The sequence below is a fragment of the Mugil cephalus genome, chromosome 11, assembly GCF_022458985.1.
Source record: "Mugil cephalus isolate CIBA_MC_2020 chromosome 11, CIBA_Mcephalus_1.1, whole genome shotgun sequence".
NCBI lineage: Eukaryota > Metazoa > Chordata > Actinopteri > Mugiliformes > Mugilidae > Mugil > Mugil cephalus.
This window is the reverse complement of record NC_061780.1, coordinates 26,046,677-26,118,256: the sequence shown is the minus strand read 5'-3', so window position 1 is coordinate 26,118,256 and position 71,580 is coordinate 26,046,677. Positions and strand designations below refer to the sequence as shown.

Genomic DNA, 71,580 nt, shown 5'->3' with positions numbered 1-71,580 from the left:
CAGCGACTAATCAGAGGCTCATATGAGGTTTTCAGAGTTGCGTCTGATTGGATCAGCGTTAATCCTCCTGTATGACGTCCCTGTGAAGGAATTTTCACCGGCCAGCCACCCGACGGTAATTACATGACCCAAGAGATCTTCCATGCCCTAAATAAGCGATGCATGTGACGTGGGGGATATCTTCTGTGCCTGATACTGAACTTTGGTGTCTGGTTGCGGGCGCAGGATAACATCCCTGAAATCAGATTTTGAAATGACTGCACGGTCCCCGTGTGCCCACGGGCGTCACTTCCCTTCACTTCTCTGTGCTTAAGCGTTCAGCCGCTAGCACGCAGGTCTACTCACAGCCCGTCCTCCGACTGCTAAACGTGTGTAGGGGTGGAAAAAGGCCAAATTCCCCTCCCTGCAGTTAAAATCTCAGACGGTGGTCTTTAACGCATTCTCCCACTCCGGCTCCCCTCCCTCCCGCACTCCCAATAAAAACCTCTGACCAACAGTTGACCTTTTGCACGGCCCCTTCTCGGCGCTCCCCGTCCTCCTGCCTCCTGTCCGTTTCTTCTTCCCCTCTGCTACGGCGGCCGGCGCCGCGGGCCAATGAGAACCAGCAGCTGCGAGGAGAGAGGGCGGAGCTTGGCGTCGGGTTAGGGGAGGGGGGGGGGGGTCAGGGTCAAGGGGGGTCACAGTACTGGTAAAGTCATCGCAGGGCCTCCGATGCAGGGGCATTCGCTTCCCCCTTCAAAGGCTACGCGGTGACGTCCATACACCCTTTGCACCCCTTCTCCTCCCCCCTCCTCCCCCTCCTCCTCCTCCCCCCCCATTACCTCTCTTTCCCTTGCGGCCCCCTTTGGCCCTGCTGTTCCTTGGCTCTCAGGGGTCAAGACAGCCGAGGGTTAATAAAGTGATACCAGGTGTTGGCCAGAGAGAAGCGTTTTTTTCCCCCCCCGTTATTTTCTCTTAACTCCCACCAGCAGCAAACTGTTGGGCCCCCCCATTTCACACCGCTGAATCCTGCTGGGACATGGAGCCTGGGAGCGGGTCCCGTGAGGAAGGGGTGGCCGTGCATGTCAGAGTAAAAACAAGCCTCAGGTAGCGCACAGGACCGGCGGCGCCCCTCCGTGTTTGTGTGCATGTGTGTCACCTATTTCCTGAATGAGTGTGTACGTATTTATACGCACAAAGCTGCCGCCACAAGCAGAGGTGGGTGGGGGGTGGGGGGGCTACGAGGCAGCTGAATGGCATCACAGCTCCGAGGGGCCCCGGGGACAATGCAGGGTTAACTGACCCAACAAAGTGGCCGATTATGTCTCAGTGGAAGAACCTCGGGAGCAAAAAAAAAAAAAAAGATCCCAAACCCGACCACTGTCTTCTTTCCGTAGGATCAGGAGGAGGAGGGGAGGAGGGGAGGGGGCGTTCGGCTTTTAAGCAGTGGAGTGGAGGTGGGATGATGGTTTCTTCTCTTGGCCCACTAGAAAAGAGGAGGCTGAATAGCTGTGAAGATCAAACCCAGTGAAAAGGAGTCATTGTTGCGAGAGCAAATGGCTCCTGACAACGAGCAAAGAACAAACAGGAGAGAGCTGTCAGCGTGGACGAGCGCTGCCGCTGCTCAGATGCTGAAATTAACGACAAAGTGCTTCGGCTTGTGTGTGCGTGTGTGCGCAAGTAGAAAAAAAAAAAAGAAAAAAGGTGTGCATGATAATTTGTGTGAGCAATCATGTGCCAGGACATTTGAGAGAAGCTTGCCCTCGCCTTTCAGTACCAACCTGCTAAATGAATCGGGTCCTAATTAACGCTAATTAACATCAACGACAAGTTGGGGCCATTAGTCCGGCTAATCCCCCGTTTACATTTTCCCCTCTCGCTGGAACCCTGCTGGCCAATTCTTACTCGGCCACAGAAAGGGCGCATTGTTAACCGGCTCGGCATCAAAGATACAAACCCCCTTGAAATGAATTTCCTCCTCCATTAGGGCCTGAGAGCCGGTCCTGATCCGAACGCTCTCCTCAAACAGCCTGCGGAGTGGAAAAAGGGAGGGGCGGGGAGGTCAAGCCCAACGTTTAGTCCGCTCCAACCGATCCATCAATGACTCGTTTGCGCTCTTTCATGATCCCTGGTTATGACGAAAAAAGAGGAAAAGGCAGAAAAAGAGGAGTTAAGGACCTGAAACTGTAAAAACATGTAAGTGCAATGAGTTTTCCATGAAGAAGAAGAAGAAGTGTGAGCAGGTGCAAACGTGCAACAATGCAGCAGCAACTATTTGTTTCCTCTCATTTGAGTCCACATAAATAGAACTAAGTCTCAACATTTTGGTCCAGTCAGCTCAGCATAAAATCTGGAAACAGGGAGAAACAGTTACCAAGAACCTGCCCGTCAGCGACCAAGGAAAATATCATAAAAATATATATATATTAACTTACATATTGTGGGGAAATCATACACTACTTTTGCTAAAGAGGCATTAGTGATTTCCCCTTTGGCATTTCCTTAAGCAGCTTTAAGTCTGTGAAGTCTTATCTCCTTTCTGATGGTATCATATTCTACATCACTTTTAACCTCCTCCAACTGAGCGAAGGAAAACAGCTTTACTTTCCAAAGTGAAGGCTCGAGGTAATAAAACACAAGGGAGCAGGTAGAGGCAGAATCCAGAGCACAAAAAAACAGAAACTAAGAGATACTAATCAGAAAGCTGCAGAGCAGCAACAACGCTGGACGTTGAGACAGTCTGGGGAAGGTGGAGAAGTGCGCTGAGGGAAATTCTGTTTAGTGGAACTGGAACTGAAACGCCAAGTACAGACAAACTCCCCAGGTGACAGAGCTAACTGGACGACAGGGCAGGTGGGACGAGCTGCTCTAAAGGAACAGACAAACCAAACTGAAGTCAAAGAACTTCAGACAACAAGGGCGGGACATGATGTTGGTTCACAGCGTCTGTTTCGGAGCCAAAAATCTGCATTTGAACACACCACGGCCCTGCAGTGAAATAACTACTATTAGCTGGGAGGCTAGCAGGCTAGGAAGACTTACCGTTAGCTTTTAAGATTGGAAGTTAGGAAAAGCTGCTATTAGCTAGGAGGGTAGGAAGAGCTACCATTAGCTTGAAGGCTAGCAAGAGCTGCTATTAGCTGTGAGGATAGAAAGAGCTACTATTAGCTGGGAGGCTAAGAATCTATGAAGATTTATTGTTAGCTTGGAGGATAGCAAAGTTAGGAAGGGCTACTATTAGCTAGAAAGGTAGGAAGAGATACTATTAGCTTCGAAGCTAGAAAGGGCTGATATTAGCTGTGAGGCTAGTGAGGTAGCAAGAACTACTATTAGCTGTGAGGATAGAAAGAGCTACTATTAGCTGGGAGGCTAAGAATCTAGGAAGATTTATTGTTAGCTTGGAGGATAGCAAAGTTAGGAAGGGCTATTATTAGCTAGGAGGGTAGGAAGAGCTACCGTTAGCTAAGAGGCTAGAAAGGGCTGATATTAGCCATGAGGCTAAAAAATTAGGAGAAGCTACTATTAGCTACGTGGATAGGAAAAGCTATGATTAGCTGGGAGGCTAAGAATCTAGGAAGATTTATTGTTAGCTTGGAGGATAGCAAAGTTAGGAAGGGCTATTATTACCTAGGAGGGTAGGAAGAGCTACCGTTAGCTAAGAGGCTAGGAGGGGGCTGATATTAGCTATGAGGCTACAAAATTAGGAGAAGCTACTATTAGCTACGAGGATAGGAAGAACTATGATTAGCTGGGAGGCTACGAATCTAGGAAGATTTATTGTTAGCTTGGAGGATAGCAAAGTTAGGAAGAGCTGTTATTAGCTAGAAAGGTAGAAAGAGCTACTATTAGCTTCGAAGCTAGGAAGGGCTGATATTAGCCACGAGGCTAGTGAGGTAGCAAGAACTACTATTGGCTGTGAGGAAAGAAAGTTAAGAAGAGCTTCTATTACCTGCGAGGCTGGAAGGTTAGGGGGGAGCTACTATTAGCTGTGAGGGTAGATTTGTAGGAAGGGCTACTATTAGCTGTGAGGGTAGATTTGTAGGAAGGGCTACTATTAGCTGTAAGGCCAGGAAGTTTGGGAGAGCTACATTTAGCTGTGAGGCTAGGAAGATAGGAGAGCTACTATTTGCTGGAAGGCTAGAAACCTAAGAAGAGCTACTATTAGCTGTGAGGCTAGATTAGGCGGAAGAGTTAATATTAGCCGGGAGGTTAGGAAGGGCTACTATTAGCTGGGGGGGCTAGGAGATGCTACTATTAGCTGGGGAGCTAGAAAGTTAGGAAAATTTACTATTGGCTAGGAGGATAGGAAGCTATGAAATGCTACCTTTAGCTGAGAGGCTAAAAAGAGGCTAAGAGATTGTTTTAGCTGGAAGGCTAGGAAGATAGAAAGAGCTACAATACAGAGCTGGTCTCTCTGGTCTCTTTATTCATGCTACGTGATCGTGCTTTTGTATAAATAATTAAATAAGATGAGCCGTCTGTGTGTCCTCTGAATATGCGAAGTTGGGGATTTAATATAAAGCTTAAAAAAATACTGCTACAACACAGTTTGTAATGGTGAGCGTCCACCAGTGGGATAACTAAAGGGTTAATTTTCATACAGTATTCATAAGGTCTTGTAAATGATCTGAGTCTTTGACCCCGGATTCTTCCCTGGAAACCGTGAACAGAGAGAAAGAGACGAGTGCTTGTTGTAGACGCTGCTGTGGTTTCAACACTTCCTCTTCCCACCACTTTAAACCACCAACAAACATCTATAATTTAAATGGAGCAGAACACAGTAGAAGAGATTTGGTTTGTCTTTTCCAACTTAATCCGCTGCAAACGTGAATCTGTGTAGTCAGTCCAAAAATGACACTCCCTCTTATTTTTTCCATTTATGTGGCTTTTTGAAGGCTTTGTTATCTAATAAATCCACAGAAAATGTCCCGACAACAAAGCTGTCATTAAAAACCTCAGCAGTAAAACACTTTCACAGCTCCCCGCTGAGCTGACACCCGACTTCCCTTCACACCATCTTTCACTTATTTCATGTAAGATAATCATTCCCAAAGAAACATTTGCATCACGCCAACATAAATCACTCCGTGTTTTCGGTTTCATAAAAGCGCTCTCATTATCCTCCTAATGTTTCCTACGTGCGGGGCCACTGCTGCCTCACTCTTTTTTTTTTTTTTTTTTTTTTCCTCCAACCTTTGCTTCTTTACGCCTTGGAAAGTAAATACAATAAATTCCAGCACATAGCCAGAGCCGGGGTGTTGTGTTATTTTTTTTCGGCACCGTGGGTAAGCACAATAGAAACACAGCTGTGGCGATCAGTCCGGGCTCCCCGGGAGCCACCGGAGGCCCCGGAGCACATGTTCGTTAATGATCGGTTACAAAAGCCTCAATGGGAGCCGCTGGTCGCTGAGCTCTGTACTTCTTTGCATATCAAACCATTTGAATGACTTCACCTTCTGCTAAATGTTTAAACCCAAGATGTGTCCGTGGGGATTGATTGCGGTCGAGTCGACAGTTTAAACTCTTACTGAGTGACTGTTTGAAACGTTTCTGTTAGTTATAAAGAGGCTCGAGACTTTTTTTTTTTTTTTTGAGTCATTGATCTCTGCAAAGTTTCTTTGTTGTTGGCAACAAACGCTCAGCTTTCTTATTTTTTAATACCCAAAATGGTTTTATATCAATATTTAAAGCAATGTTCAAGCATGTTACGTCTTGATCCCATAATAAAGAGATTTAAACTACATATTTTGAGCAAACAAACTACTTTACACAACAAGAATTATACATTATATAAAATCAAAACTGCAATAAAGGTTTCTGTTAAACTTTGGGACCTGTATGTCAACTTTAATATCAGTGTTTAATACATTCCATGCGTGTCTTCAACCATAAGCTGCAACTACCATCTTAAGAAATTAAAACTTAAGCCACAAAACTGTATTTTTTTGTGCAACCAGGTTTCTTTATGCTACAAGAATGACCAATTATTTAAAATCACGTCACAAAGAAGGTTTCTGCAGTTATATTAAAAAGAGCCTTGACATTCTGTATTTTAATCAGTGAACATTGGTTAAATGCTCAGCTTTGGGATCTTTACGTCAACTTTAACATCCAAAATGTTTTCTGACCAGTGTTTAATACATTCCATGCGTGTTTTCAACCATCAGCTGCAACTACGATCTTAAGAAATTCAAATTTGAGCCACAAAACTGTATTTTTTTGTGCAACCAAAGTACTTTATTCTTCACGAATTATCAATTATTTAAAATCAAAAATGTAAAATAAGATGACTTTTGGTCATAAAGAGGCTTGAGCCTCCTTTTCAATCAGTAATTTCTCTAAACAAGATGGGTTAAATGCTCAGCTTTGGCATATTCAGATGTACTTTAATATCCAAAATGTTCTTTAACCAATGTTTAATACACGTCCAACCATGTTACATCCAGTCTACAAGAGATTTAAACTTAGGTCTTTAGCCACGAAAGTAACTGAGATACATTATGCAAACAAGAATTATTTAAAATCAAAGCTTTGGGATCCTTACATCCTTACTTTAATATCCAAAACGGTTTTTAACCAGTGTTAAACACATTCTGTGCAAGTCTTCAACCATAATCTACAACTGCAATCTTAAGAAATTGTAGTTCAAACTTAAGCCACAAAACTGTAAAGATCAATTACTTAAAACCAAATTTGAAAGAAATAAAGACTTTTGGTCATAAAGAGGCTTAAAACTCCTTTTCAATCAGTAATTTCTCTAAACAAGACAACATTGGTTAAGTGCTCAGCTTTGGGATCTTTTTTTTTTCTACTTTAAAATCCAAAATGGTTTTTAGCCAAAATTTAAGACCATAACATAATCTAATCTAATCATCTAAAGAGATTCAAATCTGTCTTTTGTGACCAAAGCAACAAAGATACTTTATGCAAACAAGAACTATTTAAAATCAACATTTCAAAACAGCTTTGGCATCTTATGTCAACTTTCATATACACACTGCATCCATGTCACAACTAATCTACAGCTACAAATCTAAAGAGATTCAAACCACGTCTTCAGCAACAAAAGGCACAAAGATTTATTTTTGTACTTTATGCAAACTGCAAAATAAGATAAAAACATTTCTGTTGGTTAGAAAGAGGCTCAGTAATATCTCAAAACAAGATTTGTTAAATGCTCAGCTTGGGATCCTTCATCCTATCATCTTTATGATGTTTAATCCCCAAAATGTTTGTAACCAGTGCTTAATACTCTCTACGTCTTCAACCAGAATCTACAACTATGAATCTAAAGAGATTAAAACCACGTCTTTAGTCACAAAAACATCCAGGACTATTTATGCAAACAAGATTTTCTCCATTATTCAAAAATCTAAATAAGATGATTCGTTGGAAAGTTTCTTTTTAATCAGTGTTTAATACACATCCTATCCATGTCTTCAACTGTGATCTAAAGAGAAGCAGCCAAGGTACTTTATAAACTTTAAAACTGAAACTAAACAAGATTTGTTAAACGGTCGCTTTGGGATCTTAAGACACTAAAATCTAACCAGGTTTCATCTTTTAAGACGGCGAAACTGTAGTTGTTTATGCTCCGTTATTTAAAATCTAAGTTGTAAAATAAACACGACTGACAGCCTAAAAGTAGAATCTCTGCTGTTTTCACCCATCGCGACAGGTTTCCCAGCTCCTGACTGACAAATCACCCAAAATGGATCCAAGGCATTTTTGGAATAGATGTCTTAAAACTGCAAACAATGTGACACGGGAGGTCAGGGAGTTTAGGTGTTGCCGTATGATGGGTGAGTCTCCTCCAAATGACTCCCACTGAGCAGTAAACATCAAGAGAAAGTCCCAAATGTTCTGAGCACTAAAGCCGTGAAGAAGCATTTAAAAAAAAAAAAAAAAAAGGAGGCTGCCCGAACAAGCTCGCACATAAACACGCAGCCGCACACGCTCACGGCAGCAACGTCCGCGCACACATATACGGATATATACACACACACACGCACACGGACGCACACTAGCACCTATCCCTCCAGGGCGATCCACCATCCTCCCCCACCCTTGAAACCCGATCTGTCGGCATGCAGCGCGGAATTCTCCAATCGCCCTGACTTTTGACCTCTGCCCTTTTTGGCAGTGCACAGAAGAGAAGATGAAGTGCCCAAGCCTCTCTCTTCCCCAGCACAAAAAATCCCCTGTTCTAGCAGCCCTCCCACACATGAACGGGCACGCACACACACACACACACACACAGATATACAACACACACACAAACACACACACTGATTCCCATTTGGGACGCCTTGAGGCCAGAGACTCTCTCTGGTTCCCGTGAGGCACATGATCAGAATGATTCCTCGCATGTAGGTAGCAGGACACATGTGCTAACGTGTGGGCCGCACATGGACGCGAAGGTTTGGAAACGCTACGATGCATCACTCACTGCTAAAGCTACAGTATCATCATCATCTTCAGTCGTCTGCACCGTGTTCTGCATCTCTGTGAATAACTTGTAGTCGTTCTGATCACAGTTTAAAACTTACAGGGACGCTAAACAGGAACGTCTGGAGGTATAACAGAGGAAGAAGTTGTCTGAGAAGGTTTCTCAATCATCCAGGTTAAGTTATATATCCAAATATATCCAAAAAAAACAAGCAGGACTTTTCACTGCTCAACCAAGTAGCTTCTTCAGTCAGAAAACTTCTAAAACTTAAGAAGTTGGGAAGCAACTTGGACGAAACGTCTTCACGAAACCCAACGAGTCAACAAGTTTCCAAGATGGTTGTTCTTCTTCCTCCATGTTTCCGTTTTGTTCTGGACCTTTAAATGAAAAGGTTTAAATCACAGTGTCGTCTCGGCCTTGACTCTTTGCTCAGAGGGACTTTTTCCTTGCTGCTCTGGAGGCTGCAGGCCGGTTTGTGTAAAGCGTCTTGAGACAGTTTGTATTGTTATTGGCGCTGTACAAATAAAACTGAATTGAAATTGAATTGAATACGTATCAGACATATAACAGATGAGTGGTTAAAATACTTCATGTCACTCGTGGACTTGTGGAATTAGTCAAACTCGGACCTTACAATGTTGTTTATGTGCCTCTTTGTGATGCACTGTACGCGGGGTGTGAGAGAGTTTCCCATACGCCTGACCCCTTGTATCCCAAAATGCGTCTTTAAATTCCCCGGAGCACCACCTCTCTCCTCCACCATCTGACCGCTGCCATTTGTGCATTGTGTGTGTCCGGCATGACTGCTCTCGTCATTTTCCCCTTTGATTGGCCTTCACACAATGTAATCAGTGTTGCAGCTGTCTGAAAAGGCCTCTTGTGCAGTATCTGAGCAATGCCGATCACCCCGATGCGTCCACAACTTTGCTTTTAGTTCCATTCAGGCGCTGTGACAAACGGCAAACTGTCTGGTGAGCATGTGTCAAGCCACTTGATTTACTGCTTTGTTTGACTGCACTGGCCCTTTTCTGAATGTCGCCTCCGTCGTGTATGGCCTTACTGTATTGGTAAGAATTGCCATGGACGTAAGCTTGAAATTCTAATGTACAGACAGACAGAAAGAATTGACCCAGTGTATGCACGAGACACTTCATGTACATCCGAGACACAAAAGCGGACTTATTCTTTCATTTTCTGTTTTTTGAACACTGATAAAAATGATTGACTGAACGATCGATCCAAATCATCTTTGGATTTAGCTGCATGAAAAAAAAAAGAAAGAAAGAAATATAACTTTATAATCTTTCTATATCCAAATGTGGGAGAGGGCGAGGAAGCGCCATGTGGTTTGAATTATATTGTTAAGGAGCGATGTGCTTAGGTATAACTCGCTGTGCTGGACCCCTAAACTGTAGCCAATCCATTAAGACAAAGCCCTCTTGATCCCTTTCTTTAAATTCTCCACCATGGCTGATTAAATGTAGCTGATTTTCACGCCTGTGCTTTGGAGGCCGTAACGTCTGAATGGCTCCTCACAGAGCAGCACAGTGTGCCGTCACTCCGCCACTTCAGGGAGGAAAGAGCTGATAAGCAGCGCGCCGCCGAACACCAGGCAGCTAAGAGTCCTAAAATACTAGTTAGACCTGTGACTCCTGGGACGACACCCTCGTCTCCATGGGAGAAAAATAAAAAAATGGCTTTGGAAATTTATTCTTCTCATTAAAGTAGTGTAGCCGGACGTTCCCTCTCCCCACAAACGTAACCAGACACAACCTCATCCATATCTCAGCGGCCACATGAGCACAGAAAACTCTACTCAAACATCTCTTTTCTGTTGTTCAACGTTCATGGAGGCAAGAGGCTGCAGAGCATAAAGAGCAGGACGACCAGACTGAGGAACAGCTCCATCCCTAAAACTGGAAGACTGGAAAACTCTGGTGGAGCTGTGTGAATGGACGACCTGCGCTGCTTTGCTGCCATTTTTATTTATATTCCCACTTTGTCTTTATTCTTAGTTTTACAGTTTATTTCCATCTATACTGGAAATATTATAGTATTATTATAGTTACTATGGGTAATAATCAGGAACCTGAGTGAATAATTTCGTTCCATCTCATGTTTCTGTATAATTGCAAATGACAAATAGAAATCACTGAATCCTTGAATTATCTGTCATTGTCTGAAGTAGACAGACTTATCTCTATGTAGCTGTTCAGTGTAGATCTGTTTAAAGCTGGAAAGCTTCTTTAGCCATGCTACAGGATGGAGGCCTGGACATTTTATGCAACACTATCATTAAGTTATACGTCATGATCATCGCTGCTTTCAGCATGAGCTGGTTGTTACGACGTCAAAACACAAAATGCAATTGCAAAAATCAAGAATCCACGACCAAGATTAGCAAACTCTACGCAGGAAATGTAAAAAACCCTAAGAAAGCATGAACATTACCAACATGTTTCATCAGAACACGTTTTACGACCAAACATTTTGGAAACCGTCTGCACACACGTCACGACTCTAAACTCTGAGTTCACATAAAGTTTCAATTAACAAGGTTTTAATGGTGAATTAAACAAGAAGGTGCTGGTGTTACTGTCACTGAAAGCACCGTCCACACATGCCACAGAATTTAACTGCATTTCTCCACTGGAGCACACAGTGATCCATGTTTTAAGGACAAACAGCTGGATTCAGTGATCAGAGTCTCTTCGCTGTTTTTTTAAAAGAAAAAGTCTGCAGACGGGAACTAGAGAAAATAAAAAAACAAACGACGAATCAAAATGCTGCATCTTTTATAATGAACTACGCTCTGAGTCCAGAATAAGGTTGTTTCCATGGATACGTTTAACTCCTGACCGACGCTTCACGTGCAGTTTTCACGTTTTCTCCAGTTTTTCACACTTCTCCAAATTAAAAACCATTGCATTATTTTACACTACTGCACGGATCAAGGCTTCATTATAAAGTGTGATATCTTTGTGACATCACTCTGCCTCCGTTCTTCATTTTTCCCATGAAGCGGTGACATTTTTCACCTCCTCAGTCGTTGCTTCATAAAACATTTCAAAGGAAAATAACCCAATTACAGACAAGCGAAGTAAATTCCTTCCCCCAGATCCGTCCAAACAAAGCATTACTTATGCATCACTTCACTCCCAATACATGACCCTTTGGACAACAAACTGGCCTCTCCCCCTCCCTCTTCCCTCCCCCCTCCCTCCCTCCCTCCGTCCGTCCGTCCTCCAAGAGGGTGTTAAGACCTGTCCCTACTGTCCCCAGGGAATGATGGGAAAGGAAGGCCTGCACATCTGTCTCAAGCTCCGGGCAGAAGGAGAGAGGGAACGAGACGGACAGGAGAACATTCCTTCATTCACGGGAAAGAAAGAAAGAAAGAAAGAAAGAAAGAAAGAAAGAAAGAAAGAAAGAAAGACGAGAGTCAGAGAGAAAGGAAGGGAAAGAGATGGACTGGAAGTGAAAGAGTCTTTCTCAGACGGAGGAGACTTTGTGAATGAGAGATGGATGTTGTCTCCTTATGAAGCCATCCATCACTAACCTCTATGGCTCAGTGGGCAGAGGGGAGAGAAGCAGGCACCCCGGGTCCTCCTTCAAAAGACCCAGGAGGAGAGGAGGGGGGAGAGGAGGGGGGAGAGGAGGGAGGAGAGGAGGGAGGAGAGGAGGACGGCTGCAATGTGCTGGTGGAGCTGTGATCTTTACCTCCCTCCCTCCTGTGAAGTCAGCAGGGAAAGTGATTAGACCTGCCTCCTCCTCCTCCTCCTCCTCCTCCTCCTCTAAAGCAGGTTGTTCTGAGTTGCTAATCTTGAATGAAAACTCTGTTATTCAGGTAATGACGTAAAAAGATCATTTTCTGCGCTGAAACTTCTCACTAAAATCAATAAACACGTTTCTTTCCCTGAACCCTCACATGCAACAATAATACAGGATGTGCAATAACAGACTTGTAGCTACATTGATGCTTGTGCAGAACGTGTTTACACTTTTACCACCGCTGCTTTAAAAAAACAATTATTATTTTATCATTTTTGTATATATTCAATGTCTTTTAGTATTAGTATTTAACTTTAGCTTGTAAATCTTTGCAAATAATTTTCTTTCTTTGTACTATTTTGTACATACTTGTGTTTTTTGCTCTGAAAAGAAGAAGACTTTTCTATTCTATTCTATTCTATTCTATTCTATTCTATTCTATTCTATTCTATTCTAAATAAGGTCAAAAAAGTCCTAAATCTCGCACAATCTTCTCAAATATTAGAACAATTAACAACTATATTATGTATATTATGTACCTAAACCCGTCCCTAAAAGCTTGAGAATAAATAATATTCATCTAATATCTGTTTTTAAAGGAGAAATGAGATGTAAACACACTTTCAGGGTCGGGCGTGACAAGTGTGAGATGCGGTTGACCCCCGTCTGTCCCCTCTCGTTCTGCTCAGGGTCCCCTTAACGTTAAGGTCACAACCTAGCAGTTTTATTGGGCCTCTAAAGTCATCAGCGCTTTGGGATTGGATGAAAGGCCTCTAATGAAGTCAGTAATTGGTCCAGTTTATCAGTTTATTAGCTGCTCTGGCTGTGGGAACAGCTTTGACGTATGAACGGGAGCGTACGTCATTAGCAAAAGAAACAATATTTTCAAATTTAAAATTCTCCGTCGCTGGTTTATTTCTGATTTTCCTAAACCTTAACCCTTCCAACAGAAGCTGTCATCTCGATCCACTGAGGCCTGTTTGTTGTGCAGAGGGGTGACAGGGTTGCTCCAGTAAAAGAGGAAAGCTTTGGTCTCTTTTTTTTTTAATCGGGTTGCCCATTATCTGCGTGACCCGTCCCCCTTTTAAAACGCTTTGAAAGGTCCTGACTCGACGGCTCCGAGCTCTAGCATAGATGTCAACCTGCCCAGTGATGCTCCCCCGCTGCAGGGTGACGATGCATGCACGCACATGTACGCAGATACATAAATAAATAAAGAGACAGAAGTGCACGTGATATCTGAAGCGTGCACGTAATATCTGAAGCGTGCACGTGATATCTGAAGCGTGCACGTCGTGGTTCGACTCTGACACACACACTTGATGAATCCATTGCAGAGGAACCACAGGAACCTGGTTCTGGATGAGCTGTCGACAAAGAAGAGGAAAACAACTGTATAAAAGCCTCCCGCCCCCCACTCGCTCGCCATGCCCCCCCCCCCCCCCCCCCCCCCCCCACCCACGCAGCCTTTTCTCCCACTGACCAATGTTCAGAATTGCCCCCTCACCCCTGTGACCCCCTCCCCTTCCTCATTCGGGCCCTTTCACTCCGCGACAATGGCTGCCAGGGGCCGTGTTATTTGAGGCACTAAAGAGCCGTCCCACCCGCCCGCCCCCAGGACAATGCCCCCCCCCCCACTGAGGGCTTTCTTCCCCTCACCTCCCTAATGACAGGTTTCATCCTCTTTGCCCTGACCCCCAGGAGGGGCTGCGGCTCCCGGCTCGGCCCACCGCCTTTCTGCCCGCTGACCTGCCCCGCCAGCAGCCCCGCCTCCCACTCACTAATACACATACACACACTTTCACTCTCCCGCATCCAAGAAACTTTTTCTTCCGCGCTCGACTGATTAGAAATTTCTCAATTCGATGACGACAGCCAGTCGGGAATCATATCGAGGCTTTGAGCTGTGTGCACGTTAAGTCGGTTTGAGTGACAGGTGGGTGACATCGCAGGTTGCTAGCTGTCTGAGGAGCAAAGGTTGACATCTATGCTAGAGCAGCGAGCGAAGAGTCGGGACCTTTCCCTCATTCAGAGTGTTTTAAAAGGGGGACGGGTCACGCAGATAATGGGCAGCCTGATAGAAAGAGACCAAAGAGGGAAAAACTTTCCTCTTCACTGGAGGTCGGTCCTGTCACTCCACCGAACAGACCTCAACGAAGCCGGATGACAGCCCACGGCCTAGAGAAGGCTTCTGTCTGAGTAAACTCTGCTCACGTCTTCTTTTTTTTAATTTGCTGGGAGTTAGTGAGATTCATCTCGATGTTTCAGTCTGTTGGAATGAAGCTGCAGCTTTTAGCTTCTCATTCCCTTCACTACAAAGACAACTTCTAACACAACGAGGGGAAACATCTGCCCCCGTCCACACCTCACATTAACATCCGTCCTGAGCTTTCTGATCCCAAGTCACCAGCTCTGTGTTCACACCTGCATCTCCTCAAAGCTCCTCAGATCTGACCTCAGTTTCTCTGTGTGGAAATAAACTCACAGGGTTCCTACACAAGCATGGAGTTTGATTTTATACATTTCCAGGTCTGGGAAAAGAATGGAAAATGAAAACTAGTGCATGGAAAAATATTCATGTTTCCAAGACTGTTAAAACTGTTCAGTTTTCTAAAACATAAAATTAGACTTTAATGATCCACAAGGGAAATATTTCATCATAGCAGCTTAACTGTTATCAGAAAGATGAGCTGTTATACAGCTCTGACCCTCTAGTGTTCAGTGTAGTGGATGGGACAGACTCCCTACTGATCCCACGTCCAAAAGATTAATTCCATCTATTATTTACATGATACACAACTATTTACTCAAATGCCATAAATTAGATTTTCTTTCACAGAGAAGTCTGGAAGTTAGGGTCTAAAAAAAGTTTGGAATTTTGAAATTTCAAATGTGTAGGAACTCAGACACCAGTAAAATAAAAGAGTGCAGTAGAATAAATTAACAGTCTTTGTCTCTGTTTTCCAAACTGTGATGTGCAATAATTATTTATTAACCTCCACCCTGACATTATTTTAGAGACTTGCACAAAACTCAGATTATAACTCAAACTCTGCAGCTTCAGCTAAATCTCTGGTAACAAAGAGTAAACAGGAAACATAACCACACACTGCTCCCTGTGCACCAACATGTTTGCATCCATCATTAAATACTTTCATTTGCTAATTCATGTTTAGCTGCTACAAGGACAGAGAATATTTGATCATCACTAATGAACAGACATCTCTTACGCTGCGTCTTTCTTTGCAGGCGATCACTTATAAAAGAGGCTGCACTCAGGATGCACCGTGCGTTTAGACGACCACCACAGGAATGTGCACAAATCTGGTCTGAGACTGGATTTCTCAAATGCATCCTGAGTGTGTTCAGATTCCTACAGGACAGAAGAACATGTGAAGTCTGAAATCAGTCTCCATCATATAGGTGTAAGTAACCACGGCAACATAGAACATCTTGATGAAGCTCCACAGATCACAGGTGGATGTGATAACGATGAACTAGTTGCAGCTTCTCCAGCGACAGGTGTAATTTTTATGTCATTCTGCAGCGTCACCTCGTACACACACACACACACACACACACACACACACACACACACACACACACACACACACACACACACACACACACACACACACCTGTATCTACTCTAGAAGCGTTTTGGTGCCTTTCAGACGCTCTGATGCGATGTCACTGCGACACCCAAACTCCAGCTGGACGTTCTCGTGGACGGCTGCATTAAAGGAAACCTTTCAGTCATTACTTACAGGCCGTCACTCTCAGGCTCAGAGAGGTTACCGGCCGTTCATTATCTGAGCAACACCTTTCCTCACAGGGGAAATCAGTCCCTCCGTTAACGCCCGTCTGTGTGTGGATGATGAATCACTGTCAGAGAAGCCAGTAAATATTGGCTTGTTTAGCAATTAAGGCCCTGAAAGCTCCATTAACTGTGAGTCACTGAAGACGACTTTCTTTGAGTTAATTAATGGCAGCGAGAGTTGCAACTGAAACTTCCTCCTTTTTCCTTCCCGGTCTCAACAGATTCTTCCTAATTCATGATCCTACTTTAATTCTGAGTAATTATTTCCTCGGTTGAGTATTACAGAGATCCACTCCAGAGAGTCTCAGTAGGTCTGAATGTAGAGACGTTAAAGTTTAGGGCTGAATTCATAAGACGGGGCTGCTGTTAATATAATAATAGTCAAATGATGATGTTTGCAATGACAGATTTTGTTAAATTTGTTAATTTATCAACACATAGAGAACAGGTCTGTAAAGGCTAAAGACAACATTGTTTTGTCCTTATCAATTAAAAAATAAGAAAGACTTTGCAGAATGATTAATTATTGGCCAACAAATCAAAGAAACCTTGACAATAACCATCAACACTGAGGGAAACTCAGACAGACGTTAATGTTAATGTTAATGTGTCTCCATTAGCTCATATGTATAAGTGCATGTACATCGGTGCATAAAAATATTTGCAGCCTTCAAAACTTTCTACATTTCTGCATAAAAATGACTGAAAACTTCCTCAAATGTCCTGACGGTGGTTAAAGAGAACAGAAATATTAGGTTTGTTTTACTCAAGAAAATAGCTTCACAGATTAGACTGAAACAAACCAGTGATGTTTTTAAAGCAGAACGAGGAACTGAACTACATCACACTGATGGAAACGGATCATTTATGAACAGATCATTTAACTGATATGTAATATTGGCTAATTTTCCTAAATAAAGACGATATTTAAGTCTAATATTTCTGTTTCATGTGCTTGATCAGGTGCTGCTTCTTTCAGGACTTTTGAGGAAAAGTTTTGAGTCGTTTCTGTCATGAGTTTTTTTAGATGTGGACACAAAAAGAGAAGGGTTCAAACAAAAAAGGGATGTAATAAACACTAAAAACTTCACCAAAGGCGAACAGGAATCATGAACACGTCAAGGAGACCAAAGCATGCAGACTACAACGTAGCGTGGAGACGTGGGGACAAAAAAGGGAAAAGCACAAATCAGGGCGATAACATGAGGAGAAACTAATGAGCCATCAGGGAGGGGGGGCACAGGAAACCAGGGAACTTAACAAAGTAAAACAGGAAACTCAAAACATGATGAAGAAAAACCAGAATGTGACAGTTTTTATGCAGAAATGTAGAAAAGAAATTTAAGAGTTTAAATGAAAGAAGTCAATGTAACAAATGCGTCCAACCACAGAGAAACAACATCACATACTTTGCATTAGTGTGCATTTTCTGTTTGCAGTTCAATACTTGTTGTATATATTCCAATGGTTGTGTATTGTTTAATCTGTTTTTTTCTTATTATTTATCTTTTGCACAGTTCACTCTTTATGCTTTTTATTTTTATAAGTCTAATTCTAATTCTAATTCTAATTCTAATTCTGAGCTCAGTGTCTGATCAGTCCATTAAAAACGCACCAAGGAGTAAATTAGCTCAACAGTTTGTGTCTTTTAGGAACTTTGAACAAATACTTGTTACCGTTTAACAGGAGCACTGGGTGGGTTTTGGGTGGGGGCGGTGATGGTGGTGATGGTGGTGGTGGGTCGGGGGTGTTGGAGGGTTTTCACTGCTGCCACTGTCGGGCGCTGAGGTGGAGAGAGGGCGAGAAAAAGCCGCCACTGTGCAGCGGTGACGTGGAGGCGACAGGGTGTGACAGGATCAGCCTTCAGTCTGCAGGGCACATGGTGAGGAGGGGGGGGTTAACCATCTAAACCTTAAACCTAAACACAGTAAACAAAGATCAGTTATCAATGAGGTTATGCAACAAAACGGTTGATTTATGTTCCTTATGTAAAACATTCCATTAATAAATTCTTAAATGCTGTAAATGTCTTCTGATTGTCTCTATTCAAGAAATAACTGATCATTAAGGTTAAGTTTCATTAAACAGATTTATTTTGCACCTTTTTTAAAAAATATATTTTGTTCTTTTTAGGTTTTCTATTTCTTGTTTTCATTCATTTTCTTGTCAAAGGTTACATTTTTCTCTGTTTTAACATGTGAACACACTCATCACATTCTGTCTTTCTAAAATGGAAATCAAATATTTTTCAGAGAGTTCTTGTAGGGAGCTTTGCTTTCACTCTTCTCTTCCACAGGGTTAAAGTCTAGAGACTGGGTCATGGTTCACTCCGTGTTTTCAAGCTTTCCATCTAGTTTTTATCCTGAGGTGGTTCTGGTAGAGTTTGGACTAAAGTTTCATTATCTTGCTGTAGGATGAAGCTCTGACCAACTACACCAGAGGAAACTGATGCTGGTCTAAAACTACTGACTGGTCGTGTACATACATTCATGTTTTATTCTGTAGAAAAAGTAAGATGCTAATAAGCAGAAACAGTTTCTGTCGTGCATTTCTGAATTTGTGCCGTTGCATGTAGCGGCCTCACACGTTATCACCACTCACCCTTTGATACGGTGCAGATTCACTCCTTCAGTCCCTGAACCACAGCACGTCTCCTCCTTAAAAGATGTCTTTACTTCTGCACCAAACATGTTCACTCTGGAGGAAAAAGAAAGGACGGACAGAGAGAGTCTGCAGGGAGCTCCACAGCTGCTCCTGAGTCTATAATCAAAAATAAGTCCAGACTACGTTCTCTCTGAAAACCCTAGAGTTCTGTTTAGATGTGGACATTACGACAAAAACCACTTTAGCATCAAAGAGAACAGCAGAGCATCATGAAGTTATTTCATTTAAATTTATTATAAAGGCAGTTTTACTGGAGACTCTTCTGCTGCTTCACATGAGCAGCTTGAATCAGACACCATTTATTTAACCAAATAAATTAATAAATAAATCAAGTAAAAAAAAAAAAAGAGGGAAGGATTGGACAAGAAATTAAAAGTAAACTTGTTTATTTGTCAGGTCTCTAATTATCCCACTGATACTTAGTAAAGAATAAACATGGGGCAAAAATTCTTGCAAAACAAAAACTGAATTTTGCTCCTGCATGTTTATTATTAAGCCTTAATTCTTTTGTGTGTGTGTATTTTCTTGTTTAATCCTCATTATTCCATCTGTTTCTGCCTCACCATGCAAAGATTATAATGCTAGATTAACTTCAGCCAGATTAAAAGTCACCATCTGCTGAGCGGACTTTCCTCCCGTCTCCTTATATTTGTTTTCTCAGAATAAATGGAGATCACCTCCGAGGACACGCGGAGCATCACGGCATCTTTCACCAGCACGATGCAGAATTACACAAACTTCCTTTTCACTGTGGAAGGGCCAACACACACCTGTAGTAGAAATGAATTCATTTAGGACGCGTCTACATGAATCTCAGCTCAAAATGAAACCACGCGACACGAATGTGATTAGTCTCTTAATGCATTTAGAAGAGAAGATGAACCTTTTAGAGAAACTCAAGTAGACACAGGTTTTTGTAGATGATGAAGAAGTTGTTTCAGTCATGTCAAATCTTTTTCTGTTGGTCTAAACGAACATGACTCTGGAACAATACTGAGATGTAATTTTAGACTTTCTAAAGCACAAAGTATCAGGTCGTCTGGATTCAGCTCTGAGCGTTTATTTAGACCTGGACCAGAGAGACCTGGATCAGCGGTCACCATGGAGACTACTTCCTGGATCAGCGGTCACCATGAAGACTACTTCCTGGATCAGCGGTCACCATGGAGACAACCTGGATCAGCGGTCACCATGGAGACTACTTCCTGGATCAGCGGTCACCATGAAGACTACTTCCTGGATCAGCGGTCACCATGGAGACAACCTGGATCAGCGGTCACCATGGAGACTACTTCCTGGATCAGCGGTCACCATGGAGACTACTTCCTGGATCAGCGGTCACCATGAAGACTACTTCCTGGATCAGCGGTCACCATGGAGACAACCTGGATCAACGGTCACCATGGAGACTACTTCCTGGATCAGCGGTCACCATGGAGACTACTTCCTGGATCAGCGGTCACCATGGAGACTACTTCCTGGATCAGCGGTCACCATGGAGACTACTTTTTGGACCAGTGATCACCATGGAAACTACTTCCTGGATCAGCGGTCACCATGGAGATGACTTCCTGGACCAGGGGTTGCCATGGAGACGACTTCCTGGACCAATGGTTGCCATGGAGACTACTTCCTGGAGCAGCGGTCGCCATGGAGACTACTTCCTGGATCAGTGATCACCATGGAAACTACTTCCTGGATCAGCGGTCACCATGGAGATGACTTCCTGGACCAGGGGTTGCCATGGAGACGACTTCCTGGACCAATGGTTGCCATGGAGACTACTTCCTGGAGCAGCGGTCGCCATGGAGACTACTTCCTGGATCAGTGATCACCATGGAAACTACTTCCTGGATCAGCGGTCACCATGGAGATGACTTCCTGGACCAGGGGTTGCCATGGAGACGACTTCCTGGACCAATGGTTGCCATGGAGACTACTTCCTGGAGCAGCGGTCGCCATGGAGACTACTTCCTGGATCAGCAGTCACCATGGAGACTACTTCCTCGATCAGCGGTCGCCATGGAGACGACTTCCTGGACCAGCGGTCACCATGGAGACTACTTCCTGGATCAGCGGTCACCATGGAGACTTCTATCTGGGCCAGCAGTCACCACGGAGACTACTTCCTGGATCAGCGGTCACCATGGAGACTACTTCCTGGATCAGCGGTCACCATGGAGACTACTTCTTGGATCCGCGGTTGCCATGGAGACTACTTCCTGGATCAGCGGTCACCATGGAGACTATGTCCTGGATCAGTGGTCACCATGGAGACTACTTCCTGGATCATTGGTCACCATGGAGACTACTTCCTGGATCATTGGTCACCATGGAGAGTACTTCCTGGATCAGCGGTTGCCATGGAGACTACTTCCTGGACCAGCGGTCGCCATGGAGACTACTTCCTGGATCAGCGGTCACCATAGAGACTACTTCTTGGACCAGCGGTTACCATGGAGACTACTTCCTGGACCAGCGGTCGCCATGGAGACTACTTCCTGGACCAGCGGTCACCAAGAAATTACATCAGGACAAAGAACATTAAGACTGAGTTTTTTTTTTGCTTCTAGATTTAAAAATAGTAAATGAGGCCACTACCTCAATATTCTTCAGAGTTTAAAATAAGTAAATAAATAACTCTGATGTATTTTTTATGAAGCCGTGATTTGATTCTTTCTATGTTCACCAGACACATCAGGGCGTATTTACACAAGGTATCAGATCTGTATCGTCGATACCAGTGTGAATTTTTCTCAGATCTCAGATTCTCTCAGATCTCAGATTCTCGGATCAGAAAGGAACTCGCGGTATCGAACATCACTAGTATTTACTCCTCTCCTGTGCAGCTACACATACGTACGCCTCGCTGCTTGTCCAGATTTCCTCCCTGGGGGGGTCACAGGGAGCAGGGGGGAGGAATTTCACGCTTGACCTGCCCCTCACAGCTTTGTGAGCCCCCTTCACTCCCGCCTTGATACTCCTGACCTACTTGGTCATCGTGCAGCAAGCCACTTACAATACCTCCATCCCAGCCAGCAGCTCCCTGTGTTTGTACGAGCACATCTGTGTCACACATCTGTCTGGACCAGCATCAGCATCAGCATCATCATCATCATCATCTCAGCCATCAACAGTGGGATCATAGTGTCACACGCCAGCAGACGGCTAACGACGTACAGTCGGTAGTTTGGGGATGAAGATTTAATCCTTAATTCTGACAAATAATGTCTGTGGCTGGATTCTGGGAAACGCATCAACCCCGGCTCTGAAATCCTCTGGTCTGTTTTTGTTTTTTAATCCAAATCTCTTAGACACTGTCATCTGAGGAAAGCGGCTTCAAAACAACATCACACGTCGCCCCTGCAGAAAAGAGCATGAAACTGAGAGACACACACCGACCAGCCACAACATTATGACCACTGACAGGAGAAGTAAAAAAAAATCCAGTAAAGTGAAAGTTCTGCTGGGAAACTTTTGGACCTGGTCTTCATTCAAGTTACTTAGACATGTAGCACCTAGACCAGACTAGACTATGCCCCCCCACCCCCCAAAGGCCCCTCCCCTCAAAGACCCCCCACTAACATCATTCAACACCCTCAGGTGGTCATAATGTTATGCCTTATAACCCCTGGTCCACTGACTCTCTTTGTGTTGAGCTTTTGGGATTCCCCTCCTCTTCCTCATCTTTTATCACCCCCCCCCCCTCTTGGAGCATGCATAGACCCCCCCACCCACCCACCATCCCCAACTACAGAGAGCACCACTTAAGGCCTCCTGTCTCACACTGCAGCCCCGCCGGTAGTTGGAAACCATTTTCTACTCAGATGAGCGCAAACAAAGAGATGCATGTGCAGGAGCGAGGGAACGGGGAGGGACGAGGGAGGAGGAAGTGGCTGTTGGTGTGTGTTTGGTAAACAGCGAGAGAGCCGGGAGGGGGGGGGGGATCAGGAGGAGAGGGGGGGTCGCGAGGAGAGGGGACAGAAGGGAGTCGGAACTGCAGCGGGTTTCCATGTGACAAATCACAGAGGAAAGAGACGGAGTCTACAAGAGGTCAGACATGACACAAACAACATGGACGCCTCCTAGAAGACAGGTGAGGAGTCCGGTGGGTCGTGACATCACTCCTGAAATAAAATAAAAGTCCTACTGCAACGCATCTGAATCTGAAGACATGTGCTAACACTGACAGAGGAATGGTTGAAACCCTCTGGACATGAGTCAGGAACAACTTCACCAAACGTCCGGTGGCACCAGAGAGAAGGAGGCAGCTCATCATCTGCTACATGAAGTTATTAAACCTTCAGCTTCAGAGACAAACACAGCTTCACTGTCCCAGCTCACGACATCTGAGTCGCAGCCTGTTTTTATATCTGGAACTCACAGTATGTAGAAGATGAGCTGCACACAGAATTAAATTCAAACTGTTCAAATACAATTTGCGTTATTTTCTAAATAACACAAATAATCTGTGCAAAACACTTTTACAGCTGCTCCTCTTTTAATACTTTGTTTTGTATAGTTTCAGTATTTTAAGTTTCTTGTAAATAGTATAGTTTGCACTATTTTGTATAAACTTTATCTGCACTGAAGAAGCTTCACTCTACAATGACAATAAAGGGAATTCTATTCTATTCTATTCTATTTATGAATTGAAATGAAAAAAATCTAGTACTAGTATCAGTAGTAGTAGTAGTTTCATTAATACTAGTATCAGTATCAGTAGTAGTTGTAGTAATATACTGTGTTTTTATTTGTGATGTCATCAGAGACTCATCAGTGACTTTATAGAATCTGAATCTGAATCGTGAAACTGTTTACACTGACACTCACCTGGACCTGGACCTGGACCTGGACCTGGATCTGGATCTGGACCCTCTCCTCTCCGTGGAGCCACAGCTTCTCCCCCCACTCCAGGGAACGTGCCCCTGATCTGATCCAGTCTGTGGACGATGAGGGTCAAACCCGGAGATGAAGGCGTCCTCAAATCAAAGCCCCCCACACTCCCAGTTGACCCAGCGCGTCCCCCTGACCCCGTTGTTTTATTTGAACCCTAATAACTCTCCTAATTAAAGCTCCTTCCTATTATTTTTTCAATCCACTCCCCTGTAAAAGGCCCGGGTTTCAAAGTGCTAATAAAATAAACCATCGAGAGGACGAGGAGGAGGAGGAGGAGGAGGAGGGGGGACGTTTCTTTATTTGTATGAAGAGTGTGTGGGAATAGAGGGGAGGGGGAGGGGGGGGTGGCTGGAAGGACAGAGGTTTTAGGTTCAGATGGGAAGAAGGAAGGAGGGGGGGGGGTAAAAGAAACAGAGGTCAGTGGAGACAAAGAAGTGCGAGACCCTGAGGTCAAGCCGCCTGGTGTCCACAGTCACTGCACCGGCCTCGTCGGAGAGCGAATGGCCCCCACTCGTATAATCGCCGGGGTACGTTTTGTCCACGAGGGTAGGACAGAATATATCACGGCGCCGCTGACAGACCAACAATAGATCACGTTTTGTGGAAGTGGGAGAGCAGCGTTCGCCGGCCCTTTGAGGAGGCGAGTGCATCTGGAAGAGCCCAGATTAACCCGGAGTTTACTGGCCTCACGTAGACCTGACCCCTTTTGACCCGGACCGCCGCCTTAACAATATCGCTTATGGGTTAATATAGGACTCAAAGATGGGGGGGGGGCATGGCTGGATCTTCCTCTCAGGACACAATCGATACAAACGTGTTGCGTGTTGTCAGGATGTGACGTGGCTCCGTGTCCTCCTCCACAGACGTCACCATTCTGCACATGTCCGACTACAACAAACCAAGATTCACTTCACTTTGTAGGTTTTTCAAAGGTTTTTAGTGGCTGCACAACTATTTCTGGCGCTTTTTACGTCCAACACGATAAACTCCGCTTCTGCCTGAAGACACGTCCCTGAATTAATCCAGGAGCAGCTGCAGAAAACAAAAAGAACAGCTTTAAAGCTCCATTTGGGAATTTAGAAACACTTCTTTACTCAGGCTGCGAAATCGGCTCCAGATGACGTCACGTCGTCATTAAAGATGGTGACTAGTGTTTTATCACTGGCTGGACGACAGGAAGAAACAGAAGCAGGAGAAGTTAGTGTTTTTTTTTGTTTTGTCCTTTTATTCTCTGGATAAATTGATAAAAACTGTATTATTACTTAATCTTTTTAAGGATAAAACTTTGAATTCTGAGTTGTAAGTTCTTCTCTGTAAGTCATTGTATTTTTTTTTTTGGCTTTTAAATTAAAAATTAAAACTTATTAAAACTTATTTATTAAAAATAAAAAACTTCATGGAGCTATCACTTCAAAACATATCGAACTACGAGCCGTTGTCATGTTTGTCTGTACTTTTAATATGTTGAATCAGATTTGCTGGTGTCATTGAACCTGTATCTATAAAAACCAGCTTTGATGTTACATCTAGTGTAACAACAGCAAATAATCTAATTTCATTCTCCAGGTGGATGAACAACACCTTGTATAACTAGTCCTGAATAATGCTGCACATTAAAAACACAATTTTCTAGTGACCTGAGGCTGAAGCGAATGCAACGATTTAGTGATAAACCAAAAAACTACAAATGTTAACCTCATACAGAAACTGGATGCAACAAAAATGATGTTGCATCTGTTTTAACCCTTTTAACTTTTTGGTCCAAACCGGTGCCAAATTATCCTGCACGTTTAAACAGGCTTAATGGAAAGTCAATACATTTGCAGGGATTTAGTGAAATTAATTATGGGAACATTTCACTCAAAACTACAAATGTTAACCTAAACCTAAATGATGCACGATGATTATGGTAAGTAAACAGTCAGGAACTCCCTCAGTCAACTAGCGCTAAATGCTTGAACACTTATAGGTTTATTAAAAAAGGATTAGAATTCATTCTGACAGAAATCTGACTGGTCGTGGAGACATTTCACCTAAAACTACAAATTTTAACCTCAAAAACGAAGCAAAGCTACACCCACTTTAACCACGACAGATAAATAAATACATTCATCCCCCGAATGGTTGGACAACTCATTAGGCAACAAATTATTGGACTATTTGCTAATTGAGGCTAAAGTGAATGTAAATAAATTTGCAGGGATTTAGTGACATAAATGTTAACCAACTACTCATGATGCTAATTCTGTACATATTTATATTAAACAGTTTTCTATCTTATTTTACTAGATAATACTTTATTATTTTATCTTTTTCTTTTTACTTGTGGTGTTTAAGAGTGTTTCTTTTCTAAGCTACCGTGACCAAGTAATTTCCCCGGTGGATCATTAAAGTCTAAGTCTAAACTGACGCACGACCAGAGCTGCACATTGAGTTTAACCGCGGTAAATAAACTAACTTCATTCCCCACGTGACTGGACAACACGTCGGTCAACCAGCGTCTAATTATCCTGCACATTTGGACACAATTAGCGAATTAGCCGAGGCCGAAAGTCAATACATTTGCAGGAATTTGGTAATAAAGTGAAAATATGACCTGATGCTTCAAGAGAAGTTACAGATAGTGGAGATGTTTCATTTAAAACTGCACCATCCAACCAAGAGGCAGGAGCTACACATGCTAGCGACGATGCTAACTCACACTAATGTTTTTTTGCAGGTCGTGTAGATGTGGAGCCCCCCACCGCTCCGGAAAACCCGATCCTCATCAGTTCTTCTCTGTGATATTTGAAGCTTCTGCCATAAATGTGATCAATCTCTGTTAACGCTCACTCTGGGTTTTTATGACGATAAAGATATTGGAGTGGAGCTTTATGAGTCTTTCTGCAGCGAGCTGTAAAAAAAAAAAATAAAAGAAAGAAATAAAAAGAGAAGCCGCCCTGTGAGTATTATGTTCTTTGGAGGCGAGCTGCATGTTCCTACTCCCCGGCTGTCACTCAGAAAGTATTTTAAAAACCCCGATGTTTGAACAACTTACAACCTCTCGACTGAAACATCAGTGCTGAGTAATACCCCCCGGGGGGGGTGATATGGTGAGAGCTCCGAGCTGTGCATGAGATATAAACATGATCATATAGGGTGGCGAGTACTCCAGGGGGGTTAAGTGAATGTAATCCTTGTTGAGAGACTAAAGAATGAGGGGAAAAGGGGGGAGGGAGAAAATCATGTGTCAGGGTTCAGACGTGAGTGAGAGACGCACAGAGCGGATCCTAAAAAAGGTGAACGAAAGTTGATGACGAGAGGTGAAAGCAAAGCGGCAAAGTGTAAGAGTATGAACGAGTTGACTGACGGCGAATGAGAAAGGAAAGGGAAGAGGAGGGGGGAGGATGAGGGGGGGTGAAATAGGAATGAGGTGCAGGTTTGAAGCTGGAGTGGGAAGATCACAGAGGTTGAGGGAGAGTTGAGAGAGGGTAATGAGGGAGCCTAGAAACGAAGGCCTTGAAAGAGTCTTATCTGTGACCCATCTGTCCTGACATGCACACTCCTCTGGTTAGTGCCCTAGAGGGGAGGAGAGGGGGGAGGAGAGGGGGGGAGGAGAGGGGGAGGAGAGGGGAGGAGGGGGAGCTGCATGCGTGTCAGTAACTGAGTGTGCAGGGCTTAGGGCGAAGGCCTTGGCCTGTGCACTCTGGCCCGAAAACCAGCCTAACCAGCCCCATGCCTTTAACACACACCCCCCCTCAGGATAACACTCCCATGACTTAGTGCCTGGGATCATGTGATTGACTGATCAGCACAGAGAGAGGAAAAAAAAAGAGCCTGTCACACATCAGCGCAGATACAGATGTTACCTTCTCTGACAATTTAACTTTCTGCATTTTTTTTCAGCCGTCAGCTGACTCGTCACAAACGCGGCGTCTCGTCTCGTTTCCGTCCGGTCGGTCGGTCGGTCGGTCGGGGACGACGGAGGCATCAGCAGACCTGCAGGAGGGAAGCGTCTGATGACCACGCGTCGTCTGTCCAGGGCCCAAAAAAAAACAAAAAGCCCTGTGTTCTGCATGTCGTTAGTTAACAGTCACGGACTTTAAGAGACTGACACATTTCAGTCACAAATCAACAACATCCACCTTTTTATTTTTAAAAAACTTTTCTTCTTCTTCACTTTATATCAACCTTTAGATTTAATCAGGACGTGTGCAGATTATTAACCTTCACTGTGCGTTTAAAGGCTGTTTTTCTGCACTTGTCGCCCTCAGATAAAGACGTGGAGCCGCTTGTTGTGCCTCCGCTCTCATGTACACACCTGGGAGATTTGCCTTAATGAATACCTGATGTGGCGAAGCAGTTAATTCCGCCTATAAAATAACTCCCTTCCTCCTTCCTGTGGGCCCCGGCTGTTGTTTATCAAACGAGGTAACGTCCTGTCATGTGACCCCCCTCCCTCCCAGCAAACCCACCTGTGTGGACTTTTCTCTTAATCCCCCCCCCCCACCACCTCCTCTAAAATCTGAGCTTTGAATACTTAGACTACCGAGTGTAACTAATTCTCCCACACAAGGATATTGTCTTCTCCGTATCTCCGCCTTTGTCCGTCCCTTTTAAGACGTCTATTCAGTGGTTTCATTAGTCAGCAGTGTGTGGGGAGAGAGGGAGTCAGAGAGGAGGAGGAGGAGGAGGGGGGAGCTTTCCAATTAAAAAGCCTTAATAGCCTATTACCATCACCTTAATTTCAACATTTTTTTTTTTTTTTAACAGTGTGAAACAGATTAATAGTGAGGACGGAGCTTTAAATGAGGTCCGATGATTCTGAGCGTCGTCACTGGGGCTAAAGCGTCTCCACTACAACAACAACAACAACAACAACAACATGAGCTTCGGCCGTAAAGACAATAAATGTAATGGTTGTTGTTCTTGCCGAGGTTTAAATGAAATGTGTTTAACAGGCGTCTCTGTGCGCACACATGCTGCACAGATCCTGCAGCTGCCCAGAGGAGGAGGGAGGGAAGGAGGGGGGAGAAGACGACGCCAGTTCCCTAAGGGACGACCGACCGAACCACCCATTTGTCGTACCCCACCGTCCACTTCCCCCCCTCCTCCTTCCTCCCTTCCTACCGACGGATGACCCTGCAGCCAGCAGGGGTCAGCTGCAGAGGGAGCCCCCAGCTCTCCGGGCCCTCGGTCCGGAGCCGCGGCGTAAATCAGCGGCTGCTCCATCGCGGGAACGCAGCCTCGCCCGGGGTCCCAGCCCCAGCCTGGCACCATCTGTCCCCGGGGCTCTGACGCAGGAGCGGCGCTGCCCAAGGTGGGTTCCCACTGACCTGCTGCAACCCTCTCCGGGCCATATGGGGGCCCGACCTGGGGGGGCCGGAGACAGATCCATCACTGCTGGAGTCTGGACACGGACGGACGGAGGAGGAGGACTGGGGTACAGTGGTGCAGCTCTTTATGAGAACGAGCTGGAACACGTGGGCAGATTTAATTAAACGTCCTTATAATAAAAATGAAACACAAGATCAGAACAGAATATAAATTAATATCAATTTAACTGAGCAAATTCCATTTTTCTGCAAGTAAATTATTGACTAATGTTTATTGGCATCTATATGTCCACTAACTTTTCATATAAAGGATTTAATTCAGTAATTGCAAACATGCACAGCTCCTCTTAGCAAAAACAGACTCAAACTGAAGTTTTCTCACTTTATCTGCAGCAGGAGAAGGTGAACAGGGTTTGTCCTGCTCAGGTATTTCAAAAACATCCCCTGACATTAAGTTAAAGTTGGAGATAACTTGTATAAAAGCAGATTAACTGGAACTTTTGACTGTAGAAGAGTCTGCGCTTTATTAATCAACTGTCTCCCAGAGTGTGTTTAGGAGAAAAAATAAACTACTGATCCTCAAAAATACTCCAAAGAAAAAATAGTTGAGATCTCTTGTGTTTCCACCTCCGGCCAAAACAAGTGTCCGTCCGGGGCCCGGCCCTGTCATTTAGCCGTATAACTGCCAGGGCTAAAAGAGGTGATGTACTACTCACACATGTAAAACAGCCCAGGCTTTTAAGTGCAAGACAAGTCGCTGCACCTCATCCACCTCATCGTGCCTGATGACTTTTCCCTCTCCATCATAACAGCACCTGGAGCTGAGACGCGTAAATCTCATTGGCAGAGACAGTCTGCAGGTCCCGCGGCTTATTGCTTTCACCCGCAGCCCTCGCGTCTCAGCTCCTCGTCCCCCCCACGCCCCCCCCTCGGGCCGGGCGTCTCTAATGGACGAGCAGGGGTCAATAAAGCGGTTGTGTTACTGTTTTTCCTTTTTCCCAAACCAGCGACACCAGTTGTTCACCCTCCTCACCGGAGCCTTTTGTGAGGCCTGACAGGCTGTCAATTCCAGGGCGAGGGAGGATGATTGCAGAAGACGACACGCATTACCTTGAGGTGACACCACATTCCACCTAAGTCCTGCCTTTATGGCCCAACAACAGCAACTCTGAATAGCTTTGCAGCAAAGCATTAAAAAAAGTTTGGGGTTTAGGCGCCGTTACATGTTTTGTGTCCCATCAAATCAGGACTGAACCCTTCAGAAACATCTCCAGCAAAATGAATAATTACTGCGTGTTTTTGGTTTTTGTTCCAGACTCCCGCCGGTCATTTTTTTTACTGGCGTTATCGCCCTCGCGGGCCCTGAGGAGTGATTGTTGGCCGTCATCGGGGTCGAGGGTAGGACGAGGAGACCTTCACGGTGACACATACGAGGCCTTTTTAAAAATAGACGCTCACTAGCCCACCCACACCCACTCACTGAAGAGTGTGTCACGCTGAAAACACACCACAGAACAGTTTGTACTTTTGCGTAACGGTGCGTTGAGACAGTTACTGTGAAACTGTGAAAATTAGTCCCGTCTTTGTGTTTAAGCGTTTCTTATTGGATTTATTACAAGTGTCGACTATATATTGATACATATGAAGCACTGGCTGATTAAATATGACACAATGATACTGTGAGAAGCTTTTTACATTAAAGTAAATTAAAACTGCCTGGGTGACTTCTATTTGACTTTAAGGGAAATAATGATGACATCTCCTCATCGACTAGAATCCAGTTTGTCTTGATCACATACTGCCCTCATGTGTTCATCCAGCGGTACTGACGTTAACTCCCCAGCACGGACACATCTCTTACGTCAGTTTCTTTCATTTCATTCATTTCCTGTAACTGCTTGATGTATGAAGTGCTGTGGGGGTCTCGTCTTGTTCTTAAAGGTCATTAACCACTGAAATGATTAGTTACAAGAGAAATGTCTTCCTCCAGAAACATGGAGGTAGAAAAACAAGAAGAAATGTTATATGAAACACGAACCCATGTGGACAGCGACGGTGGAGACGTAGGAGACGTCTTGGTTCATCTTCTTCTACTGTAACGATTCAGTGTTGTCAATAAAGTTGGAGGAAACAATAGTTTTTCTGTAACATTTCAATGTAAAACCACCACGAAATACATGCCAGATCCTTTTATCTCTATCGTACAGATATTATTAATGTGCTTGTGCTGCACATCCTGTATGTTAGGATTTATTGTCTCTGCTCAGGTTTCCTGGTTTCATTTCAATATCATTTATATTCAATGTCTTACATTAAGTTAACTGTGTCTTCCAGCTCATCTGTTCTCTGCTGCTTCCAGTCTGTGCAAAGCATGAATAAACAAATTCTGCTCTAACGATAATGACGTGAGGTCACTTCTTGGTTCTACAGGAGAATGTCAGAGACAATAATTGGACACCTGAGTTAGAGGCTGCAGGAAGTATCATGATCTTCCTATTAAGTTTTGCTTTGAGCTAAACATGAAAAATAAATATCTGTAGAAAACAATTTAATTGATCCAATCCCGGTAAAGAAAACCAAAGTGAAAACAAGAATTAACCCCCGTCATTCACAAATTCACAGTGTAAGTGCTTTATTTTAACAGTTCTACTTGGTCAAATAAAAATACTTAAACTTTCAATCTTCTTCTTGTCGCCCACAGAGAAGCAGTTTTAATGTGTGACCCACTGTAAGAGCTGATGTTCACTTTGAGAGCTTATGTGACCGGGAGCTATGAGTAGAATAAGTCTTAATAATTCTATTGTGTCGTCTCGGTCACATTTGTTCAGCTACAACTTATGTAGTAGTGGATTTCTTCTTTGTATTGATTCATATAATCTAAACTAAATGACCTGCAAACGTCCTGCTGAGCGTTAACAAAGAGGAAACACTCTTCCCCTAAAAGTATTCACCTGCACTCTTCACATTTCAGCCTCACTCTCGTCCGGCCTTCAGTTTCTCCTCCACAGTGTGATCTCCTCTCGAGCCGCCCATGCAGGGTGGACTCTTAGCCAGCGCAGGGTTACTGCCCCACTGCTCGGGAGTCTTTGCCTGGATGGCCAGCGCATGAACACAGCCGCTCAGCTCCTCCTTCAGGGCCTCATTGACCAGGCGGTGGCGCTGAATCAGGGGCAGACCCTCGAACCGGGAGCTGACCACCAGGACGCGGAAGTGGGACTCGGAGCCGGGAGGCACGGCGTGCATGTGGCTTTCGTTGTGGACCTCCAAGTGGTCCGGCGTCAGCGCGCCGGTTAGCTTGGTTCTGATCGTCCTCTCGACGGGCCGGCTGGGGTCCGGGTCCATGTGGGGTCTGAAGTGGGCCAGAGGCCGGGTTAAGGCACGAGGGGTGGAGACGGGTCGAGCACAGCGGAGGACGCTGGGAAGCATCGGAGTTTGTGGCAGGAGACCACAGACTGGAACCAGAGGGGTAAAAACATGGGTGACAAGTTATTTAATGAGATATTTAATTGGAAAAGGAGATGATTACAGCTGCTTGTGCTTCAGTTCTATCAGATGAGATGAGAGATGAAATATTATGTGTCTGTTTGGACAACAAAACATTAGTTCATGTCTTTTCCTGCCATGGACTTTAAATTCAAGACCAAAATCCTGCTTCTAACATCAGACTTTAGATACCAAATAAATACAACTCACTGACAGGAACCACGATAACCACATACACAGCGGTATTTACCTACATACACAACGTTATTTACCTTTAAGAAAAGAGAGATGGACGTTAAATAAATAAAAACACAGCAGTTATTAATCACTATCACTCCCTCATTCTACTCGGGTCCATCTCCGGTGAAACGTAAATATTAGTGAACGTGTAAAACGTGGAATTTCAGGCAACTGAAACTCAATTAACTGCGACCGTGGGTCAATTTAACGTGTCAGTGAGAAAATATATCCAAAGAATTAATTCAAACCAACAACAGAACCTTCCAGACTCGGGTAAACAAGCTAACCTTGAATACTGGCATTAATATTCAGGCTAAGCTAACTCAGCTAGCTCTCAACTATATGAAATATAAAAGCGCATGTGTTTAACAGTCCAATTAAATCATTTTAGATTAAATAAACGGGCGGGTTAAATGTGAAATGTGTTTACTCACCTTGCAAATGAACAAGTCTTCCTCTTACTCTTCTTCTTCTCGTGTTTTTAATTCTTCTTCTTCTCTTTTTTGGCGGTAGGAATCTATCTTAAAGGTACATTACCGCCACCAACCGGACTAAACTAAGAAGTCAGAGATTAAACTGGAAAATAACGTAAAACGCACTAGATAATAATAATAATAATAATAATCGTCTTAAATGTGTATTATTTCTGTTATCTTCAAGAGGCCAGATAAGAAACGAAAAATAGCAAAGCTTCTTCCACTTCCGCCTCTTCTTCTTCTCGAGGTTAATTGTGAATTGCAAACATGGTGCATTACCGCCACCTACTGGTACTTTATAATAACAACAACATCCAAAAGTAAGTTCTTAAGTTCTTATTTTCTAAATCAACATTTAATATAAATTTATTGATATTTTAAAATTATTAAATCAAACCTACTTCAGGTAAAAGTGTATTTTTAATCTTAAGTGGTTTTTATGGTGTGGCTGAATCCAAACTCCATAAAGTCATCCTACTTTCCTGTGTCCCCCATAAAAAATGTCCATAACACAGCGTTGAGTCGAGTGTCTAACTACATCTGAGCTCCTGAAAACAAGAGACTGTGTGAAGAAATGGTTTAAACTCCAACATTTCAGGTTTCTTCCAAGAAGCTTCTTCATGTGTAGTTATTTCTTTGTAATTGTTTTTGTAAAAGTGTAGTTAAACTCTAAATATTTTGGACTAAGTAAATGAATTACAGACAAATTAAAATAAATCAAATCTTAAACACGGAAGAACGTGCAAAACCAAACATCAGGATTTAAAGCGTGATTTAAATGGTGAGTTCAGAAGTTTGAATTTAATTCCAGTGCCACTGCTCTTTCTTTCTGCCGCTGCACTTAAAATGTAAATGTAAAATGTTATAAAATAATGAGCTGAACTGATTCACTGTGTGTAGCTGCAGATTGTAAAGTCCTATATAAGCTTGTGGTTTTGTGCTGTATCACTAAAATTTTACCAGTTCACTGCAAACCAGCGAATACGATGAAAGCATCTCCCCCAGTTAAAATGAAAACGCAGAAACGACACGGACCGCCCTCTCGTCATTATTTTTTTTTCCACTTGTTTATTCGTCATGGTTCGTTTGTCGTCCGCTGGGATCCCAAAGGGACGTCGCAGCAAAGTGCAAGCCCAATCACAAATCAACAATGAGAAAATATAAGAAAAAAAAAACCTCACACACCTTTAAACAGAACTCATGTTGCCACATTTAGTCTAAACTATGATTCATACCCGGTATTTGACATTGATGTATTTACTTCATTCTCATTTACAAAATACACAAAATCAAAGACAACACACAGCATTGTTCATTTACACGTCTTTTTTTTATAACTTTTTTTTATATATATACTGTATATATATATTTATATATATATTTATGATTCCACAGTTTCTATACTTACAAACAATCAACTACAGTTTCTACAGCACAATACAGTGACAAAGGTGATAGATTCTTTGTTACATTTAATTAATGGCGAATGCAATTTTTTATCGACAAAAAGCCTCAAGACCTTGGGTTGTTTTTTTTTAGAGAGTACACACGAATGTTTAGCTGTGGCGTCCGGTGCCGTTATTAAGCCGACACTCTGCATGTTTGTTAATGTTCTCCAACAGCGTCAAAGGAGAGACCGAGGGACAAAATACCCAGAAACACTTATTGCTTCGTTAACTTTTTGCGCTTACAATTGACTGTCGCCCAGGCGACAGGTTAATTATACAAAAGAACCCTGTGACATAAGCTCAGATATGTTTCTACGAGAGACAGTCCTGACTCGGACGTGAGCCTGAACTAGATTTTAAATCCGAACGTGTCGCGCTCACGTTCATGGATGACACAGGAGGATAAACAGAGAACAGGACGGTTAACGCTTAGCTTTTATATTCACTAATGTGCATTTATTTACTCTAAATGTGCTTTTAAAGAGGGGTAAATTTTTACTTTCCAATTATAACTTGCTGGCCTGTTTTTTAGCTTCTTATTCGTCAGAAACAAGCGCACCTGAAAGACTCGGAGAGAGAACAGAAAGTTTCCAGTACAACACGCAGAAACGAGTCCAGGTGTTCTTGTTTCTCCCACGGCAAAGAAAAGATCCAGGGCTCTGAAAAGCTTTTCTTATTAGTTACATAGGAGTTCATTTTATTTACATATTTTCATATGTATAACAGAGAACTGATGGTTTTAATGTGTAAACTCAGGCCATAGAAAATATTTGGCAGGTGGTTGTCATGGCACGCTCTTAGTAAATGGGTCAGGTGTCAGATTTGGAGACAACGTGGGAGGGAGACGATGTATAAGCAGGGGGCGGGGGGGGGGGGGGGGGGGGGGGGCAGACGCGCGGCGTCGATCTCTGAGCACCTATGTTCACAATTGCACTCGTGTTCACAAAATTGTCTTTTTTTTTTTCTTTTCTCTTTTTTGGTAGATTCTGGTTGTTGTGCTCTTGCTAAACACTCCCCTCGTCCCCCGTCTCTTTTTCTAGCAAGGCTGCGTCAGGATGCGTCTTGAAGAACTCAAGGCCTTCACAATTGTGCATGTACGACAGAGTACACTTAGTGCAATGGTTTGTCAAACTGTCTTGAGTCTACCTATGGCTGCTATCCTACAAAATGGCAGTTTGGACAAGAAACGATGATTGTTTTTGCTACTTTCAACATGCAATTGTGAACATACGAGTGTTCGTTCGTCGCCTCGATCGTTACCAAGCAGCCATAATCTCCGCTCTGTGCTGTGACCTGTGAGGAATACATGAATATATCAGCCCTTGGCAGTGAGTCCTCCGTGGTGAATTTTTTGTAATGCTACGTTATGTTGGTGTCCCCCCGGGTTCACGCCCAAAAAATCTACACACAGACCTCAGGTTTACCGATGCTGAGCTCTAATCTGTCACATGTTCTCGTCTACATCTATTTAAGACGCCTAAAAATGCTCAAACAAAGACGGAGAAATCAGAGATCGGAATATTGCACTAAGAAGAAGCACACTCATCTTACTATAAACATTCAGCTCACAAAGTTAATTTGTCTTCGTTGTTAGCCGCGTCTGCACTGAAACCATCTGATCACGTCCTCGTGAAGGTGAAGTCAGGAACCAATTATCGAATAAGTGTTTTTAAATCTGAGAGACGTGTGCTCAGATCGAAAGGTTCGTGTGCTGCTTTTGTGGGAGGAAAATGTCCAAAATGCCATTTACATGTTGCACTCTTCAGTTTCCATGGTTACATAGATCTCGGTGACATGCACAAGACTCTCCACAAACATACTGTGGTTTGTTGGGAGGAGGAAGGAGGAAAGATGCTTTTACAGCGTGAGACAAATGACTTGAGTGTGAGATTCTGGACATTTTCATCGAGTCAAGAGGAAAATGTTTGGGGACACACACACACCGGACGGCTGGTTGTGCTTTATGTGTTAACAAATAGCTTCACATTTGTGGCAAAATGAAAAACAAAAAGAAATCTGACCAGCACACACGTCCGTTTTCTGATCTGAATGATCTCAGAGGTGAACGGAGACGATGTCGTAAAGGGACAGAGGGACTCGGATGATCCCCTCATCGCAAAAAACGACAGCAACAACCACAACAACAACAAAAAAACAAAGAAGGAATGAAAGAAAACCTGGAATGTTCTATAATCTATAAAAATGGCAGTAGGTCTACACTGACACGAGACCTCAGGAGAGAGAGAATGAGGACAGGTCTTTGTTGAAGAGAAAGCCAAGAGAGGAGAGTCTTGGTTTTTACCCCAAAGCCAAAGTCAAAAATGCTCCAGATCGAGGATGAAAAGGTCGCATTTTTGTGTCAATGTCCGACAATGGCAAAGTATTCGAGACTTGAGCGGGCGGAGTTTTTTGTATTTTCAGGAGAATGGAAGGAACAGGGAACTCTGCAACGATGGCTAGTGGTCATTATTTACGTGAGTCTGTTTTTCGTGGCTCGTCATCAGGAGCCCTGAGCCCTGAACCTCCGACCCCTCATATTTACATCAGGACGAGGGGTCAGGATCCAATCACGTGAATCAGATTTGCATTTTTTTTTTTTTTTTTTTCCTCACGCCCCACATGGTGATAATAATAATAATAATAATAATAATTTCTTATTCTGGCGTCACGATGGTTTTCCAAAGCCGGCGAGGCTTAAAATAATCACTGATGATAATATGTACAGCTGTCCAATCGTTGTGGAGGACGGGTTGAGGACGGAGTCGGGGGAAGATGGTCGGCGCCGCACTACTGCAGCACCTGACCCCGCGTCTCCGGTAGCTTGAGAGCCAGGAAGCTGCCGGCGGCCAGCGCGCCCGAGGCGAACAGGATGGGGACGGCCTTGGTTATGCCCACGAACGAGGTGAAGATGCTTATGCCTAACACGGCCGCGAGTTTACAGAGTGCGTTCAGGAAGCCGAACGCTGTGGTTCTGAGAAAAAGAGACAAGGAACAGGTGAAACGTTTAAGGAAGGAAACAGGTGAAGGGTTTTCTCCACAATGAACACTCGTAATTACACCTCAAGGTTCAACACTCACCTTTTTCACTACTTACTCATTATCCATGTAATTCAATACTTTTTGTTGCAATTCAACACTTTTGTATATACGCCAATACTTGTATATTGTTTATTTGGTTCTTTTTCTTTTTTATCTAATAATTTATCTTCATTCTTGTTCCCGAGCTGTGGGACAAATAAAGGTTTTCTGTTCTTTTTATTCTACTCTGTTCTTGCATGATTTAAATACAGTGTCAGGACTCTGTTTAGCCACAAGGTGGAGCTACAGCTCCTATATTCGATAGTGAACAATGTCCACCAGCCTCCGTCTCTGTCTCTGATGTCATTTGTCCCTCAGGACATACGTCTCTGCAATGTCTCCCTGTTCCTCCACTACCACTTCATATTTTTTATGCTGTATAAAATATATTTGATTACTTTATATTCTTAAATATCTCAGATTTTTACACCTGTGACGTTTTATACCTTATGTCTGTCTAGGGGCAACAAAAGGACACATTTTCCATCTTTGAAAAGTTTCTATTAAAAGCATCAAAAGTGCTTCACAACAAGGATGCAACATCCCCACACTCATCCATCTCTTTAAGGCGTATAATTACGCTTATGACGTCATTTTACGCGTCACTCATCGGTGAAATCAGCGTCACGTCGAGGAGATTTCTACGTACCTCTTGTCGGACGGGTAGAGCTCGACGGTCAGCACATCCAGGGCGTTCCAGGAGGCGATGCTGATCCCCCCGAACAGGCAGAGCAGCGCGATCATGGCCGACTCGCTGTTGCCGAAGGACAGGAAGAAACAGCTGATGCAAGAGATGACGCTGGAGCCCGCTGTGGACAGACAGAGAGACAGAGAGAGACGGGCTGGAAATCAGGCAAACTGTAAAAATAAACACGGTCATGTATCACAATATATATTTTTAAAAAAGTGCAGGATAGGCAGTGGAAAAACAGCAGATTATTGCATAATATAAAGGAATTCTGTAAAAAGAACAGAACAGGTCTCAGAGACAAGTCTCAGGTGTGAGTCATTGTTAACTCTAACTAATAAAGAACCTGCAGTAGCGTATATAACATTATTACAGAATTAAGATAAGTGTGAATACCAACTTTATGACGGGTTGATGAATAAAAGAATGACGTTGAAGGCATTAATGTATTAACTAAAATTCCTTAAGGGATTGTGTAATAACTGTGGAATGTAGGTGTCTGTGTTTGTCTGTCACATGTTTCCATTTTATATTTTAATACCTTTAACTTGAATGGACTTCACTTAATTCCACTGTACATGTTACAATGACAATAAAGATGAACTATTGTATTCCTACTCTATGTCCTACTGGCTACAAAAAATAAATGGACGGTTTATGCATAATATTTCTTTTTGACTGAGTTCTTTTTGTAAGTTTTGAGTGAGTTTTATGTAGAAATCTAGAGGCTTCAAAGGGGTGAAAATACATTTAAGCAGCTCTGTAGATCCTTGACATAATTGTTATGTCCTGTTTTCTAGGTCGTAGCAAAATCTTTGGTTGATTAGACATTTTCCCTCCAAAAATTAAATTTCTTTAAATGCACTTGGGTTTCTCATGCTAATTCTGGGAGTTACAGACATGATATGAAATAGTGCAGAACATATTTAGCCCGTTTGTCTGTTGTTTTTATTTAGAAATGAAATGGGCAAAAGTAGCTCGATCCCACACACAGCTCTGAGTGACTCTTCCTACCGAGCATCCTCAGCCGTCCGATCTTGTCCATGAGCAGCGCGGACACGATGTTGCCTGGCAACACGGCCAAGGTGCCCAGGAAGCTGACGAAGTAGACCATGTAGGCATTGTTGTCGTCGCTGACGTCGCTGAGCAGACAGCCTTCTTTGTTGTGCAGGAAAGTGCTGTTGACGAGCTTGCAGTTAACCAGGCGGTACTTGAAAAGGTCTGCGTGAGAGAAAAAAGAGGAGATATTGATCGTAAGCTGCAACATGACATCTGTAAATCATTCAATCACTCTTTAATGGCACATAAACACTAAATATACGGAATAAGAAGTGAACTACAGTGTTTATTAGTTTATTATTTGTTTTATTTGTTTTATTACATTTTAATAACACAGAGAAAAACAACCATTAACACTCACACTCACACCTAGAGTTAATTTAGAATCACTAATTAACCTAACATGTCTTTGGAAGTGGGAGGGAACGAATGGCAGTTACATTATAAGGAAGAAAAAAAAGAGAAGGTTTCACACAAAATACTAATGAGAAAGAAAAGAAAGATTAATGGCGATACGATTTCTGCTGTGAATTCCACGGCAACACCACAATACTCAGCTACAAATCCAAGGACCCACATAAGTATAGTAAAAGCATTTTCAAGGACTTGGTCACATGTTGAACGTGTCATTCTCAGTGTCACATCCAGGATCCCAGGTTTGCTGTGTCTTCCAGCTTCACAGTCTCCTGGGTCTGGACTGTGTTCAGGTGTGTCACTGAGTAAAGATGCTGTAAGTTTTCCGCTGGATTTACTTGGATGATCAACCTCCAGACCTGATTGGAGATGTTGTACGTTTACATCACCATTCTGAAAGCACAAGTCTGCTGAAGGATGACGAAGGATCCAAGAGATGCTGTGGCTCGTATCCTCGGAGTCCACTGGGTCTTGGTGTAGATCGTCTCCAAGTAAAGCATTGAGTATAGATTTTGTATGTTTTCCACTGCATGAACTGGGACGATCAGGTCTGTCATGGGACACAGATTCTGCAGGGTTTGCACCAGATGAACTGGGACAATCAAACGTCAGATATGATTCAATAAGGAGCTTCTGTTTTACTTGACAGTGGGTTCCACCACTCGTATCTGGGATCCTCGGTTTACTGTAGCCTGTGACGCTGTTTGGTTTTTCATGCACCACAGGTACGGCAGAGTCGGTCAAGACTGGCAGATTGTCTCCAAGTAAATCATCTCCAGTTGTGAAAATCTCATCCTCACTTTCAGCTGCTCCATTTGCTCCAATTTGTGGTGATTTACGTGCTATCCATCTTTGGATTGTGCAAAAAGCATCTGCCCACCACAGGAAGATCCGACGGGAAACTATAACCCTGGAGATACGAACTGCTCCACAGCACACGGACAGAACTGATGCTTTGGCCATGGAACACATTGCTGAAAGTTTTCTGATTATGGATAACAGTGTGCTATATGGTAGCCTAGCAGGATTGCTTGGGTCGGCTTCAGAATTTTCCAAACACCTCACATTTAAGGGGTGTTGATCAACGATGGCCACAGAAAGGTAGACAGCGAGACGAGGAAGTTTAGAATGGTCACTGCTGCCATCTTGCTCTTGTTCATCTTGCAGAGTTGCAGTACTCAGACAGTCCAAGCCTGTAGAATCAGTGTCAGCATCCTGACCAAGATTTCCACGTTCACTGAGGCTTGGGACCTTAGAGTCCACCACCAGGGCTGTTGGTGATATTGCAGGCGTTTCAACTGGATGATCTGATGCAACATCTGATCTGCTGTCCTGCTCTTGTTCATTCTGCGTTTCAGTACCCAGACAGGAAGAGCCTGTGGAACCGATGGATGCATTATGATGGAACTCCCTCCTGTAGGCTGGAGCCATGAAGTCTCGTGGCAGATTTGGTAGAGGTATTTCAGGGACCACTAGTTCTTCATCTAGCTCTACGCTGGATGAACTGATGCGGTTGGAACCAGAATGGATGAGGTTGCCAGCAGCTTTTGCAACCAATGGAACAACAGCTTTACCCAAAAGTAAGACGGGCAAATCGATGGACAGATATGTCAACATTTTTGTTGTTCTGTGAAGTGCTTTCGTCTGAGAAATGGTCTTGTTTATGAAACGCTCTTGGTTTGTGAAGGTTCTCTTGTTGAGAATGAAATTAATTCTTTCGATGTACTTGCAGTAAACTAACTGGAAGTCTGAAGCGAAATGATGTAATGGTTACTAGAACTGCTTGTATTTAAAGGTAAATATAAGGGCCTTTGATGTCACACTCTGTTCTGAAGTCATGTGATCCTGAAATCCTGGTCACATGATGCATGTTTGTGTGTGTAAAGGTTTAAAAAACAAACAGCAAGAAGTGTTGCTAGGCTACGGTAGCTACAATATTCACAGAGACCACGTGATGTCACTGTGACGGCCACAGTGACATCGCAGTGTGAACAGAATAGCAGCAATACAAGTTTTTTGTATTTATCTTCTGTATTAATCTCATGTTGAGGTTCTGCTGCAGAGACAGGATAGTCTGCGTTTAGTCATAGCCATTGAAAGAAACTCTCACTTTGTTTTCATAAGACAAGGCGACGTAATGGTCGACATGTCCTGAACCCTGCAATAAAAACTGCACTGTGCAGCTCAGTCGCGTACGTCATAAGCTGCACTATGTCAACTATCACTCGATTATGAACAGGGAACAGGGAGACGCTGCACCTTACCAAGCAAACAAACAATAATTCCTATTGTATTGAGGGAACTTGCTAGCACTGATAGCAGCTGTGAGGAGCTGACGGACTTATGTAAAGGCTGCAAACAAATAAAAAGCAAGAGCAATGGTTGATAGGTTTGATAGGTGAACACTGCTGCAGACCTTTTCCTGAAATGTGCATCCGGGTGTCTAGGAGAGTATGCACATATTGTAACTTCAAGTCAGAACAACAGCCAACAGCACAAACATTCCTTTAGGTAGCAGTAATCTGCATTTGCCAGATAAAAAGGGAAACTGGACACGCTGCATTAGCTACTGGAGGCCAGGAAGCTGGTGAACAAGACTTTCATGGTCTGTTATGTTGACGTAATTATGTCACTGGCATCCTAAAACCAACATCTAAAAGCCTTTAGTCATTGAAAGACATAGTTTCCCGACCGGTGAGTGCGTGTATGCACCTACCTGTGTTGTAGAAGAGGGTGGCGATGAAGGTGCAGTTCTTGAAGAAGGTGTTGCTGCTGGTGATGTCTTCAAAGTAACACTCCTCAAACAGCGAATCCTCGAACACCATCGACTTCATTTTCAGGTTCATAAACCTGCAAGCAGTTAGACACGGAGACGGAGTTAAGGAACGCACACAATGAACAGATGCAACACAAGGGAAAGAGACTGAGAAACAAGTCTTTTATCTCAAGGCATGGAACTAATTAGATTGTGGGAGATTATTTTACCACATTTTACCATATGACCATAAGGCAACAACAAAAAGACTGTAAATTGAAGAGTACTTTATTTGTAAATGTTACTTCTATCTCATTCTTATTTTATTCTTACATCTATGCTTTGTTTGTATTTGTTTTTATCTTGTGACTCAATGACAAAATTAATTAATCCCAATTAATTAATTAATTGGGATTAATCAAGTGATCTTGAATCTTGAACCATGAAAAGAAACATCAGAGACTCGTTACAACGATTCATTCAATCCAAGCAATGTTCAGAATTAAACAGACCAGATTTGAAACTTCATTATTTCGTCTGCACATTTGATCTTTTTTCATCCACCAAGAAAGTATTTACAATTTCTGAATAAATCCAGACATAAAATACGTAAAATACACAAGGCAGGAGAGTGATTATTATTATTTTTTTTAGTTTAGTCAGAAGTTGAGATGGAAGTCATTTTGGACACAGTGTTCATATCTTGCGGCCACATTTTTGGAGCCATGCGTCGCCATGTCTTTAGTGGGTGGAGCCTATACTGCACTGTTGCTAGGCAACTACTTCAAAGGCAAATATGCGGCATCATCACCATCTTTCATCATGTTCACCTAAGAGTCTAGAATACTAGTCTGGAACTCTGAACTACTACTATACACATTTTGTTGCAGAGAAAATGAGCAAACCTAACTACGACCACATCAACAGCGCGGAGGACCTGAAGAATGAATTCTTCACCCTCCAACAGTACAACGAGTTCCTCTGCCGATGGACCCACTCCCTCCAAGAGAAAAATTCATTCCTCGATTCGGAAAACAAAGCCCTCAAGGATGAAACTGAGAACTTGTCTGACTTGCAAAGAAAGTTGAAAGGTGAAAACAAGGCCCTGAAGAATGCAATCAAGAGCCTCCAGGAAGAAAACACGTCTTTGTCACAACGAAAGGTGCAAGTGGAGAATAATTCTGACAAGACTCTGCAGCTGATGGATGAGGTTCAGAAGCTGAAGGAGCGGCTGAAACACGAAAGAGCTGTTTATTTGGCTCAGAAGAAGAGAGACTTAGACTTTCAAATGGAGCTGAAAAACTATGTGATAAAGATCAACACGGAGTTGATCAAGATGAGGGAGGAGGTGGAAAACCTGCAGGACAAGCTCTACACTGCAGCTACCGAAAACCGCCACAACTTGGCCACGATGATCAAGACCATGGGAGACATTACCAACACGGAAAAAGAGGAGGAGCATTACAAGAGAACCCACTGGTTCTTCAGCTGGTTCGGGTGAGAAGAACTCAAGAAATAAGATAAATGCAATATATGTTAATGATGTAAGTAAGTGAGTTTTATTTCATTTGTCTGTCGATTGTTTTTAAAACCCCAAATATGTCCCAGGTCCCACAAGTCTACTCTGACTTGTGTTAAATTATTAATATGTTTCAAAATATTCAAATAAAAATTTTAAAATAAACCGAAATTTTAAATGTGTCACATATTTCAGTGAGTGAGCAAAAGAAACTCACTTGTCGTTAAAATACTCTCCCTGACGATGGACCTGGTTCTCCAGGGTGAAGTTAAAGGTCACGTGTTCTACTTTCTCCTTGACGAAGACCTTGGTGCGTGAGGAGTATTCCTGCTTCTGCAGGTACTTGATCATGTCGGGGAACCACACAGTCAAACCGTAGTAGCTGGAAGAGATCAACACAGACGTATATATACGGGTAAATGTAAATGACGTTTAGCAAAACCATTAGTCAGGTTTAAGTTGTTCCACCTGACGTTACCTGAAAGACATGGAGAACCACACGGCCATCATCATGTAGGTGGTGCGTCGGTACTCGGGGGAGAACACGGCCTGGAAGTTACTCCACACCTGAAGGAAAAGAAAACACAGTCACATAGAAAGCAAATAAACTGAAGTCCTCCATGAAAACAAACAAAACACTTCTCCAGCAACTGCACGGAATAAACAACGAGTCCCAGAATCCCAGTAGAAGACTGAGCAGCACACAAACACAGCAAATACGCTGCAGCCAAGACAACGAGGAGGCTTCTTTACTCACCCTCTGGTAGCAAAGAAATTATTAATCATTTTAGGGAGTATGCGTATTCCCGTATGTGCAGAAAGAACTGCTGCCTTTAAATGGAACATGTGAATGAAATGCTTGATGGTCTTCATGTAGGAATTACAAATGAGGCGGTTGGTTGTCTTTTCCTGTTACTAGCTTGTGAACCGTCCATATGGAGTTTATTTCAGCATAAAGACTGACAGAAGAGTTCAAAAACATAACATAACCCAGTATCTTCTTCACTCAACTGATTGTTGTGTGTTATTATTGTGTTGTTCCATTCAAAAAGCATCTAAACAAACACTATTAATCATTAAAACCATGGACGTTTTGCTTTGTTTTTAAACAAAGATCATTCAGAAATAAGTTTCGTCACCTGATGAAAAAGCATTGAGAGCTTCATCCTCCATTTCTCATGCCAGGCGGTGCTGTCGCCCATGTCCACCAGCTCATCCATCTGCTTCACTGTTTTAATGGTGGTCACCTGGGAGGAACAGCACAACCACAGAGATCTCACTGCTTTTATCGAGAGGAACTGCTACAATAAATAATATAAATGTTCATGTCAAACCCCTTGTTTTGTTATGTGATAAGGAAAGGGAAGCAAGCGCAGGGAGAATAAGATTAGTCCCAGAATAGAATCACGAGGGACTCCACAAGGCAGAATACAAGAAGCAACAAGCTTATTTTTCTGCAAAATGATGCAGCATGGAGCTTATTTTCTGCATATACACAACAGCAGGTAAAAGGCCAAACATTTTTGTGTGTAACTCACAGAGAAGACCCGCTCTGGGTAACCCTTGGCTCTCATGTTGGTGTCGTGGACCTGCTTCAGAATCATCCACGCCTCGTCGTGTTTCCCGTTCTGGAACAAATTTACAGGGAAAACTTACACTTCAGAAGACGAGAGGTTTGTCGTGAACTGAGTGTTTTTATTCCATCATTAATCAGAACTTCCTCAAATGTTACAGCAAGTTAGGAATAATGTGAGCTCCAGTCTAAGGGTTAAAAAATAAACGACTAAATTCAAAGCATAAACCATTTAAATTTCCGTCAGTCTAGCAGATTTTTTTTTTTTTTGATGTCTCTTTCCACTGATTCCTCTCTATCTCTACGACCAGCTGCAGGTTTGTTTACTTAAATGGATCAGAGCTGCCTTCAGATTCGTGCGTGGGCGAGTGTGAACGCTGGGGTCTTCAAACATCAAAGTTAAAGCAAATTTGTGCAGGAGCGAGTGGGTAAATGGCTTCTACGTGGCATTACAAAAGCTAAACACGGTAGCACAAAAACAAAGCTACAGTAACATCGGGAAGGTAATTACTGTACTTGGACCACGGAAATCACCACAAGTTTGCTGTGAATTATAAGTTTATCATCTTGAAAATGTGTTTTAATCTCTTCACTTTCTTATTGTGTCCAAACATATTGCACAGGCATTAAAACCATCAGCTTTATGTGCATCAGCACGTTGATTTTCAGTCTGCCTCAGGATGTATACAGTGCTGCTACATTTCTGCACAGAAATGAGCCGCTATTACATATCTGTGCAACAGCAGCTACACTTCTAGCATGAAGTCCATGTCCAGTTAAAATTACAGCCAAATCTGTTCAGAAGCGGTTTAAATGTTTGGAGATGAACCAACGCTGCATTCCAGCATCAGAACCTCATCCCTCCATGAAACATGGGGGCGCTAATGTCCTGGTTTGGGCCTGTTCTGCTGCATCTGAAACATCATTGATGGACCAAATGAACTGTGAATTCTACCAGTGAACTCTGAAAGAAAATGTCAGGTTAAAATGCCTCAGTGTCGTGTGTCCATGTGTCCACGACACTGAGACACTTTCAAATGTCTGTATATCTCATGTCTGCAAATAAATGCTTGTATATCCCACGTAAATTGGACTCTGAATTAGTTTCTGCAATTCTTACTACCTCATTCTTATTCTTAGGGAAGAAAGGAAGGAAGGAAGGAAGGAAGGAAGGAAGGAAGGAAACTGGGTCATGCATCAAGTGGTTCTCCAGAAGAACGGCTAAAGAAGAACAAGACGAATGTTTAGGAACGAGTCCTGAACTTAATGTTGTAGAAACGCTGTAGCATCAGTTGATGAGAGGAAAAACCACCAACATCTCAGAACTGAAGTGGTTCTGTTCTGAGGAACAGGATCAAATTCCTCCAACAAAGTACAATATTTCTTCTTGTGTGAAAATCCGCTGATGTTTTCATAAAGTTTTACGGAGGAATCTAGAAAATTCTGAAGGATGCAAAAAAAACGTTTTCACTGTGCACTGTTTATGCACATATTTACTGAGCCATTCAAAATATTCTGAAAAAGCGTGTAGTCAGCAGCACTTTGTCTGCAGCACTTTATCTTTCTGCTTTTAAAACCGTTCATGCATTCAACCAGCCAGCGTGCATCCACGGTGCCTGACCTCCAGGTAGAAGCGAGGGCTCTCAGGCATGGTGGTGAGGGCAGAGATGGCCGCCACGGACGGGAAGGCACACACCAACACAAAGACACGCCAGCTGTGGAACTGGTAGGCCGAGCCCATCTGGAAACTCCAGCCTACGCGAGGAGCAAGAGAGACAGTCATCAAAATCTGTCCTGTGGTTTGCAGCCATATTAGTCCTGGTTCAATCTAAACCCTGGTTTCTCTCCGTTTGTGTACATGTTGTGTTAAAAACGTGCTTTTCTCACCGTAGTGCGGGATGATGGCCCACGCCATGGCGGAGGCGTAGATGCCACCGATCATCCAGAACATGCAGAGCCAGCTCAGATGCTCCCCTCGCTTCTCCTGCGCCAGGAACTCGGAGTAATAGGAAAACACGATGGGGATGGAGCCGCCGATGCTGCGGGGTTAAAGAGGGAGAATTAAATGATGATTAGAGAAGAGGAATCCGCACAGAGGAAGAGAGGAAAGATGGAAGCAAGAAGGTTCAGTTTGTTCTAGTGAACGACAAAAATAATCATCCATACGTGGTCACATAGGTTTGTGTCATAAATTCTAATTCAGTTTTGTTCTATTTCTCTTGTAAATTGGACTGTACATGCTCTGTAATTCTTTTCTACCTCATTCTTATTCTATTTTTATTCTTGCATCTATGTCTGGTTCATATATGTTTCTTTCTTATCTTGGGACTCATGGGCGAAGCAGTTTCCCTGTGGGGATCAATAAAGTGACCTTGAATCTTGAATATATGTAGACGTCATGAGTTATTACATTAACCTACATGCTCGTATCAGACTGGATTTACATTATTTTTTTCTAAAACAGTAACCAAAACACCCAAGGGCTTAAACTGGCATTAATATAGCACTGGAAATAGAAATAGGCTTATATTTTTTAATATCGATGAAACTAGATATGCTATTATTTTGTAAAACATCTAAAATCTGACGAGGGCCATGTTTTTTGACGGCAGCCATTTTGCCACAGCTCCTGGCCTCGTTCATGTGGCTCAGAGTGAGTATGACATGTGCAGCTAGAGGATCGTTTGAAAACACGAACGCCAAAAAGCACATTTCGGCAAATTTCAGCTCCTGAAAAGCAGGGGATTTATTTCCCTTAGGAGCCGTAGTTTAGTTGCTGTGTTATAATATTTTAATGTTAATGCTCTAACTGTCGAGCTGGTTGATGCTCATCTCCGGCTCAGGCTCCGGCTCCGGCGCCGGCGTGACTCATGCCGTCTGCTTACCCGACACCGGAGGCCAGGCGGCAGAACAGGAAGGAGACGTAGCCCTGGACGAAGGACGAGAAGAAGGCAAACACGCTGTTGATGGAGAGGGAGATGAGGAGCGTCTGCCGCCGGCCGATTCGGTCGGCCAGGCCGCCCCACACGAAGGCCCCCACCATCATCCCCAGGTACACGATCAGGCCTGGAGAGGAGGGAGAAGAAGGAATAGTTATTATTCATGAGTAAACTCATTGATAGTACTTCCAGGCTTCGCTGCTACTCTCCCAATGCCCCGTAAATTAGCTCATTTGACAGCATCTACGACTTCTAAAGCGCTGAGCATAAATCATGAAACAGGGTGTGAGAGGAAACGCTTAAACGTCTGAGCTGCCTTTAAATGAGACTCGCACACAGAATGTGAGAAATGTAAGATGACGACAAGCTAAGTTAATGTGGTGAAACGTAAAGACATGAATAAAACTATCAGGAAAACTCATGAGGACGACAAGACAACAGTGTTTTTCGACATAAATGTGCACACAACATTATTATTATTTGAAGATTTGCATATTTTAACTTACAAAAGTAATGTAATTACTGTAATGCGTTACTTTTTTCTGTAATGCAGTAATGTAAGGCATTACAAAGAAATAAATCCAAGTAACGTGCATTAGAAATGAATTAAATTAATTAGGTTGTGTGCTCATTATTATTTTCAGTTCATCAGAGAAAAGGATACGATGAACATTATAGTTAAGTTCACTTTGTGTGGGAAACCAAAAGTAATTTAAGGAGAGGTTCAGTTACAATAAACAGTATTAGCTTCTAGCAACAATGATTTCAATATGAATACATCTAAATTTATAGTTTCTCTATCACAACATGTACTGAACCATGAGTCATAGACTGTCAGAGACAGTAATATTATAATGCAACTAATTACTTTGAAATAATAGTAACATAATAAATAATGCATTGTGTTTTTGAAGTAACTTGCCAAACACTGTTTATCTTTCTGGAAGGAAAGTTTATATTTTTCCATCCTGCCTATAATAAAACTCTCCTATGAGCACGATCCCACTTGATTTTTAATGCTGCGTTTGTGGTGATAAGATTTCCCTTATTAATAATCATGACAACAGAAATGATTTTATCCCTGCCAGGAAAAACATCTAGCAGATGTAGCCTGTAGCCAGCAATCCAAAAATTAAAGCACAAGAAACAAAGCGCCTGCTTTATGAAAGATGTTTGCATACAAATTAATTTTTACCAGAGAGTTGACAGAGGTAGTTTTAAGTCGGGACCAGAGGCAAAGTGGTGTAATTTAGCTGCAAAGTCTAAGTCTGACGGCTTTTTCAAATTAACAATTCAAACTAAGACTAAATTATTCCTGTTGATATCCTGAATCTTCTCCATTTAAGTTCAACATTTCGGGAAAATATGATTGTTAGCTTCCTTGTAGAGGATTAGATCAGGAGAAACACACGTCTGGGGTCAGGGTTTGGTCTGTGATAAGCGTATTTTGTAATCTCGTTGCATCGTGCATGCAATGACAATAAAAGCTTTTCTATTGCATTTCAATGAATAAATTAGATATATTCTGAACTTTAGCCTGAGTCAGACTCGCTGCTTCCAGCTATTCCCCCTTTGTACAAAGCAGCAAAGACGGAATATGATGGAAAAGGTTGGTTTATTCTGTCCTATGTCAGGGCTGCAGGACGATGACAGAAACAAACACCACCTTTTGTCGAAGCCTGTCTTGTGACTAAAGGTGCGAACGTGACTCACATCCTGTGCACTTATCCCAGCTTTTTTGTGTCTCTCTGCAGAAAAGACGAAAAAGCCGCCACACATAAAGACATCGCACACTCGCTCGCAATCGGTGCCTTATTGACTTCCTGTCAGTCTTCACACTTCCTGAGCTTTCAGCGGCACGAGTTATTGGTGCGATCGCGCTGAATGAATAAAGAGGAAAAAGGAGGCAGAGACTGACAAACAATATAGCGCCTGACTGCGACGTCTGCATTTAGACTTTAGACTTACACAGGTTTTATTGATCCACAAAAGAAAATGCTGGGTCACAGCGGCTCAGTGGTGTAAGACAAAAAAATTAAAATGAAATAAAATACAAAGTATTCATTATACTGTAGATGCAAATGTGGGGGAGATGAGGGGCCCAAGATGGAGCTTTGTGGAACTCCTGTTGTTGGGCTACGTTGCTCAGACACAGATTTTTGAATTGCTGCGTTTACATTACATGTAGAAATGCACAAAACCTAAATATCGCAATAAAAAACTGGTAATGGAAACACATATATTTCGAAAAACCTCTCAAATATCTAAAGCTGAAACACTTTTACACTCCCATGAGGTGGTTTTTCAGACATATTTTGCAGGAAGCTTTAATGGAAACACAGCTACAGTCACAATGCAAAGTGTAAAAGTGCAGAGACACCAAATCCTTCAGGGATGTGGAGAGGAGGTTATGTGTGACTTGCACAAAATGAGATCTGGATTCGTTCAATAGTGCTCAAGGCTTCTGGATAAGGACCTCGTCATTGCACAGCTCCATAGAGTTCGTGGGCCTTTAGCCGAGATCACGATACTCATACTGTACACACAAGCACAATATCTGATCCTAAAAACATCCTCCAGCTCAGCCTTCATGTTGCTCGAGAGCCAGACACATGAGGCCAATCAGGCGGCGAAGCAGAAGACGAGGCTTTAGACGTATCTGTTGGATCAGCTGAGATAATCCATCACAGTTTAACAAGCTGATACTTGCTGGTGACAATACTGGGGTAAGAAAAAAGGGCAGGGATGGGAGGATGGATGTTGTTGACCGGAACAATAGCAAAAAGGAATGTCTTTGTTTGTCTTTTATTGACCTTTCATGGGGAAATTCATTCTCTGCATTTCACCCATCGATTCATTCACACAGGAGTATATGATTTTTATGTTTGTTTTTTCTCCCAGTGCAGCTTATTGTTTTTTTTTATTATTCTTATTTTTATTGTCATGTTTTATTTATTTATTATTATATTTATTACCCGTTGCAATAACATGTAGATATATCATCTCTGTAATTCTTGTTTCCACTTGCACTTGATTCACTAAACTCTTACAGTCATGTTTTCACCGTCCATCGATATTTAATACATGTGTGACATAGTTTTTTATTTTTTGTAAGCATTGTATAGATCTATATTTTGGTTTTTGTGCCTTAAAAGTGTCTTGAACTACTTTAAATTGCCCACCGGGAATAAATGAATGAGGAGCCACGCTGGGAGCCGAAGAGGCTTTTCTTTAGGAATCTTAGTCCATGACCCCTGCACGCTTTGACCTTTGACCTCACAGCCTTAAAGAGGCGTCTCTAATGACTAGCTCTCAAAAGAACTCGCCCAACGTGGGGCTCGAACCCACGACCCTGAGATTAAGAGTCTCATGCTCTACCGACTGAGCTAGCCGGGCTCCACGGCGCAGCGAGAGGCGGAGGTTCGACACGTTTTCATTTCTAGTGATCTGCGTAATATTGACTCTGCTTTCTGCCTCCTCTAATCTCCTGTGGATCTTTTAGCTTTATGTAAACCAGGGATGTCAAACTCATTTTAGTTCAGATCTCAAGTCGTCTGGACCGGTAACACTGTAGCATAATAACCGCTAAATAATGACAACTTTTTAGAATAGACGAACAAGTAAATTAGGACAATGTTTACAAACTTTCCATTAAAAATGCACTAAAACTTTGCACAAATTAGGAATATTCTTCTGTGTAATTTTCACACTTTGCCAATTCATGCTTTGGACCAGATTAGACGCTCTAGCGTCCGCTTTGGGCCCACAGGCCGTGTGTTGGGACACCCGTGATGATCTGACGATTGTTTTTATCCACTGTGTTGGTTTTGGGTTTGTAAATTTTAGTTCAGGGGCCACATGCAGCACAATTTGATCTGTAGGGGACTGGACCAGAAACATAACAGCATGAACTTATAAATACACACAACTGCAAAAGTTTCCCTTTGTTTTAGTGCAAAGTACAACATCATGAAAACACTTAATGAATGAACTAGCCTGCTGTTAGCAGCCTGCTTGTATTAAAACAGTGGAAAAATTAGGAATAGGAGCTACTTTTATTGAAACAGACCCTGTAGTTTGCTGGTTTGGGCCTGCGGGTTGTATGTTTCACACCCCTTGCTTCAGAGGTTTCATGTTCATGGTAGCGTGAAACGTCTTAGGACGGTTTCGTTTCCTCGAGAGGGAGCAGCAGCAGCAATGCAACGGCAGCGGTAAAGGACGGCAGGTGGGCAGCGGCCAGAATGAGTTACACCGTCAGCATCTCGTCTTAAAACTCCTCAGAGAGAGTCTGACCTGTCGGCCACTCAGCACTCGCTGTGACCGGATCATTATCTCTCCCGCTGTCATCGCATTAACACACCTCAGCGTTGTCCATCTGCTTTGCATGAATGCACCGACAGCTGCTTTCGGCCCGAGGATGATGAATTATGTCAAGAAGTCACAGAAATTGTCTCTCAGTATTTAAAAGCATCTCCAAACTACAGCCAGTTTTTAATTGGGCAGATAATGAAACAAGGCCCAGACGTGGAACCTGCATGTTCTATATTTACATTAGTGATGTGCAGACGGATACTGAAATACTGATACTTCTGATACCAGGTCTTTATGCTCGAAAACCGATTCTCAAATCAAAATATATATCAAAATACTTTCAATACTTCAGTAATTTGATTTTTCTGTTGTTGTATTAGCTCGGCTACACAGTAAATGAGGCCACTACCTCGATTTACTTCAGAGTTTAAAATAAATAACTAAATTACTCTGATGTCTTTCATTCTTTATGGAGGTATGATTTGAAATACACTACTTTTTTTAGGTTTACCAGTCACATGAGGGCGCATTTACACAAAGTATCGGTATGGGATCGGGGTTGCATGACTTCCAAAGGGACGACATCACAAATAAATAATATTCTAATTGTATAATTTAATGATTTGTGATTAGACAGTAGGGGGGGAGGAGAGGGATGGGAGGGAAGGACGGTGGCCGGTCGTCGCTGTGACGGAGCTAAAGGCTCCAGGGTAGTGTGAACATGGAAAAACAGTGTGTGCACTAGATTGTTGTGTGTCTGTGTGCATGGGTGAGAGAGAGAGAGAGAAAGGGGGGAAGGGGAGGGAAGAGAAGGGAAGAGGGAGAGGCATCTATTTATAGCCGGTTTCCTCTTTCTGCCACAGCGCACAGGGCTTTCTGAATGAGCCGGTGGTTGTTGAGACTCTTCATGAGTTTTTACATCACGCTCTCCACATTTAAACAATGACAGCAGAACTAAAGCATGCGACACGTTCACATTCTGTCCCACTCTGCACCAGTTAAGAGCCAAAATGCAGGTTTGTTACTTCGCTGAGAGGCTAGATTTAGCCTGATATAGAGGAGGTGCTGTAAACCTTCTCTCCTTTCTCTCTGGTTGGAATAAATCCATTCTCTCTGAGCATGTTTGATCCATGTGAGGTAAAAACATGAGGTTGAGGAGTTTCCAGGAGAAACAGAAACATGGAGGCAGAAAAACAACCAGTTTGAAAAGATGCAATGCTGGGAACATCTTGGTTATCTATGTCAATAAAGCTGACGCTCCACAGCAAGAGAAGCACTTCATCAAACTAAAAAATTCATTATAATTGATTTTTCTGGGGCATTTATCACATAAATCTTCAAAGAAAACGATCAGAAAGATTTGAAGAAAGTAGTTGATAAAAAAAAGTAGCAGCAAATCACCAGAAACGCAAAATTTCTCCTCAAAAACACAAAACATAAAACATTTCTATCAGCTGCTCCTTTTTTTTAGATGAAGCATTTTGTTTTCCATGAAAACATTAAAACTGTCACATGACAGGATGTTAAAATAAACCTGCCTCCTTGTATGTTGATTCTCTGATGGTAGCTGTTTAAAAATAATGTGCATGACAGATTCTGCTGCTAATATTATCCAACCAGCAGCCATGTCCCACAGGAACCAATGAATCAGACGGGCAGGTAGTTCTCTCATCTCTGATTTCTGTTGCCGATCCCACGTCTATTAAAAGGCCACAGAGACATTTCAACACACAAAAGGTTCCTTTTGGCCTCAGGCTGAGTTAGGCAGTAGCTTCCTTCAGAAACAGGCTAATGAGTCTTCAAGAACATATTCAACAGAGACTCATCCGACGCTCGGCAGAGAGAAATCTTCTGCACGTTAGAAGGAGAAGATGCCGAATTCCAGTTTCCTCCTTCCTATTCGGACAATTCAGCCACAGGACGTTGCAGCTGCAGCCTCTGCAGCTTCATCAACAAGGGCAAATCAATGACAACCACTCACATGTTTCTCTCTGGAAGTGTCTCCTCACAGCTCACAGAGCAACAACGGCTGCATTTATTTAAAAACCCTCATGCCTCACGCCTGCTTCTAATTAATCTGACGTTATTTAATTATTTGTGGTTTTTTTTTTGTAGCTGGAAACATATCACAACCACTGCAGCCGTGATGATGCACAGAGTGACGCTGATGCACACACCACAGAGCATCAGGGTTAAAGCGAGCGGCTCTGCGCCTCGATGGAGAATGAGGGAGGTGGGGGTTGATGAAGAGGACACTCAGGAAACATGGGACTCAGAGACGTACGAGCACAAGAGGCTCTCTAGGATGAGTCAGGCGTGTTGTGTTGTGTTGTGTAACAGGAAGAGGGAAGGGAATGAAGGCCCAGCAGTCGTGTCTCCCTACTGGCTCCCCCCTGGCATGACACAAACCAAACCAGAGAGAGGAGGGGGGAGGAAGGGGGAGGAAATGAGGGAATGATGAAGTATCTTTCATCTTTGCCCAGTTTGAAAGGCTTATGCTACCAAGCAGCCACCTCCTGGGTCTGAAGAATAAGGTCAACACAAAAGCTCCAGTTCCTCAGATTGTCCACTTGGGGCAGGCTGCAAAAGTGAGGCCGTCCCCGTAAAATATCCGTCTTTACAGCAAAAAACAAACATGTTTACAGCCTGGTGCAACAATTAAATTATATCTAGGCTCAACGTTATGCAGAATTCAGAGTATAGCGTGAGACACACTGGATCCTCCCATGTGCAGGGACACAGTGTTCATCGACATAGCAGCAGCAGCACAGCTGAGTGGAAATCAGAGCTCATTGAACTCATCAACATTAAATAATGCAATTGAACATTTGAGACCATGACGCAGGAGTGGAGACATTTACATGGACTAATAATCTGAATAAAAATGCCTCATGTAGCCGCCTCATCCAGAACAGACTAACCCAGAGGAAACCTTTAATGATCTGAGCTCCTCATCACTGTTGAAACTCTTGATGTGCTGGTTTCTCTCTGGTTGGAATAAATCCATTCTCTCTGAGCGTGTTTGCTCAACATGAGGTTCACATCAGGATTAGTGATTAGTTTCCAGGAGACGTGGATCATGAAAGATTTGATGATCTGAGCGTTTGAAAAGATGAATGAAGCCAGAATTTATGCCGACGGAAAACATGTAAAACATCTTTGTTATCACCGTCACAGAGATGAAGATGAAGTTACGTTTTACACAGAAGCCAAACCTAAACTGTTGTTGATGTTTTGCATGTAAATGCACATTAATCTGATCAGATCATTTTATTCAGAAAAAGTTCAGTTGGAATCTGAGCAAAATGGTTCATCACGTTTAAGACATGTAAAGTTTTTGCATTTGTTCAGCTTATTAACAGAAACATTTTATCTATTTCTTCTATTTTTTATCTAAAAGCCTGAATACATTTTATTCATCAACATTTTGAATTTAAGTACACAAAGTTATTTTAGAGTATATTTGAAATTGCTATCCTCATGAGATCCATCACTTTTGTTCAATGTGTCCTTGCTTTACAGCCAGTGGGAGGAAACGAACACACATTAAACATTAACAAATACACGGCCGTGCTGCAAATACTGCGAGGAGGTGAACAGGAGCAACACAAACAGCTAGAAACTGCTGAACCGAAGCAGAGAACACTGCGATTCGATTGGCTGACGGGTTCGATTTAACATTCTGCTGCTGCTCAAAAGCTGCACGGGCAGTTGAATCTTAAACAGCTGTAACTGCGCTGCCAACGAGGCTGTAGAAAAAGCAATTACTGGGGGGGGGGGTTAAGCTGCAAAGACAGAGATAAAAACACCAAGTGGTGGCATAAACTGCCAATGAGATAAAGACAAACAGATATAGGAGTTGATGATGCTACAGCAAGAGTGTGATATCTGGACTCCTTACCCAGCATGCCTTTGTTGGGCTCAGACAGACACATGTCCTTCTCTGCACTGGGCAGCACGAAGCCGACCACGAAGATCTCCACGCCGTCCGCCATCAGCGCCAGGCCGAGGACAAAGTAGAGAGTCCACTGGAACTTCCCATGGCCGCACTCCTGCAGGATGGTCTCGTACTGCTCGGCCAGCTCCTCCTGGTCTTTCCTCCTCTCCCCCTCGTAGGCAGACAGGTCCCTGAACTGCGCCTGCGCCTGGGCGGACGTCAGCCCGTCCATGCCTCCCTTCGAGTCGCCCTTCGGGATGCCCTGGTACTCGCCCTCGTAGATCTCGTCGTCCTCGTCGTGCCCCTCGGTGGAGTCACTGTGGGCCTCGTCGTCGTTGGCCCGGCTGTCGTTGCGATAATATCCGCCGTCGCCGCCGCTGGGCACGCTGGCGTAGTCGTCATCGTCGTCCTCCTCCTCGAAGCGCTTGTAGGAGCGCTTGGTGTACTCGTCCGTCATCTTGTCCACGCCGCGCCCCACCTTCTTGCCGACCTGCTTCTTGGTGACTTTGGCGATGTCCTTGGCACCGCGGATGAAGTCCGAGCGGCTGTCTCTGTAGCGCCCGTCATCGTCCATCTTGGATGCGTGGAGGTGGAGGTGGTGGTGGTGGTGGCTGAGTTGCTGCTAGGAATAGGAGGAGGAGGTATCAGGAGGGGCCCAAGCACATGAGTGTGCAGTGGAGAGCTCTGTTGGCTGGTGAATTCAGCACCGTGGACAGCTCCCTGCTCCTCTGCACAGAGCGTGCTCAGAAACCAAATCCTGTGGAAAAGCAAAGAAAGGGTTTGAGTTAGCATGAGTCATCACACTGGCACTGTAATGCATGTCAGGAAGAAACAGGCTCCGTAAGCAAATCTGTAAACTGAAGGTAATTAATGGCGGTGAAAACAAGAGCTCTGACATTATCTGGCTTAATGCTTTTAGGAGCAGACATCTGAGTGTAGGAGCTCAGCGAGCTGTATTAACCGAGCAGGATTTTATATCAACCCTCCCTCCTCAGCCCTTCACAAATCACAGCGTGGCATTTACAGTGGCACACCACAGAGCCAACATATAAGAGACCACGCTGCGACACAGATCTGTGCAATTAACAAGCGGAGCTGCAATGTGTGCTGCAGAAAAAGGTCAACGTATGTAGAAGGTGCTGGCACTGCCCGGGGTAAATTCACGTCCCCACTGAGGACAGTCATGATTTACAATCTGAAACCAGACGTTTCTGTCTTTGAAGTCAGGACCAGGCTCCATAATTCATCAACATGAGTCAGTCAGCAGGATGCTCTTTTTCTGTGACGCCTCTGTCACTGTGATGCTGCCCTTGTTTGTCTCACTGACGGGGACACGCAGCATCGAGGAAAAAGGCTGCAAGAGCTACAACTGAACACGGAGGATGACGCTGGCCTCAACTGTTTCTATGTTGCAGCTTTAATAAATGCAAGTAAAATGCAATCAAATTATGATTTAAATTAGGAATTGCCTGATAAAAAAAACTGTTACTCCATCCCTCTCAGTCTAAATGAAAACTCCTTCTGATTACCTTTGACTCAGATGGTTACACATGGTGTTTTTATTGTGATTATTGGAGGAATATTAGCCTCCATGCAAACACAACTGTTATGCTGGATGTTATCTCAGGTTAAAATTAGATTACTTGCTGATTTCAGCTACTATTCACACTATGGCGCAAGTTCCAAGCAAATACTGGGTCACGTGAAATGGGAACTGGTCTCCAAAACAATGTCTGTGTCGAGATAATTCGTCTGCAACCGTGATACATCCTCGACATGTATGTGCTCAGGAGGGAAAGTCTCTGGGGGTGGACTCTGCAGCTGCAGCCAGTGCTGGAGTAATTTTAGTAGCTTTAGTAGCAGAGTCTTTAAAGAGTGCAGCAGGGGAGAGAAAGAAATGCTCAGCCTGAGGGACCCAGCAACAACAACAACTCTGACTCAATGTGCTGCAGAATACCGTTAAAATGCAACGGTCCTGTCTGCTGCAGACTATTAGGATTTAAAATGCATAAAAGGCTCCCTGGTTGGCACTTCTTAAGCGGTAAATACAGAATAAATGGTTGATAACACGCTGTAATTTAATTCCAGCTGCAAAGTATTTATCTCCTCTCTGGTTCAGTATCTGCGGTGGTAAAAAGGGTGAAGAGGGTGGTGCAGGTTTATTCGGGGCCATACTCTGTTACAGCTCTGGAAAAATAATCAACTGCTGAAACTCGAGCTGGAAACAGCACCAGATTCACTGGATGCAACGTGACGGCGCGATGAAGCTGTCAGAAAGGCAGCTTAACGTCTGAAAAGGTCTATTCCACTATAATTACTGCAAGTATGCCTGTCAAGCTTTTCACTGGTGTGATGACAGCTAACGATTCACTGTGAAAAGGCTTCAGATGGAGAAATAAGAAGGCAAGTCGCCATGGATGCAGCCACCAGCAAATTTAAAGCTGAGGTTGGATAACTCTGTTAAAGGTGCACAGGATCCAAAACAGCAACAACTCTGTTAAATGATCTGGTCCATGCATTTTTATTTTGGTACTTCAAGCTTGATTTATAAAAGTTAAGTTTCTACTGACATGATTTTTCTCTCTGGTCCAGGAAGTAGTCTCCATTCAGATGACTAGAAAACAGAAAATATCAGAAATCCTTAACTGATGGAAACAACTTGTTCTTCTTCTGGTTTTATAAGAATCAACCAACAACAGGAGGAGGACCAAATGTAGATTTACTCGTTTAGCATTTTTAGTTTGTTGCTTTTTTTATATAATTAAAAATGTATTTTTGAGTCTAAAACCAAACTTGTAATACCAGAAAGTACACAGGCATGGTCTTGAATCTGATTTATGAGCTTATTTATTACTAATTAACCAAATATTCATGTTAAAATTCACCTAGGTTTATTGAAGAACAGTTTCTGCTTTAGGTAATGAGATGAAAACTCCTCAGGGTTTTACCTACATCAGTAGGCCTGCTGTGCTCCGTATTGTGTTGCCTCATTGAAAAGGTAGTAATCAATAAATCAATGAGCCGTGTAATTAATATGGGACACAACGGACGTTCGGTTTTCACTTAACGACGTGTAGGTGCAGAATTAACCTCGTTGTCCTGCTCGTTAAAAAAAAACTGTTGTTCCCGGTTTGTAAAAGTGATACTAGCAACGTGTCACCAAAAGGAGGAGGGAAAGTATAGCTGAGAGGAGGCCAAGCTAATCACACCACCCGAACGTCTGCTGGGACGACAGAGACTATAAGAACAAGCCCTGAGACGACGGGAGGAACTTTCATTAGTAGCTCCCTGAGATCCACTTTCAGCCTGACGTTCAGAGACATTAAAGATTACGGATAAATATCACTCTTTGTAGCTGAGTTTATTCTTGCGAACTTGTGAATTACAGGTCCATCTATCCACCAGCCGTCATTTTGGTCATCGTTTTCTCACTCTGAAGGGCGACATCGCATCATGAGCAAAAGCTGTGAAAGACATTTGGTGCTTCGTCAACAACCGTTAATTGCTCATTTTAGTTTTCACTGTTTGTGCTGAGATATTGACCAGTTCATGGAGTCACAACCAGGAGATGTATCAATGTGTCTTTACCAAAAAAAAAATAAAAACACAGCCTAGATGTCTTTACCACAGATTTACAGCATTAAGATATAAACCACACAGTCTAATTGTTGTATTGCTGTTGATTCAATCTGTTCATCAGTCAATTCCAAAAAAGAAAAAAGCTCCAGATAAAGACATTTATTGTGAACGGTGTCGACTGAAATGAGAAAGATCTTCCCAGCCGAGCATTTTTACATCTAAATGCTCTTATTCAGCCAATAAAGGTCACGGAAAAGCCACTGAAATCCAGCGGGTTTGTTTTTCCACCATCACAGTCTGGAGACATAACTTCACTCCCTCTAATATGCGTCTTGGAAGCAGTTCTCAAAGTGATTGCTTCATTAAGAATAAATTACAGGCTGCGTCAGGCCTGATGGGTGTGTTTTTCTTTCTCCTGGCGGCTCCATTCTGCTGCAGAGCAAATGGATTTCATGGCTCAAAAACAGAGAGAGAGCAGCGGGAGATAAACGCCAGCTTTCAAAATTCAGAAATCTATCTCTCACATTGCTGGCAGACGTGATGTCTGGGTTCAGTTACCTGCTCTGCCGGATTATACACCTAAAGAAAGAAAGAAAGATGGACAAACCCAGTAGGTCTGAGAAAGAGACGCCATCTTGGCAGCGTCTGACTAACTCCCAGCTCATTCAAAAATGGCAGATTGGAGAAAGCTAGAAACCTTTGAGGACACCCACCTGTTACTCATATACTCTATGGTGTCTGATGTTGTTAGTGGGGGGGTCTGTGAGGGGAGGGGCCTCTGGATCATCCCACAGATACTTGATCAGTTTGGGATTTGGAAACCAGGTCAACACCTTGAGGTTGTTTTTTGGAGTTGTTTCTAAAGCGTTTTTGTGTGTGTGTGTCAGGAAGGTTGATGTTATTCACTATTTTTTAACATTTTAACATGGAGCCCCATTGGGATTAACAGGCTTTTAGCACTTCTAGTGGACATTAGAGGAACAGCAGCTTCAGGCCTTCGTTACCCAGGTAAACCTGCAGCACAGTCCAGATCAACACATTAAAAATATGATTATTAAATAAAATAGACAGAAAGTGAAAAGCATGGAGGCACAGGAGTGATGTGTCTTAGATGTATTCAAATGCTGATTCATCCTCATGATCTATACATGGAATCAGGTCAATGTGTACGTCTATTAGCAGGCAAGCGCCGCTGCTGCTGCTATCAAAGGCAAATAAGGGCAGAGAGCAGCAGGTTTCACGCTCATGTAAACTTGTACTGTATAATGAGAACAAGTGAAGGCCGAGGTTACTGTGTCTGTATTAGTTACAGGGACATATTAAACAGAGAAACGTTTTTATAAAAGCCTCGGGGGCAAAACTGTCTCACTTTGTGTTATCAGGGGAACTAATTAAGTCATAAGATTAAAAAAAACAATCAAACTAAAAATGATGTAGACTGGAATATTACAACATTGCAGTTTGTCTTTCTCTGAAATAACCTTCACTGCACACGTCTCCCTCCAGTCTATTTTAATCCCGAGTGTCAGCGCTCAGTGAAGGTTACGCAAATCGAGAAAACGGCAACGACTGATGTTCTCAGGAGCTTTGTGTTTTGAGCGACTCTCTGGAGAATAGTTATATTCTCATTTTAGGTGGTTCGGCTGTGCCCCAGCGTTCGGGATCGCCCCCCACGATGGGTTTGGTGCAGAGAGCTGTCAATAAATCTGTACTTTCAGCCGAGCGCAGCGACTCGATCAATTTTCTCTCGTTCTGCGGAGTCCGCCGAGGGACTGAGCCGCCCTCGTCACCATGGGCACGACCTTTGTATCAGGAGACACTCGAGGCCCATCTGAGTGCAATGAAGCAGCCCCATCACCTTCCGATTAGCCTTTCACGAGCCAGAGATACCGAGGCCAGAGTGGGCGTCTGCGTCTTTTGAAAAACAAACGCCGTCCTTGTGTGCATATGTCGAGCAGCTGTGGCAGTTCCCTCAATGCAATGAACGCAAATATATCTGTATTTTTATTAGATAAACTCACAGTGTAAACGGTTATTTTGAAACAAAGCAGTTTTCCAAACTGTCCTGACGTCTTTAATGAAGTGTAACGTGGTGATAAATTAATCGAGTTGTGTGTGTGTGTGTGTGTGTGTGTGTGTGTGTGTGTGTAGCGAAGGAAAAACACTTCCCTTCTCCAGCCACTGATGAAAGACTTAATTACGTAATCCCATTTTCTTCTAGAGAGTAGAGACGAGGCCAGAGGGACGGGAAGCTCAGACACAGACACACACACACACACATGTAAAGTACATATGTGCAACACACAATGCAGCAGCTTGAAAGGATGCTAACAAAAGACACAAGGAAAATACACCAGGGCTAAATGAAGAATGTTGACTTGGAGCTGCACTGAAGTCGAAGCAAATGTTAAATAGATCTCTGCTGAAACCAAAGACTGTTTATATAGATATGGACAATGTGTTTCACTATCTTTCATTGGCCAAATTAATTCTATTGCCCATGGATAGTTTTGGAGTCTGATCGTTTTTTTTGGAAACTGGTGGTCGCGACGATGTCACATCCTGTTTCTACTGTGTCGAATAACCAACTTAAATGAAACTTATCCAACAAATTGGCACTTGAACATGCATCAACATTATATTAACTACTTAAAATGAATTCCTGAAAAGATTATTTGACAGGTATTTAGAGTTTTAATTTGGCCCAAATCCCACCCACTAAAATGGAGGAGGAGCTTATACCGCAGCCAGACACCAGGGGGAGCTCTACTTGCTTTGGCTGCACTTTTTTCTTCTTTATACTCTGATTGGTTGTAGGACTATGCAATTGTGTACAGAGGTGCTCCCAATCCCAATGGCATGTTATCATACTCACATCTAATAATAATTGAGTCTGGCTAACCAAGGCTACTCCCACAGCATAAGCATTCTAGGAATAAGTATGATATATGTTGTTTGTGTGCTTCATTGATCTCCTACAAGGCCGCAGCTTTCAGTACAACAATGTATTGAGAGTGTTATATTTGATTTTTGAAGCATTAGCACTCAGCGTAACTATTTACATGTCAGGGGAGCGCTGGGGATTCCCACTGGCCATTAAAGAAGTCATAACCAAATTAGTCCGACAGATGAAGCGTTCCTTTCATCAGCAGTGAATAATGGCCACTTATATCTCTCTCGCTGATAGCCTTGAGCATTTAACATTTATTCTTTAGCATCTGCTGAGCTGCTGAGGATAGATTTCTTCTACTACACCAGGCCTTGACAGCTACTGATAGGAAGAGGACATTTTATTTAGCGGGGATGGAAGAGCCATTTAGCGGCGGGCCAGTTTTCTTTGGCAGGGGAAAAGACAAGTGGCTAAAGACTCGGGGAAGATGGATGAGGGGGTAAAGAAACCAATGAACGGTTCATACACAGAGTCGCTGTTATCAGAGTGAACCCTCTCCGAGGAAATCCCACCGCCCGGAGAGACTCTTCTGGCTCCTCTCTCCTCACAGATGTCCAAATAAGACCGATGACACATTCCTCAGGACATTTTCTGTGAACGTCCTCTGTCATCTAGGTCATGGTTTGTCCAAAAAAAGTGTTTAAAAAAGCAACTGGACTTGGGAGTTTTTTGATAAGACGTTTCATCCAAGTAGCTTCTTCAGTTCTAAGGGACTGTTTAAGGTTTAAACAGAGAACAGAAACTTGTTTGTTTCAGTTAAGGACCAAAAACTGGCACAACTAGTGTCCATTAATGTCTAGATACTTACAGTCATTGAGGGGGGACAGTTTTTCCCCGTCCTCTTTCCATATGAATGGCGTTCTAGACCAATTATCAGTCAGAGCTCCAGTCTCAAGGTGTGAATGAGGATTAAATCTCTCGGGGACAGAAGTTACGGCCACGTCCACATGTACGAAAATTATGCAGTTTTCCTTGGCGTTGTGTCGAGAATTTCTCCGTAAATCTCGGCCCATTGCGAAACCAACCATTGCGAAAGCAGCATGGTGTTGTTTCTGCTAGAGACCCCAGCCAGAAAAAGAAGAGGAAGAGGCCTCGCCAGCCAACAAGGGTCAATATCTGATGTAGCCTGTAGTCCACGGTTACTGTTGTCGTTGTTATGAGACGTCAGAGGGCGAGAGGCAAGAGTTCGGCGATGACATCATCATGTTCGTATCAGACTGTTCACAAGGATCCATCCTCAGGATCCATATTTTTTTCCACCCTGGGACCTGGATTCAACAGGGTGCAGTTCCAGTCCCAGGAAGATCCAAGACCTATGCGGCTTCACCCAAAAATCTGATTCATTTTTCCCAATCTGACATAACTGGCTTCCTTTACAGCTCTTTCGAACCATCTGTCTTCTCTGGGTAAGATTTTGACATTGGTATATTCAAAGGAGTGTCCCTTGTCCTTCAGTTGCAGGTGGACCTGAATTGTTTCCTGGTGAGTTGTCTCTCCTGTGTTGGGACATGTGTTTGTGGCTGTTTGGTTTCCCCCAATGTACAACTCTCTTCAATATTCACTACGCTGAGCAGCAACACTTCACTCTTCTGTTTCCACCGTGCTTTGCCTTTGGAGTGGACCAGTTTTTGCCTAAGTGGGAATGTGGTGTTTCCTGAAAATCCTCCTGACTTTTCGACACGACATTTCTCCGTTCAGCCAAGTAGTATGAACTCAGTAGCTACTTCAAATCAGAATAATTTCAAAGACCTGTTTTAGCTTGTGCTCATTTGTGCATTTTTTCTTTTGTAATATTTTACTCTGCGCAAATAGATTCAAAACATAAATAATCACGAAAATAAAAGTAGTGGCTGTGCATCTGCACAAAGATGCAAACACAGAATCATGAAACCAGTGAATATTAATAATTAATCATCACCCAGCCTCTTCTATTCACACTTATTAACAACTGAATTCAGCCTTAGATGCTCATTTTACAGCACAGACGCTGAAGTTAGCGAGCGTGACAGGGACGGACACGAGTGATGACAGTCTCTATCTGTGAGAGGGTGTGAAAGAGAAATGTGAAAAGAAAGGGAGAGCGAGCGAGAAGTGGCGATTCCTCCGAGCTGCAGATGGCTGGTAATGTCATGCAGTGCAGAATTCATTTCCCCTGACATCTTTGATTTCTCGCTGTGACGCATGCGGTGAATTTTCTTCCCTGAAATATTGCCCCCGAGCTTCGAGCGCAATCCGGACGGAGACGACACGGGGAAAAAAGAGAAAAAGCCGTCCGCAAAAAAAGAGCAAATATATTTAGCACGTTTGGGGCCTTCAGCTCCCACGTTAAGACACGATTTTAAGGATTCACTGTCAAAATGACACCTTGGCACCAAGTGCAAACAGTTCCTTAGCAACAGCGGCAGTCGCTGTCGCTGTAAGAATGCTTTCTAAAGTCAATAACAATAAAACATCGCTTAACTGAGGTCATATCTCAGCGTATTCTATTCTCCAGTTCTTTCTGTTTATTTAATTACTCTTCACAGCCCACAGGGGTGCACATAAAATCCTCCCGTAGTACACACACGGCAATAAAATCTCACTCCAACAAGCTGATATCTCCCACAGTCTTTTCTGCTCTCTCAAGTGCAATCGGAGAGTGTTGCATTCTGGGTCGGGCCCAGATCTGTTTGAACGCCACTCCCCCCCCCACACACACACACACAAGACTCGGTCAACAAACGCCCACGCTCACGCCGAGGCACGCTGTCAGCTGCCATGATGGACTCAGACCACAGGAGGAGATTAGATTCGGCCGTATGCTGGTTTCAAAGAGCGACAGTCTATAACGTAAACTGGAGGAGGAGGAGGACAGAAAGGAGGCCAGCTGCTCAAACGCCTGGAGGAGGTTCAGAGCGATGCGATGCGAGGCGGAGTGGTGACGCCGCAGAGGAGATGTCAGCCTGTTTGTACACATAAAAGGGACCAGATTTATACGGATACGTATGCTCCCCAGATTCTAAAACACCCATTTAAACATTTGCAACTTTTATTCTGATATGTTTTTGCAAACTTAAATAAACTACAGATATAAACCTAACTCTAACTTCCACCTGTCCACTACATTTTTGTGTTGGTTTGGATCTGTCAGTCCAATCAAATCATTTTGTGCCAATTAAATGGCTCTGATTGGTTGGAGGACTATTCAGTTTTGTGCAGAGGTATTTTTGTTCTCTGCAGCAACTGAACCTGACTGACTCATATTCTAATAAGATGTTCTATATTTTAATTTGATTTTTTAAAACATTCCTTGTGTCAAAGTTTAACCCTTTGTGTTTGAATCACAGTTCGCCCAATTGGACCAAATCCAACAATTTTGGAAAAGCTGAGACGTTGAGCTTTACAACCAGTGATTAAAGTAATAGGAACTCCCTCTATGTGTTTCTGTTTGTTTGGTAAAGTCCTTCGAATGTCCTTTGAGCAGGGCGAGGTGGATAATTTATTCTTTTGTAGCGGTTGCAGCCACAGATCGCATTTAAACTCCACCTTAGACGGATGCTCGCTACTCTAAATTTCACCCATCTGCCAGAATTTTTCTGCCGTTGTCATCCATCATTTTTCTACCAGCTGCTGTGGTCTGAGCATTCAGGGGAACTCCTGCTGAGGCCCTGAGAATAAACCATCAATTATTCATGTCTTGTTTTAAGGCCACGAGGTGCTGGAGCCGACTCGTCCCTCGGCGGTGATGTACGGCTGAGATAAAACTGCCCTCGCAGCAGCCTCGGTCCAACTCATCTGCTAAACTGACATCTGCACAGGAAGCGACAGATATGCAGCTGCACCATGTTCCTGCCAGTTCCCTACCAGGCTAAAGACACCACAGCAGCCAGAGAGAGGAGGGTGTGATGATTGGCTTGTCATTGGCTTGGCTATAAGAGACGTAGCTCCACCCCACAGCTGGGCTGTCCATGCCCAGAGTCCCCTGTGGGAGAATCTGCAGCCTAACATGAGTCACATCATCATTGCTCTCCTGCTCAGAGTGCACCGTCACCCGGGTGGCACCGAGGCGGCGGCGGCTAGCAACACCATGTCAAACAGCGTGACGTCAGCGCTCTGCATCCATTTTGGCTCCGCTCTCTGCAAAATGGACCGAATAGAGGAGTCAGACTGGGAGAGAGTTAGAGTTCAAAACCTGCAGTCGACAGAAACGCTGCAAGTCTGTCGCAGCAGCTTAACATCAGTGTCTCATCTCACCTCATTAGGATTTACCACAAATTTCTCTACAAGTTAACTGCAGCGTGAGCAGCAACTGAGGTGGTACGGAAGTAAACAGATAAACCAAATGAGTTTGGCTAATTAAGTTAACTAGGAGACACGTAATTAAACACGCCCAGGCAACTTAATCTGTTGTGAGGCTAATGAAAAGCTCTGTTTGCTGCAGCACATTTACCCGACTCAGAACAGACCTGACCTGATGTAGAGGTCGCGTAAAACTTTCATTATATCATCTCTTAATAACCACGGTTTCTCTCTGAGCATGTTTCCTCCAAGTGGGCTGAACATCAGGTGAAAACTAAGCTGGACAGCCACTTTGGAGACATCTTGTTCGTCTTCTTTTACTCTATCAATTCAGTCCCGCTTGGATTTGATTGATTTCCTTCCAGGAATAGAATCAGTTCCCACCAGAGAGACTCCAGACCAAACATGGAATTCAAGTTTGCTTCCTGCCGTTAAGGAACTAGATTCTTCCCGACAACCAAGGAGGAGGAGATTATAAAGCTGCTGCAGATGAAACTCACCATGCAGGCGTCATTATATGCAGATCTTCTGCTCTCTGAGTGAACAGCAGCTCTGTTTTCATGTGAATTAAACCGAAGCCACTCGAGCTTTTGCTCCTTTCGTGTGTTCCACCTCATTACTGGCTCCAAATCAACCTACCGATCATTAAAAGTAGTTGTGCGGTCAGATGTTATGTTACAGATTCTATTAGTTCTTAATATTCTCCTCGATGGTTTCTGGGTCCAGCAATTAGGTGCTAATTACAAGGACGATGCTCTGAAGATGGATCCTATCTTAAAGGAGTAGGTAGAGTCCACGAACGGGTGGTTTTCAGAGTGTGAAGCACACCTCCTCTGGCATCACTCGTTACCGGTGAGTTATGGGTTTGCCACTGATTGCTGTTTCTACACCATCACTCCCTCCCTCCACGTGGAGTCGAGGGAAAAGACCATCGATTATCTCTCACGCGGCCTCACTGTAAATCTTTAGCTGAGAAGCATCGCGAGCCAAAAACTATCCAGAAAAAAATGACGCAGCTCAAACGAACAGACAGAGTCTCGTCTAAACGTTGGTGCAGTCGCGCTAATTGCAGATGCCGTACTTAGAAGTGCATGGATGTGGTCGACTGCACCGCGCTCTGTTCTTTCTTCTTCTTTTTACCTTTTTTTTTGTTGCTGTTATGCTAATGTACCCGGCGCCAGCTCCAGGGGGAGAGGCGAGTTGTAACTTGTGACGGGGCTAATCTCTGTGGACAGACCGGAGCGTGGCCCAATCAGCGGGGGTAGCAGGCAGAAAACGAGAACACCAAACAGAGCAGCTCCCCTCGCTCCTCCTGTTTCAACTAGAGCTCCATGAACAGTCCTTTAAATGTCAGCATCACCTGCAACAACAGCTCGAGGGTGCGTGCATTTTTATTTGGTATTTCAATTTTGGTTTAAAAATCTGTGAAACCTGCAAAACAACTGCTATTTGATTTATTTGAAATCCCAAAACAGAAAAATTATTCTGCTTTCTTCCGTGTTCTTTCAAAAAAAGAAAAGTTAAAGTAAAGTTAGGCTTAATTTTCTTAATCTTCTCAGACCACGATGTGTCTAGCCTTAGATTACGTAGGAAAGCACAGGCACAAAAAATGGATGTAAATTTCAGAAGAATAGCTAAAAATGATGAAATTATTTCCCACTGTCATTTAGTTTTACAGTCCAGGAGCTACTTTAATGTCTGACTCAAAGCTGGAATCAGTTCAGCTCCATCCACTTTGCGTCCTCTTACGATCACTACAACTCTCTGACTTTCATTAATATTCATGATCTCTTGTCTCTGCATCTTGTGTTGAACTTTCAGGAGTTATATATAAGTTACTGAATGCACAGATGGACTAAACATCTACAGTGTTCTCCTCTCAGTTTGGATTTCATTATGAGTCACGTTTCCACTAATACAGATAAAAATAATACCTCTGATTGCATATGGACAATCCTCCAACCAATCAGAGCCAAGCAGATGCAACAAATTCAACTCCAAGGAGCTGACATGAGTCTTACACCTCTGTCCATCACCACTTAAGGGCAGATCTTTGCAGGAGCACAATCTGTTCCCAACGGAGAGACTTCAGACCAACTTTCACCATAGAAGAAAGATAATTGGTGAGGACATTGGTCTGAATCTCAGAGGCTTCAGAGGGAAACGCCCAAGTCTGCATGGTTCTGCACTGAACAGGTGCAACTTTAACATAAACACACACAAAAACAAGGATGCACTCTCAAAATGCACCACTGAAGATCCGAGAAGAAACATTTGTTTAAAGCAAAAATAAATCTTTTTGACTGGGGGTTGTTGTTTTCTTTCTCTGCAGCCTAAATGAAATGAGTAAAGATTTTAGCTGCACACTCACAAACTATGAGGAAACAGGTTTGAAAGCAGCGTAGCTCCAACCTCACGCTGTGGGGTCTGGATGCATAAACAGCTCTGGCTGAAGCTGCAGTGATGGCTGCCACATGGACAACACGTCATGACACGCAAAGTTGCAGAAAAAATAATCACCAACAGAGACCAACCACAAATTGGTTTTCCATCATCCTCCATGTTTCCCCCCCTTCCATCATTCACTGTGGGCACGAACACAAACACGCAAGGTCGAGTTCAGCACCACGGACATAAAAACACCGCAAAGCAAAACCACAGCAGCGAGAAAAAAAAAAAAAAAACTGCTCATCACTCTTTCTCCGTCACAGTCTCCCTGCTGGGTTTCTACAAGGTCATTTTGACGCACGACGCAAGACAGGACACCCCAGCTACAACCGGCTCCTCAGCTCTTAGTCTCGCACGAATTAAATTAAAAAACATCTCAACAGCAACAGAAAGTTTTTGATTATTCGATTATTTGACAAGAGATTTCTAACCCGGTGGAGATGAGGGGAGGAGGAGATGAGAGAGACAAGGACATCGGTGGCCCCAAGCAGCGCTAATTAGACATAAACCGGATCGATTATTTTACGATGCTCATTTGTGCTGTTTAAACACATTAAAACATATAACCATCCTACCGTTCCGTGCCTGCTCCCTCTCCTGCTCAGTGTATCCTCTGCGCTAGGATGGATCACAATCGCTCTAAGCGCACCGAGACCTTCCGGGAAGCTCAAAGACGCAGCGCGTATCTCGCCCCCCCAAAAAATGAGCCAAAAATCAAAATGTTTTCAAATTAATTCAACTGATCTCTTTCTTTTACCCTTTCTTTGGCTACACGCTTAGGGGTCATCTCATTGCGCAGCACAGGCCTTTAAACTCCTCATTAGTCATTAATAAATGACACGGAAATATCCCTGGATGTTCCTGCACCTGCGTGCGGCTGCAGAGACGCGCGGATTAAGAAGAGAACATATCCAATTAAAGGAGGTTATAATCTTACCTTTTTTTATTGGGAGCTGGGTGCGTTTAAGTGCGATCGGGATTTTTCTTTTTTTTTTTTTCCTTCCTTGTGGAGGGAGTCACCCCGAGGAGTACTTGGAAGCAGGAAAAGGTCCTGTGCGCTCCTGTGATGTGGGCTGACGTAGAAGCCGAGCGCCGCACTCTCCTCCCCATCACCTCCACCCCCTTCCCACTTACTACACAGCATCCATCCTGCATGGAGACACCGCCCCTCCTCCTCCTCCTCTCCCATCCCTCTTCCAGTAGACACCATTCCCCTTAGAAACAAGAGGGGGGGTCGCGGCTTTGCACGCTACCACAAGCCGGTTCATTTGTTCATGTTAATAAACCCAATCATCATAAAGTCACAGTTTACACAGGGACGCACGAGGGGGGGGGCAGGTGGAAAGCTCCACCTTCACGCACGGCGCGTCCCGGTTTGAGCATCGTTTGCGCCAAACGCCCCAAACACTTTGGTGCAATGAACTGTGCAAGACGAGCCTCCTCCTTGCACGTGTTCGGGCTCGTGCCTGTAATTGGCTATGATGAAAGGGAACAATGTGGAAAGGATGTGA

The 71,580-nt window shown here is 43.4% G+C and overlaps 3 protein-coding genes and 1 non-coding gene across 6 annotated transcripts; 1 reads left to right on the top strand and 3 right to left on the bottom strand.

Moving 5' to 3' along the window:
* Nucleotides 1-31,509: 31,509 nt before the first annotated feature.
* On the bottom strand, nucleotides 31,510-33,283 carry bola1 (bolA family member 1). Its single transcript, XM_047599934.1, has 2 exons — nucleotides 33,052-33,283; nucleotides 31,510-32,346 (listed from the first exon to the last, which is right to left on the bottom strand). The coding sequence occupies exon 2, from the start codon at nucleotides 32,318-32,320 to the stop codon at nucleotides 31,868-31,870; it is 453 nt and encodes a 150-aa protein (XP_047455890.1). The 5' UTR covers nucleotides 32,321-32,346; nucleotides 33,052-33,283; the 3' UTR covers nucleotides 31,510-31,867.
* Nucleotides 33,284-35,730: 2,447 nt separating this feature from the next.
* Nucleotides 35,731-71,222, bottom strand: sv2a (synaptic vesicle glycoprotein 2A). 2 transcript variants are annotated; one of them, XM_047598575.1, is made up of 13 exons: nucleotides 71,007-71,222; nucleotides 56,779-57,571; nucleotides 48,513-48,693; nucleotides 47,515-47,666; nucleotides 47,249-47,382; nucleotides 45,593-45,682; nucleotides 45,194-45,301; nucleotides 44,533-44,621; nucleotides 44,272-44,436; nucleotides 42,497-42,630; nucleotides 39,322-39,528; nucleotides 38,269-38,428; nucleotides 35,731-37,512 (listed from the first exon to the last, which is right to left on the bottom strand). In XM_047598575.1, exons 2-13 carry the CDS (start codon nucleotides 57,386-57,388, stop codon nucleotides 37,329-37,331), a joined length of 2,214 nt encoding a protein of 737 aa, XP_047454531.1. In that variant the 5' UTR covers nucleotides 57,389-57,571; nucleotides 71,007-71,222; the 3' UTR covers nucleotides 35,731-37,328. The 2 variants fall into 2 exon arrangements, with proteins under 2 accessions (XP_047454531.1, XP_047454532.1); XM_047598576.1 differs by lacking the exon at nucleotides 71,007-71,222 and adding an exon at nucleotides 70,645-70,808.
* Nucleotides 43,057-45,304, top strand: LOC125016233 (myosin heavy chain, cardiac muscle isoform-like). 2 transcript variants are annotated; one of them, XM_047598577.1, is made up of 2 exons: nucleotides 43,057-44,032; nucleotides 45,169-45,304. In XM_047598577.1, exons 1-2 carry the CDS (start codon nucleotides 43,431-43,433, stop codon nucleotides 45,209-45,211), a joined length of 645 nt encoding a protein of 214 aa, XP_047454533.1. In that variant the 5' UTR covers nucleotides 43,057-43,430; the 3' UTR covers nucleotides 45,212-45,304. The 2 variants fall into 2 exon arrangements, with proteins under 2 accessions (XP_047454533.1, XP_047454534.1); XM_047598578.1 differs by having other exon boundaries at nucleotides 43,058-44,079; nucleotides 45,169-45,276.
* On the bottom strand, nucleotides 51,890-51,962 carry trnak-cuu. The gene has a single exon. It is a non-coding gene; the product is annotated as a tRNA-Lys (tRNA).
* Nucleotides 71,223-71,580: the final 358 nt, after the last annotated feature.

Bases quoted from the DNA above. Each gene is read 5' to 3' on its own strand.
- sv2a (XM_047598575.1), bottom strand. From the start codon at position 57,388: ATGGACGATGACGGGCGCTACAGAGACAGCCGCTCGGACTTCATCCGC. The intron at 44,437-44,532 runs GTAACGTCAGGT...GATCTCTTCCAG, and splicing joins TGGTTCTCCATGTCTTTCAG to CTACTACGGTTTGACTGTGT. The intron at 39,529-42,496 runs GTAGGTGCATAC...TCTCTCACGCAG, and splicing joins CACCCTCTTCTACAACACAG to ACCTTTTCAAGTACCGCCTG.
- bola1 (XM_047599934.1), bottom strand. From the start codon at position 32,320: ATGCTTCCCAGCGTCCTCCGCTGTGCTCGACCCGTCTCCACCCCTCGT.
- LOC125016233 (XM_047598577.1), top strand. From the start codon at position 43,431: ATGAGCAAACCTAACTACGACCACATCAACAGCGCGGAGGACCTGAAG. The intron at 44,033-45,168 runs GTGAGAAGAACT...TTTTAAACAAAG, and splicing joins TGGTTCTTCAGCTGGTTCGG to ATCATTCAGAAATAAGTTTC.